Genomic DNA, 51740 nt, shown 5'->3' on the forward strand with positions numbered 1-51740 from the left:
ATGACACCCCGCTGACCCTATTCAGAGGGCACGAAAAAAAATCCCGTGGGCAGTTATTTTTGACTCCCACACCATTGATGTGTTCAGCGGGGAGGATATCAGGGAAAGGCTGATGATGTAATATGGGGCTATTATTGTAGCAGAATTATTTACAAATGTGAGTGGAGAGTTGTGCAACTGTATCTCAATCCATGTTTACAGATTGGTAAGTGGGTCAAATAATGTCCCAATGGGTACTGAGATTTGTTAATGTGTACAGGCTGCTGCAAATGTGTATTCAGAATCTGTGTGCGTATTCAGATGTGTAAAACCTGAATCTGTAAATGTGTAGTAAAATCTGTAAATTGGTACATGGATATTAATGGAGGAAAAGTATAACTAGTTTGCGCCAAGGGCTTGAAATACAGACTAGTTACAACCCAGGAAGGACACCCGATTGGGAGGCTTGTGACTACACTGCTGCCGGCCAGAGATCTGCCAATAGGTGTGGCAATTTGTCTGATTGCATCAGCAGCTAAGCAGCCTACATACCCCCAGGGGGTGTTAGAACCCAGTGATTTTTGTTGTGACATTGCTGCATAGGTTCGTTAAAATCACTGGAGGCCCCTGACTGGTAGTTTAGATATACTAAAGGCCCACAGAAAAATCGCCACACACATTTGCAAATAGTACTGCTACAATATTGACCCCCTATGGTTTTTTGCCTGATTTGATATAGGATACCCGCCCAAGATAGTAGTGGTGGCCGGCATTTTGGCAAATCATAACAAAAATGAAGGGCATGAGGAGCAAAGCCGTCCGGTATCTAAATGGCACATTAAGCACTTTTTGAGCCACAGCACTTATGGGTATATTCTTCCCTATCTGCATAACCCCTGACATTTATAATGTATTTTATCTTGTCTGTTACTGTTTTTGTGTCAGTCTTTGTTGTGTGTTTAACTAGCATGGATCCGACTATTAACAAATCACTGCTTTGTGTGTATGTGACAAATAAAATCGGAATCTGAGAATAAACCACACGCTGTCTCTGTGGGACCCCGGTCAACATAAAGAGGCCACGTCCTCTCCCCGCGGATGTGTCATTATACCAACGTCAGCACTGCTGTCCCCCTGCAGGCCTTTGTCAACGCCCAGAACCAGCTGACCATGCCCTATCTGGAGCGCTGCGAGGTGCGAGACCTGTTCAAGGAGCGGATGACCGAGCTCTACGATTACCCCAAGTACAGCTGCCCCTTCAAGAGGGGAAGCAGGTGAGAGGACTGGCTAGGGACAGACCATACATTAAAGCAGAAAGGTTTCTACTTTGCTAGGTATCCACTCGCCCACCATTAAATACATAAGTTCATGCAATGTTGTACAACCATCCCTCTTTATTAGCCTAATGCCCGCTACATAAAGTAAAATAGTCAGAACGTTAATCAGCCCAAAAGATGTGGAGTATAAAATGAATATGCAGAATGGATGAATTATTGCTTTAGTAGTCAAATAACGTTATTTTGTTAACTTTACAATTAGTACTCCTTGGTAAAGACAATGTAGTATTTATTTTTTTGCTCAGTTTAAGACATGGTCCATTATGCACAGTGAAATATGGACACTGAAATGGGTGTTTAATGGTGGAGTCTGGTGGGTGCAGGTACTTCCACTTCTACAACACGGGTCTCCAGAACCAGAGCGTGATGTACGTGCAGGAGAGCCTAGAGGCGGAGCCCACCGTCTTCCTGGACCCCAACACCTTCTCTGAAGATGGGACGGTGGCCCTCAGAGGTAGGTCAGGACTAGGGATCGACCGATATTATCGGCCGATATTCGCGGTTTTTACGTGTATCGTATCGGCCGATACGCGGCTGATTTTCGCCGATTTTTACTTGTTCTACCTCACCTGTTTTTAATATTTGTTAAATATTGTTCATCTACTTGTTCTTACTTGTTCTACTTCACCTGTTTTTACTATTTGTTAAATATTGTTTTTTATATTGAAGTTCAATAAATGTTCCTTTAAAAAAATAAATAATAATAATCGGCTCAAGAAAATCGGTATTGGCGTATCGGCTAAGGCTGATGAAAAAATATCGGTATCGTATCGGCCCTAAAAAATCGGTATCGGTCGGTCAGGACCCTGTGCATGTCATATTGGATTGAACCCCAAGTATTGATGGTGTTTGGTTCATCAGTGATTGATGTATTGATAGTTGGTATTTGTTTAGATTTGATAGTTTTCTTGCCCTTGTCCACAATGGCTCCAAGATATGGATAAATTAATTAATTGAAGCAATGTTGAGTTGCTATAACCCTGATTCTACTGTTCGGCTTTGATTATTGTAATTTTTGGTCAAGCTACGACAATATTGATAAACTCTTCTCATGTGTGTATGTGTGTGTATGTATACATATATGAAAAGTGTGTTCTCGTTTATACGAAGCAAATCGATTTCTTATAAACCATTAGTCTTTCTGCCGAATAGCGGCCTTGCCATGACCCTGTAAATCCTGTTAAAGCCGTCTCCTAACACCCCCCCCCCCCCCCAGGCTATGCCTTCTCCGAGGACGGGGAGTACCTGGCGTACGGCACCAGCGACAGCGGCTCGGACTGGGTGGAGATGCGCTTCCTGCGCGTGGAGGGCGCCTCGCTGCTGGAGGACCGGCTGAAGCGCGTCAAGTTCAGCTGCATGTCCTGGACGCACGACGGCAAGGGGCTCTTCTACAACTCCTACCCCCAGCAGGAGGGCAAGAGCGACGGTGAGACCCCCGACCCTCCCCGTGGACCCGTGTATTCATGAGGGTTACTGTTTAGTCCTCTAGCGGACAACGCTTTTAGCCAAAGCTCCTCAACTAGGGATTGTGGTGCAGCATGTTGTAAGGGAGCCGCTAGGGGTTGTTGTCGTTTGTCCGTTGCGTAAACATTATGAAGTGTACATTAGGGTTGCCGCGGTGTGGGCATTTTCACGTAGCGCGGGGAGCTCACGTAGGGATTGGGCTTCGCGGGGTTTGTTTACCGACGTTGCTATGGTTACCAGTCTTGTAAGGAAGCGGGCCAATTCTCGGCGCGCCAATTCTCTTCCGCACAGAGCAGAACTGTGGCCTATTCTACACATTTTAATTTTCTTAATTATAATTATATTATTCATTTTTACTGAATTTTTTTTTGTTACGGAAAAAAACAACAAAGAAAACTTGGTGTTGCCGGTGTGCAACACCGAGTAATCGTTGTTGGCCTCACCATGGCAACCCTAGTGTATATACATTTGTAATGAATGTATGGGTTAGTATTTCCTTGAATGTCATTGAGGAGGTGATGGAAATAAACATACAATTATAGATTGTTTACTGATGTAGGGAAAGGCATGTCAAAATTGCGCATCCTCAACCGGTATCCCTTCAATGCATTGTTTTTTGTATGATGATATTCATGTATCTTGCATCAGATGGTTTTCCTATAACTTGGACGACAGCCGTCAGATCTGTGGAGGTGACGAGGCTAAGCGTAGTGTTCTGTGCTATCTGTCCGCCCCAGGCACGGAGACGTCCACCAACCTGCACCAGAAGCTGTATTACCACGTGCTGGGCACCCCCCAGGCCCAGGACTCCCTCTGTGCCGAGTTCCCCGAGCAGCCCAAGTGGATGAGCGGCGTCGAGGTGAGGTCCTCCACAGCGCTTCAACAGAAAACCTCATTGAGTTAATGGATAAAAAGATAACGACAAAAATGAATGAAAAAGTATGTTTTTGCCTTTTTAATGTTACATCTTTGTGCACCTTGCCACAGGTGCACACAAACACTCACTCATAGCCGCCATATTGCGAGGATTCGGAGTCAGTGTGCTGCTTGTGTGTGTGTTGCAGGTGTCGGACGACGGGCGCTACAGCCTGCTGTCCATCAGGGAGGGCTGTGAACCGGTCAACAAGCTGTGGTACTGTGACCTCCACAGCCTCCCGCAAGGCATCACTGGTACGATCCTATCTTCACTGTTATTAATAGGATTTCAGTTACCTTTTATTAATTGTAATTATTTATTTGTGGTGATGTTACAAACGGCTGCCATAGTCCAAATTGAAACTGCGACAGATTCATGTGTTTTATTATTTCAAGAAAAACGTCATAGGTTATAAAGCCTTTAATCCCCTTTATTGTGGTAGCACTGTATGTGGTTATTATCAGTCTATTTTTATTGTCCTCCAGAGAGGAGGTTTATTGCCGCAGGTGTACCCCACGTGGAATATGTAATGCACACGGAACATAAACACACACCACAGCACAGGAAAGCAAAGGTAGTAGTGCATTGCTTTAGGGGATCATCCTTAATATTAAAACACGTCTCACATGATTGAGGGAATGAGAAGCCAGTTCCCCCGCTCACCCTCCTGATGGAACCCGTAGTCCCCCTGTGCCTGGACCCTAACACCCTCCCCCTCCTCCAGGCCTCCTGCCCTGGGTCAAGCTCATCGACAACTTTGACGCCGAGTACGAGTACGTGACCAACGAGGAGACGGTGTTCACCTTCAAGACCAACCTGGACGCGCCGCGCTACCGCCTCATCAACATCGACTTCTCCTCTCCGGCCCAGGGCGGCTGGCAGGAGCTCATCCCCCAGCACGACAAGGACGTCATCGGTGGGTACTGGCTGGCTCGCCTTGTCTGACTGACCGACTGACCGACTGGCTGGCTGGCTCAGCCTGTCTGACTGGCGGGCTGGCTCAGCCTGTCTGACTGGCGGGCTGGCTCAGCCTGTCTGACTGGCGGGCTGGCTCAGCCTGTCTGACTGGCGGGCTGGCTGCCCCTCTATTATTTTTCAACTGACTAACAATACTGCCCAGCGAATTGTCTGTTTCTGTTTATTTCTCTTTCTCTCTCAAAGTAAATTGTAGATATTTAAATCAAATATGAAGTGTGTGTGTGTGTGTGTGTGTGTGTGTGTGTGTGTTCGTTCATCAGCCTATTCCTTTATCAGCGTTCAAGCCGCCGTGTGTTCTATAGTAGACTTGTCGTTCTCTGTTCTGATGTTTTCTGTTGCCACCTCAATGCCCCTGTCCTAACGCCCTCCTCCCCGTCCCACAGTGTTCGCCACCTGCACCTACTCCAGCTTCCTGTTCGTGTGCTTCCTGCACGACGTGAAGAACGTGCTGAAGATGTACCGGCTGGGCTCCGGGGAGGAGCTGCGGACCTTCCCCCTGGACGTGGGCTCCGTGGTGGGCTTCACCGGCCGCAAGATGGACTCGGAGATCTTCTACTACTTCACCTCCTTCCTCTCGCCAGGTGACCCTTGCGAGCAAGCTGCCCTTGCTTCTGTGGCAAGCGCATTTAGTTTCCGGGATAGATATAGACTCATCTTCTAAATATAGAAAACCAATAATTGTGAGTCTTGGGCGCAGTTGCAAAACTGGGACTGGGATATGAGGATGACGGCTCTAACTGTCTCATCCCTCGCTCTCTGGTTCTCCTGCCCAGCTATCATCTACCACTGCGACCTCACCAAGGAACCCCTGCAGCCCCACGTGTTCCGGGAGGTCACCGTCAAGGGCTTCGACCCCTCCGAGTACCAGACCACACAGGTCAGCACGGACCGGGTCTCTGACTTGCACCTGCACTGCACTCTCTGTGGCTTTCAGCGTTCGACAAGGTCACAACAGAGCTTCAATGTAAAGCAGGCTGCGTACCAGACTAGCACTAAAGTACCAAACATAATGGACGATTGCGTTCTGTGTTTGATTCAATATAATGGCCGGCGCGCCAAGGTTTATAGAAGGGCTGGAGGTTATAGCGTGGCTGTATGGCGGCGCCGGTGTAAGCGCTCGCATTGAAACAGGACCCCTTTAATTCACTTCAGAGCACCTCTAGTCTGGGCTCATCTTCCCACCTACCAGGGCTTTTGTCTGAAGCCCGAGACGGTTGTTTGACTGCTTGCTTCAATATTAAGATATTTGATCCCCATGTTTGCCAGCTCTTCTGTGTATTCCTGCTCGGATTGATAGGGCACAAGAATCCATGGATCCAAACCTAATCTCCATTGTGTTTGGGGGAGGATAGCAAAAACACAGAATTTTACCCACATTTTTCTTTCAATCAGGGATTAATTAACAGTCATAAAATGGCAAAGTTAGGCCAGAAATGGGAAATGGGATTGGGCCTTAACCTCATATAAGATAAATGACCATGCTAAAACAAAATAATGTGGTTTTGGGTTCAATGGCTCTTCAAATATTCACACAATGAAATAACTCTGTCTAGCTCCAACTTTTTGTTGGAGGTTTGCTTACATGCGCGACGAATAGTTAAATATTGAAGCAAGCAACCGTAAAACTGTCTGAACATAAAATAGCCTTGATAGGTTTGAAACTCTCCAAGCGCAAGGCTTGGAACGTATGGAGGTACTTCAAAATATCATCATAAAAGGAAAAGCTGCGTTATGCATTATGCAAAAGATGATGAAAATGCATCACAGCTCTAGCGCTATTAAAGAGCCTTGGAAGAAAGCAGGCTTGAATTAAATATTTCGGTGGGTTCATTTGGGTTCATTTTTTTCTCACGAAATGTACTTTTTATTGCACACATGAACCATGACAAAAAAAAATGGCAGTACCAAACATAGTTTTTGGGCACCTCTAGCACGTTGCGTTTCATATGGCCTTTAAAGTGCAGTATCAAAAACTGATTGATTTATTTTGTACATAAAGCAGCACGTTGTCTTTAATTGCTGGCCTTTTATAACTACTGAACCAACTCCACACCACTGTAAATGAAGGCTTAAAAAAAGAAAGAAAAAAAAAGTAATTTATACCTTTTGAGATCGCAAATTTATCACGATATATCGTGCTGGCCTACTTGATGGTTCCATTCAGAATCCACCAGAAGCATCCGGCTAGATGCCACCACTAGACCCTCCTGTCCCGTCACCGCCCAGACCAGCCTGTCTCCCTGTCTGTTTAGCCGGAGGCTAATGGATCGTTCCCCCGTCCCTCCCTGCAGATCTTCTACCCCAGTAAGGACGGCACCCAGGTGCCCATGTTCGTGGTGCATAAGAAGGGGCTGAAGCTGGACGGCTCCCACCCCGCCTTCCTCTACGGCTACGGCGGCTTCAACATCTCCATCACGCCCAGCTACAGCGTCTCCCGCCTCATCTTCGTGCGCCACCTCGGCGGGGTGCTCGCCGTGGCCAACATCCGCGGCGGCGGGGAGTACGGAGAGACCTGGCACAAGGGTGGGTGGGACCCCCCCCGCTGGCCCACTGGGAGGGTGCCAGTTTGGGTGTAGGGTGGTATGGTTTCCCCCGGTCCCCCATGGCCATAATCATGTCTTGAAAATGGATGTTGGTCTTAACAGGACACGATCTGGCCCCAAGTGCTTTGCTCTTGGAAGTGGATCATGGGTGTTTATAAATGTCTTGACTTTGAAACCACACCCAGTGTTTCCCACAGACCAGGTAGCAATGTGTGGGGGGGTAGGACGTGGAGTCTTTCGCAGCGTTTCGCGTTTGCTTATTTGCGTAATCGAGCAATCGCGCACAAAATACATTTCAAAGTGGATCGGCCCTCTTCCCGATCTCCGGTCCCTGCTGCAGAGCGAATTCAAATCTCCGGCACAACGGGCTGGGGGTCTAACACCGTATTAAATATAAACTATGCCCGCATTTCACATTAATCGCAAATATCCTCCTGCTTCGGGTTATCCTGTGTAGGCGCATAGAGAGGAGGCGCAGGAGAATCCGCTGTCAGTGCGTGTGCAGTGTATCAGTGATGCGCGGGTTTATCTAATAAGTGGTAGTGTACCCGCGCACCATTAGCATGTATGCACGCTTGTCTCTGTGTGCGTCAGTGAACGAGAAGGACGGGGGAGAAAGATTGCTATGCCGAGATGAATGAACGGAGCGATATTTATATTTCAAAAACAGAATAAATTTGTGGCGCTCGGTGTTCATTCTGCGCCACACATTGGTCCATGCATGGGAAACACTGTACACCCCCTTATGATTTTCTTTGTGTGTATTTGGCCTGTAGCCGGCATGCTGGCCAACAAGCAGAACTGCTTTGATGACTTCCAGTGTGCCGCCGAGTATCTGGTGAAGGAGGGCTACACCACCTCCGCCAAGCTCACCATCAACGGAGGCTCCAACGGGGGGCTGCTCGTAGGTAGGGCGTCCGGCACCCGTCCATCACACCTCATGTTGAGACTGAAGGAGGAGACTGTTTAATGGGACAATCGTGTGTGTGTGTGTTTGAGAAGGATGTGGCCATCTTTCTCTTTGGACTGCAGATCCCAGAAGCCATATCGTAGTGAAGCTAGTCTAGAATGCACCGTTTTAATGCGTGTGCGTTCCCTTGATCAGCGGCGTGTGTGAACCAGAGGCCGGACCTCTTCGGCTGTGCCGTGGCCCAGGTGGGCGTCATGGACATGCTCAAGTTCCACAAGTTCACCATCGGACACGCGTGGACCACCGACTTCGGCTGCGCCGACATTAAGGACCAATTTGATTGGCTTATCAAGTAGGTGCCCCTTCAGAGTTTTGTGCGTGTGTTCAGTATTAGACGAAAGAGGTTTACAACTGGTGCTTCTGTTTTACCACCTGAGATGGCTTAACATTTGGAATGTCATTTTACATTTGACGATCAATACTAAACTACCAACCGCCCTCCTCCTCCTCCTCCCCGTCTCCTCCTCCTCCCCCCCGTCTCCTCCTCCTCCCCCTCGTCTCCTCCTCCTCCCCCCCGTCTCCTCCTCCTCCTCCCCGTCTCCTCCTCCTCCTCCCCGTCTCCTCCTCCTCCTCCCCGTCTCCCCCTCCTCCCCCCCTCCTCCTCCTTCCCGTCTCCCCCGCCTCCCCCGTCTCCCCCGCCTCCCCCGCCTCCCCGTCTCCTCCTCCACCTCCTCCCCGTCTCCTCATCCTCCTCCCCGTCTCCTCATCCTCCTCCTCCTCCTCTTCCTCCTCCCCGTCTCCTCATCCTCCTCCTCCCCGTCTCCTCCTCCCCTCCTCCCCGTCTCCCCCTCCTCCTCGTCTCCTCTTCCTCCTCGTCTCCTCCTCCTCCTCCCCGTCTCCTCCTCCTCCTCCAGGTACTCCCCGCTCCACAACATCCGCGTGCCGGAGGGCGAGGGCGTGCAGTACCCGTCGGTCCTGCTGCTGACGGGCGACCACGACGACCGCGTGGTGCCGCTGCACTCGCTCAAGTACCTGGCCATGCTGCAGCACGTGGTGGGCCGCAGCCCGCGCCAGACCAACCCGCTCTTCATCCACGTGGACACCAAGTCGGGCCACGGCGCCGGCAAGCCCACCAGCAAGGTCATCCAGGAGGTGGCCGACACCTACGCCTTCATCGCCCGCTGCCTCAACCTGAGCTGGATCAAATAGTCGCCCCGGCAATCGCGCCCCTCTCCCACCCAAACGCTCGCACTCCCCTCTCAACCCCCCCCACTGCCTCTTTGCAGTTTGTTTATCACCCCCCTGCACTTCACACACAACGGTTCTGATGGGTTACCGGTCTTTTTATTGAAATGAGTGCTTTGAGCTAACAATGCTGCATTAATCAACTCACAAGACATCCCGTTCTCGTTCAAGCCTCAAGCCGTCTTCAACCATAGGCTGTCCCGTCGCCATCCATTTCTCTCTCTCTCTCTCTCTCTAGCTCTCTCATATCTCTCTCGCTCTAGCTCTCTCTTGCACTCTCTCTAGCTCTCTCGCTCTCGCTCTCGCTCTCGCTCTCGCTCTCTCTAGCTCTCTCTCTAGCTCTCTCTCTCTAGCTCTCTCTGTCTAGCTCTCGCTCTCTCCCTAGCTCTCGCTGTCTCTCCTAGCTCTCTCTGTCTAGCTCTCGCTCTCTCCCTAGCTCTCTCTCTCTCTCTAGCTCTCTCTCTGGTCTGTCTAGCTCTCTCTCTCTAGCTGTCTCTCTAGCTCTCTCTCTGGTCTGTCTAGCTCTCTCTCTCTAGCTGTCTCTCTAGCTCTCTCTCTCTGGTCTGTCTAGCTTGTAAAAAGGAAGAACTCTGGTCTGTTGTTGGGCACGTCCCTAAGCTAACAGCGCAGCACTTGTAGCCAGTTCTCCCTCCCATCTTCTGTTGGCAGAGAATTCACTTGTCTCTTATATATTTCTTTTTTTATATGTATGATTAATTAAAAGGAAACAACGGTTGCAAAGGAGTCTCCCTTTGACTCTTGAGGGGGAGATGGCTCCTGTTACGCTCATGAAATCAGCCATCACATTAATCATTTCAAGGTCACTAAGAACACTAAATTACTGTCAAAGCCGCGGCATCCAGACTATTTATTTCCATTAGAACTCCAGGAAAAAGGCATATGTAGTACTTTATGTAGACACACGGTATTGCGCATTTAATGCAAGATGCAACTGAAATTGCCAGGGCGTGAGTGCAAATGCAAATGCTCTCTCTTTTTTGAGTGTGTACACGTGTTTGAGTATTCATACATATGTTAATGTGTTAAAGGTCAACCCTCATACCCCTTTTTTTAAGAAGTTGATTTCTACCTCTGGACATATGCTGATTCTTTTGCCTTTTTTTTTTTAAAGGGAACTGAACGAGATTGGCACTTCAATAAAAAAATAATGTTTTTTCTTTTTTTTAAAGCAATTTAAAGTGTCATTGACAACCAGGATTTTATTTAGTGTGATAGTAAAAATTGTATTAACCTTTTAATTGAATGGTGCTGTAGGTTAGTTTGAGGAGTTCTTCTAACGCATGAGGGGGAGTGGACTAGTAGTTTTATCAATCCATCATACAATAAGCTGGTCACCCACATACTGCTCATAATAGATGTGCAGTGTCCTCTAGTGTATGGTGGTAAGTGTAAAACGTGAATTCGTTGATTAGGCCCCGGGTTCTAGAATTATTGTCATAGAGATGGGTGTCCACAATGGGGTCTTTTTTTTTTAATCAATAAGGCTGGTAACGTCGAATTTATACAATATATAGGACTATAAGATAAATTAAGCCAATAATTGGTCAAATCGGCTTGGGCATTAACGAATTTCCACCCAGTATGCCTATACTTAATAGAAGGTTTACTGATAATTCATAAATTGTAAGTTTTGGGAAAAACAATCGGAGCAGATACGCAGGTGAAATAAAACAATGCGAAAAACTATCTATAGATCATTTAACTCGCTTAGGAAATATTAAGAAAGGGAAGTCTTATTTTTCCGCCGCAAATAAATCTGAACCTTGTTTGTTCCAGGCGGACGCTTCGGTTGTTCAACATTTCATGGTCAATTAATTCGATACAACAAAGGCTTTGAACAATGTTTATTGTAAGCACAATTAAAAAAAAATGGATACTAAACAAAATAGGCCTACACTACACTTATAAACATGCTCCGTAGGTGTAAATAACATTCATATTCAAACTATTAAAAACATTAGTAGGCCTACTGCCATGAAATACAATAGGCCTGTAATAACGACATAGTATTATAGTAGCCTATATATATAATAGGAAATGCACATTTAATTTGTTCTCAGAACAAAAAAGCAGAATTTAAGCATTATATTTTTATAAAAGCGTTGTGAAAAAAGGATTGGAAAGTAGGCCTATTTGATGTTTAAAAAAAAACAAAAAACGGCGAAAATGTTAGCAAGGTCCAACTCTTTTTTTTTACCTACTTGTAAAAAGATGATCAAAATTGCAACTGAGCCACCTTAAAACAATGCATGCGTATTGGTTGTATTTTTTATTTGTTAAATAAAACTAAGGAAAGATGAATAATGAATAAAACAGTATTTCTTGGCCCATCTCATTGGTTTCGGTAATTAAATCATTCGGTAGATTTCAGCACTTTTAACCTTTGATTTATTCAGGAGAAATAGGTAAAGTCTGCTTGGACTTGAGCCATGAACGTTAACATATTTAATGCCGAAGCAATTAATAAATTATCATCTTTCATGTACCAAACCAACATTAAAACTGCAAACAGACCTTACAAGTAATGGTGCCAATATTTTACCTTGACCTTTGTAAAAAAAATAAAAAATACTAAATCCGGACTTCATAAAGGATGTTGATGCATGGAAATCAAACAGGCCTAAACACTTAGTCACGGAGCGGTCGTGTATTTAATGACCACAAGGGGGCGCTTCTGAGGCCAGCAGCCAGGACATCAGGTAACCTGTTGTGTGCTTTAGAAATGTAGCATACAAATATAACTCTAAAACTCTCAGATTATTTTAGATGATAAAGAGAGAACAATAGGCCTACGTGAGAAAATGTATATCGTAGTTCCAATCGAAGCAGCCAGCTTCATGTTTTCGGTAACTCCCTGTTAGTTAACAAGCCTTTTCCTCGTAGAACAATTCTTTCTCTCTCTCTGTCTATATATATATATATATATATATATATATATATATATATATATATATATACACACAAACACATGTGTATGATGTGGCACCTTATTGAGATATATATATATATATATATATATATATATATTGAATTAAAAATATCACAAAACATAATTTGGTGTATCATATGTCCCAGTTTTTCCTTTAATAAATATATTTTTCTTTTTACCATATCCTTTTATCACACCATATGATTTTCCTCCTCACATAATAATACAATATTTCATGCTAATAATTAATTCTTGAATGTTATAGCTAATAATGTAGCTTAACTTCAAATGTTTGGCCATTACTGAATATTATTCATGTGTATTATTAATCGTATGGTCCCACTTAAGTCAACATGCATGCAGTGCCGAACGGAAAACAAAGCTATCTACCAACCATTCTATTGACCCCCCCCAAGTCCTGAATGATGGCCAGCTGCTGCAAACGACCTGCTACCTCATAATCAGTAGGTTATTTCCCATACATGGGCATTCAAACTGCTTCCTCATGAGCAGCAGACTGTTCCCTGGATTCAAACTGTTGCATCATGGGCAGTATTCCCTAAACATTAGGATTCAAACTGTTGCATAATGGGCAGTATTCCCTATACATTAGGATTCAAACTGTTGCATCATGGGCAGTATTCCCTATACATTTGGATTCAAACTGTTGCATCATGGGCAGTATTCCCTATACATTAGGATTCAAACTGTTGCATCATGGGCAGTATTCCCTTTGAAGATTCAGACTTTTACCATATATAGGGCCGATGGGGACAATGCAGTCAGATATCCAATTATTTTAACATTATAAAATTACCTTACGTAAAATTATTTTGATTTTTCTTCTTCTTATTTTATTATTTTTTAAGAATTATGACAAAAACATCACACAAAGAAATGGTGGATTTCAAGAGAGTACTGATAAGGGAATATGATAAATTTAATTTCCTCAGGCATACCCATTTTTTATATTATGAACAATAACTCATGTGACACCATTAATACACAAAAGGGTCCAATAAATCAATCTATATATCTGTAATATAAGTGATAGCGATGTTAAATTCAAACAATAGTACTCCTGATGTATTTTTGTGGACATTAATTCCACATATTGATCTTGTTCCAGTGGAAAATCTAGTCTTGCATAAAATATTTGAGTTCAAAGAAATGTAAATGAAGACATGCACTTTTGAGTAGACTAATGCTTCTACTGACATGTGCCATATGTCTTAATAATAGGTAGAACTAGTAAAACTAAGTTATCAATAGAAACTTTAGGCAGAAATACATGGTACATTTTCGAAATCTTCCACAAGCCTCCACCATATTATTCATTATTAATAATAATAATAATAATGTAGGCTATCATTCTAATTATAACTACTACTACTATTTATTTAGCTGTATTGTTTTAATTCATTTTGCCAACAGTGTTTCACGTGAAAGGACCCAAATCCCTGTGCTAGATGTACAGGGTGCACTCCACTAACAGGTCCCCAGTCGATGCGTTCCCTTCAGGACGCTTCCAGCAGCACATGAGCGGGAACACGCGTGGGGTTCTTCCAGGTCAATGTCCCAAATGAACCGATGAGTGGCGCTGGTCTGAAGCCCCCCACCCCCACCCTCGTGGGCTCCTCTCCCACACCGCCTCTCGAGTGTTGAGGAGCTGTTGACAGCAGATCTCAAATCAGTGAATGGGAAAATGGGAGGATGTCTTAGTTCATAAAATGTGAGGCCAATAGTCCTGCAGGGCTACAGGTTGAGCAGCGACACAGTTTGGATACACATGGCCAGTGGGGGATCCGTCTTCCCAACACTTGATTCTCTGTGAACAAGTCGTTGTTAGCTGGTTTAGGGCTTAACCATTTTGTTTTCTGAGGAAACAGAGTTTGGGTGGGGGATTTGATCTTCCAGAGAGGAAGGGGCGTCTCCAGCACAACAGGTTTCAATGAACACATGATGTTCCTCATGGAGAAAGACTTTCTCCTCTTTTCAACTCAACTGTGAACTAGTTATGTCATATGTGTATGAAAAAGTTCTCTTGAGAATATCTTCAGCGGGAAAACTTTTTTGAAAACATGGTTGATACACCAGTGGTGAGCCCAAAATGGCCCCTCCGTGGCCCTTCCCCACAGGGACCATCTCAGGGGCCGTGAGGAGAACAAGCTCAATAACTAGCAGCGTTTAGAGCTTGAGACACTGATGTGGCATTTAATTGATAGCCTTTTTTGTGGATTAGAAGCAGACTTTTGCCCTACTTCCTTTTTTCCGTTTTTGATCCAACAGCCTGGGGTGTTTTATACTTAATACCGAGGTTAAATAAAGACCTGCACGCTGCTTCTGTTACACTGACACTATAAAATATTCATCCCCGGTGGATCTCCTTGAATTGATCAGGTCAGGTGTCCGAGACGCCGGGAGACCGACTGTCCGACACAAAAGTCAAACCTAAGTGAACGTCAAACGTCGGGTAAAGTTGGGTTATTTGATAAAGTCCTTAAGACATTGCAGGGCTGGTTTAAAGCCAGCAGCAGAAAGGTAAACCTGTTGATCTTTCGTCCCTACAAGGGGCACTGAGAGGACAATGTCTGCTTCCGTGTCCTTTGGTGAGTACCCCGACAATCGTGCACAATGTATGATAATTACACGTATCATTTGGCTTAGGCCAAACGATTATTAATTGTATTCTCGTTAAACCGACCTGCGGTGAGTTTGTGGATAGAAGCGGCTCCGCGTCCCGGGGCAGCACGCAGCAGTGACCTGCTTTAACCCCACACGATGATCACATGTGAAGCTCGGATCACATCCAGCATATAGTCCACCACACAACCTTTCCTGAATTACATTATCGCAAGTCGCAAGTTTAGCGACAAATCGGTCTTACTGCGGCGATGGACGTTCGATTTGACGCTAAACTTGCGACTACTTTGTGCTACTTTTTCCAAAAATATCACTCGAATTTTATTTTATTGAGGCAAATGTATTCAATTCAATAAATTAGAAAATAAATATCGCTAAGCAGGTTTCAACCCATTTGCAGCGGACATGTTAGTGATAACATGGCAGGCCTGTTCGGGACGTCCTGTGTGTTCAGGCTGCACCATGACGTCACTCCCATTGCTTTCCTGACCAGTTCAGGCCAGATAGTGGTCGATTGTTTTCGACACAATAAAAGCTGATTCGTATTGCGAAACGAACCTTTGAAATTATTTCGTTTAGTGATTAAGTTGTGTCTTTGTTTGGAATGTTTGGTTGAAAACTTTTTGGCATTTTTAGAGCCCAAACAGGCTCCTGAGGGCCCAAACATTCATTGCGACGTGCGGATAGGGAGTGAGGTTTTCCGTCGAAAGTTGAAAACATAGACGTAGGGCCTACTCTTAATGTTAATAATATGCTCTAATTGAGCCCCTGTTTAACTCAACATATTTACTTTTTTCAATCTCTAAACTTTCTTTTTTGGATTGTATTTTGTGTAACAGGCCTATAATTATAATGGCCACACGCACGCGTTTAACACAACTTTAATTACATATTTCGTTCAATCTAAATATTGTCGAACGAATTCTGCCGTTAAAAGGGTTGAAAAGTAGCCTTTGTTTAAAAATAGCTAGCATAACTTTAGCACTTCCTTAATGATTAAGAGGAGGTAGGCTACCTACGGGACGGCATCAGATCGGCAGCCAAACGTCTTCCAGTGTTTATCTTTGTTCATTCATAAATTCAGATGCCAGTCAGCGCGTGCAGAGCCTGTATAAAACAATCCCCATCTAGGCATGCTCTCGTCTGCAGAACCTGATAACTTGGTAGCTTGCCAACTCTGTTTACATCTCCTTGTGGAGGATATAAGAAGTGAAGGATTGGTGACTGGAATGCATAGCCTAAATTACAAAAAAACAACCCCCATCTTTACAAAAAAGAAAGAGAAAAGGGGAAGGGGGAGACAAACCCAATGAACCCCTTTGAACTGCCATGACAGAAATGCAGGGTAAAGGCACATTTCCTCCGGGAGACTCCTGGGTGGGGAGTGGGGGTTGGGTGAGGTTAGCTGGGGTGAAGTAGTCCAAAGCCAACCAGAATGTGGGTAGTCAAACAGCTCGGAGCTCTCAGCTCTCCCCCAGCATTACACTTTGGGTTCACATATAGGTTTCATATGGTTGATTAGGTTATGGCTGACTATGATAAGTCAATTCGAAATCTTAAATAACTTAACTTCACTCCACTCACTTTCATTCCTTAAATATAGCAGTCTATACGTCACTTTACCTCTGAGATCATTGTATATCTAAAAACACTCTTAGAAGGGGTTTAGCTTTAGACGTGGGTCTCCTCGTTCATAACAACCTGCCTACTTTCAATAACACAGATATTCTCAGGATATGAGTGACCTGATAACGTCTGACTCCGGCATCCAACCCTTTGACCCAAACAGTCATTCTATGGCCACGGTTCAGGCCTCCTTTACGCATCCCCAAAAACAGCATTTGCGCGGGGGTTGGGGAGTGTGGGGGGTGGGCCAAAGCACATGCATTCCGGAGGGTGGGTTCTTGGAGCTGGTGGGTGGAGATGGACTTGTTGTTGTTTCATTCCTCTAACTTGTTTTTCTTCTGCCTCGTTACCGAAAGTAACCTTTTAAAAAACGTTCTGACATACGGGCGGGTTTAGCCGACACCTGGGGTCCAATGTGCTTCCATTGTTTCCTCAGCACGGATACTGCCCTTATGTGGGCAGCGGCTATTGTGTTGTTGCCGTGTTTCTCGTGTGAAACTCCTCCTGTGTGGGCTGTATTGAGTGTCTGTGCATCTTATCAATAGTTACTAAGTCAATGCACCGTTTACTATTAAGTAGGCTATACCTCAGGACATTTCATTTGGATCTACAAACCTCAACATGTCGGTCCCAAAAATTTGTTTTTCTGGGTTTTCCTGCAGTCACATTCCAAAGCTGTGAGTTAAACTCTCCCCTGGTGCCCACCGTGGTGATGCTCGGAGGTTACTAGTCATTCGGTTATGAAGTCAAGGTCCTAAACTGCTGGTCTATCACCCCGAGCATGTTATTTGTTCAAGGTTTGGACCTGAGGTGTAAAGTAGAGACACATTCGGTGCAGTCCTACATGGATCTTGTTGAATTCGTTTCCTTCCACTGCTGCATTGCACGTTTGAAAGAGTCCTTTATAAGTAGGATCAGGTGTTTTTGTCAACAAGTGAATTATAAGAAAGCAAGTATGTCTGATCTGTGTAAGAGTTAAAAATGCTTTGAGTGGCGAGACTCTTTCTGTGTATTGACTTAGAGCCTATCTGGTCAACGGATGTCTTACAATCGATCTACAAAAAATATGCTAAATATTATTTTGCTATTTATTATAAATGCATAGGCCTATATCTTTAGCATTGTGTGGAAGTGGTTGTGATTTTAAAAGGGATTGGCTGATTTAGGCCTTAATGTTTTCGAAAGCTCAACAGTCAACCAAACAATCAATGTCTTCATTAGAGCCAGTAACCTACACACTGAATCAGTGTTGTAAGTGCGGTCGCACACATTTGCGAGGGTGGTCTCGATCACTCGATGCCTTTATTAGCCACTATCTACAGGGACCTTCTCGTCGGTTCCAAGTCCGTTCCCATTGGACCACTCCCCTCCCCTGGTCCGTAGTGAAATTAGGAGCAAAAAAGCATGTAATTGACAAAGTCACGTGCTCAGTACGGGAACAGAAACAGCCAGCCAGAGAGCGAATGAGAGAGAAGGAGAGAGAGGGAGCGAGAGAGAGAGAGAGAGAGAGGGGGGGGGGGGGGGGGCGAGAGAGAGGGAGAGCGAGCGAGCGAGCGAGCGAGAGAGAGAGAGAGAGAGAGAGAGAGAGAGAGAGAGAGAGAGAGAGAGAGAGAGAGAGAGAGAGAGAGAGAGAGAGAGAGAGAGAGAGAGAGAGAGAGAGAGAGAGGAGAGAGAGAGTCAGCTACAGAGGTGGTGTGAGTGAAGAAGAAATTGAAGGAGAGAGAGATGACAAAATATCAAAAGATAGAAAGCACACTGTACCATGCGAGCTAAATTGGTGAGCGATGTGATCGAGGATGTTGGATTAATGGTGACCACCACAGCCCGTTTTCGCAGAGGAAGCCTTTCTATTGCAACTTGGCTCCAGAGGCTCCGCGGGGAAACATGGCCGAAGGTTATTTTGCTATTATTTCTATTTTCTTTCCTCTATTTTTACTTTTTCCTTTAGAAAATTCGCATTACTGTGTGAATTGCGCAATGCTATGGACGTAAAGCTACAATGACGTGTAAACGCCCATGGTAGCCAGCGTGGGGAACTATGTTTTGCTGCATTCATGTAGTGCATTGTCAGAGCGTATAGGAGCCCTTCTGCCAAGCAAGGCTACAAGGACCATGTGTATGTACACCTGCCTTCTGGATTTTGTTAACACACGAGAAGTAGCAGATATATACGAGACCTATGCCCACTCCCTGGGTTTATACACCCCGCAGCATGCGTGTGCGTGACTGAAAGCAAACGTCGCCTTGGGTCAAACGCTATAAAGTACTTTTGAGCTATAAGATATGACATGCAGGCGACACACAGCCATGTGCCTCACACAGGACGCCTCACTGAACACTACAGGGGTTAATCTTTTTTTTTTTTTTAACAACGCGATACATGTTGGCGATGGTTGGGATCCCCCATGGTCCAAGTGGCGGTCCATTAAATGTGGAGAACTGCGCGCGCAAAGCGAAATACCTTTTCTCTTTTCACTCACTAACCTTAACCCAAAACCTAACTTCTCTAATTGGCCTTTTTTTGCCTTCTTGCAGGAGGGGCGGGCAAAGGTGTCGGTGAAGACCCCGACAAGTCCCCCGAGCGAGGGGAGAGAGGCGGTCCACAGAGCGTGTCAGGGGCAGGCTTCTGCAAATGGTTCAACGTGCGGATGGGCTTCGGGTTTATCTCCATGACTAGCAGCGAGGGGAGCCTCGTCGAGCCTCCTTTGGACGTCTTCGTCCACCAAGTAAGTCCCGGCTGAGGTTGAGATGGAGCCCATCATCTGCGTGATAGGGGCGGCATGTGGCTCAGGAGGTAGAGCAGGTTGGCCAGAAGGTTGCTGGTTCGATCCCCGGCTCCTCCTAGCTGAGTGTCGAGGGGACCCTGAGCAAAGCACCTCACCCTCACTGCCTTGCATGGCTGACACCGCCGTCGGTGTGTGAACATGGGTGAATGTGACAGTATTGTAAAGCGCTTTGAGTGGCCACTGGTTAGAAAAGCGCTGTATGAATGCAGTCCGCGTTTGGATACATGTGTCGTCTAACCCTTTAAACGCACTATAACTCAGGTATGACTAGTGATATCCTATCACTATATACACACACACACACACACACACACACACACACACACACACACACACACACACACACACACACACACACACACACACACACACACACACACACACACACACACACACACACACACACACACACACACACACACACACCATGTATTGACACATGGGTGGATCCAGAGGGGGGTGTTGTGTGTTGCTCATACTCACACTGTCCGTGTGTAATTCGGTTTTCTACAGGAGGACACGACGTGCTACATTTCCGTAAAGCGACATGATTGAATTTTCTCTGGATAGGAGGAGACGGGGGTTTAATAGCACTCAGTTGAGCTTTCCTTTAGCCGCAGGAACTCGCCCGCTTGATTTATAACCGACGACTTTATCGGAAAACAGGAAAATATACCCGTAAATAAACACGAAATAACCTCTGGGTTGTCTCGCGCCATGTGAGCCGGTGCATGGGTCTACACTACAGGATGCACAGGGCCTCGTCTTAATCTTTGTTTCATATTCATATATTGACGTTGAGGGATAGCATGGTTGTTGTTTATCCCGTGTTTGTTGACCCATGAGGGGTAACTCAAAGGGTTACTTGCATGACCAAAGTAGCGTCTGGTGTAGACCGACAGAGGCCGACATCAGAATGCATCATGGGAGGTTTCGTTGGTGATGCTCCGCCATATTGAGAGGACTCGAGAGAGTTCTACTAATGTAGAAACGCAAATCAACGTTAATGTACCGTAACCGAGAATAATGAAACAGGATAACCAACGCCCGAGCTTCCTAAATTGAAGTTGTATTTTATAGTAGTCATTGAGATGCTACGTTGCGATGTAGTCGACTTGTAGTTCTACATCAGAATGCATCATAGGATTTCCACCATATTGAGAGGACCCAATAGATTTGTGGTAAACACTCCTAAAGCAACTTAAATATATAGCAACCTAGGCTATAGTGAAAACATGTTTTGCTATGTCTGGCATGAGAACCCCTTTGGCAGTTTGAAACACAACAATGTCTCCCCATTATGATCAATTATTGCATTAACAGTTACGATTAGATAAGATAAGATAAGATAAGATAGACTTTATTGTCATTGAAGTCACCTATACAACGAAATTGGGATTGGAATTAATTACCAGAATGACAACACATCACTTGCTCTATAATAACTTATATTACAATTCTCCTATGCTGATGCTCCCAAAATAGCAGCCATTGCAATTCATAAGCTCTAAATATAAATAACCCTTACAAAACAAACATTTAAACTTATCGGATGCGATTCTCTGTGTTCTATGGATCTTTTTGTTAATGTTATTCATGGGTAATGTATGTATTGAGTTAAATCCACAATGAGTATACCATTATCACATGTACACACACCCGTCACATGCACACACACACACACACACACACACACACACACACACACACACACACACACACACACACACACACACACACGCACACGCACACACAAAAACATTTGGATGATCAGGCAATGTTCACCTTGTATTTAATATAATGAAATGCCTCCCATTTGGGTTTTATGTTGAATGCTTATGAAGTGAGTAGATTATCTATGCACTGAGATATCATAAAGGGGGAAGACAAAACAAAATCAGGCATCATTGTCACGTAGCATCGATGGCTACTGTTACTTAAGAACAAATGCAGGGGTTCAATAGTGATTTTGTTTCTCTACGTATGGAGTTTCTCCTTCCTAGAGATTTTGCAGGCACACTTATTGATGAGCATGTTGGCTATGACTAGTAACATGGTAGACTCCATTGGGTGTAGCTTGTGTGTAACATGGTATGCCACATACATGTTACAATGCCAGCACAAAGATCTGTATTGCGTGAGAGGAAAATATCCTTGCGTTTCATGACTTGGCTGCTTCAACCTTTATGCATGATAGTTTGTTTTAATTCTTTGCAGAATTGTACACATCACAAAAAATGGCTTATACACACACTATTATGTTAACTCTGTCCGTCTCTAGCATCCAAAATCGAGTTTTATGACTTCACGGTCGCTCTCTATTCCTCTATTCTTTCTTGAATAGAGTGTTTGGTAATCCAGTAGTTCACAAGTTCATTTTTGTGTTATTTTTCTGCATCAGGCATAGAGTGTCTTGTTTACAAGCTGGTGTGCATGAGAGAGAGAGAGTGCGAGAGAGCGAGAGATATGACAGAGAGAGCGACAGAGAAAGAGACAGAGACAGAGAGAGGAAGAGAGAGAGAGACAGAGAGAGACAGAGAGACAGAGAGATTGTAAGTTAACGTTTTACCAAGGTAAATGTCTTTCCCCTGGTTCATCAATCATAGGAAAATATAATGCAAGGTCACTAGTCTGTTTGTGAATCACAAACAGACTAGTTCTTCCCAATGCAGCACAGCGAGAGAGTACAAGGGGTGAGAGCGAAAGCTAGAAAGTTTATGTAAGTGAGGCTTGCATGTAATATTTGGTTATGTCTATATACATATAGTTGTAAATATATTAGACATGGATCTACATATTATTATTTCTTCTTTGCTTGCTTACTTTGGCAAAGTGAAAGTTGGTTTCCCATGCACTGTTTTGAATTTAATCCGATTGAGAGCGCATAAGGACAAGAGCGAGGGAGAGGGAGAGGGAGAGGAGGAGTTTAACCTGGAAGAGGACACTATGGGAGGGAGGAAAGAGAAGGAGGAGACGGGTAGCTGAATGGAGGCAGTAGCAGGCAGATCAGGAAAACATTGGGAGGGAGGGCTTGGGAGGGTGGGCGAGTGACAGAAAAGACCTGAGTGAGAAGGTAAGAAGGACATGGAGAGAGAGAAAGAGACTTTGTGAGTTATTTCTGCTATTTCTCCTCAAGAGCAGAGTTTAGTTGTTTTCATTTTGTATTCATTTTATTTGAACTCTAACGGGGCTATTGACCCATAGAACATTTGCATGTTTAAAGGTGACAGTTTGAGTTTGAGTCGTGTGTGTGTGTGTGTGTGTGTGTGTGTGTGTGTGTGTGTGTGTGTGTGTGTGTGTGTGTGTGTGTGTGTGTGTGTGTGTGTGTGTGTGTGTGTGTGTGTGTGTGTGTGTGTGTGTGTGTGTGTGTGAGAGAGAGAGAGAGAAGAGAGAGAGAGAGAGAGAGAGAGAGAGAGAGAGGGAGAGAGAGAGAGAGGGAGAGAGAGAGAGAGAGAGAGAGAGAGAGAGAGAGAGAGAGAGAGAGAGAGAGAGAGAGAGAGAGAGAGAGAGAGAGAGGGGGACACAGGGGGGGTTGGGGTGCCCTCTCCTCGGGCGTTCTTTAAAAAGAGGAATTTCTTTAAAGACAAAAAGGCATGCAGAGGGTGGGGTGGGGGGTCTGGGGGGTGGAAGTGCATGATTTGGGGGGTTGCCCTTTGTCGGTAATCAGTTTCAAACCTTGAGCAGTTTGCTGCCTTGTCATTCTCCTCGTTTCACAGTGTATGTTTGTTCACACTGACGCGTAGATGTGTGTGTGTGTTTGGGCTGGGGGGTTCTGATTTAGTTGTAAATAATAAACCTATTATTGTTTGTGTTTTTTTCATCTGCACGCAATGGTCCCAGAGTGTGTGCACTTGGCGTTGTGAGGTTAAAGTGGGCCCCCAGCGAGATTAACCTCTGGGCTCTGTCACCGTTTGGCATGCAGGCCCCACCCATCTCTGCCTCCAGATAGCTAGTATCAGCCTTTGTCTCCCCCACAGCCATACTATCCCCCCACCACATAGTACACCCCCCCCCCACACACACGCCCCCCCACCTCCCTCCTCCTTCCCATCTGCACACAGAAAAAAGCAAAAGAAGAAGGAGCGGTCATGTGACTTCCTATTGAGGCACTGGCTCATACGGCGGAGATGATTGGTAATTGGGGAGGTCGCAGAGTAGCAGCCGTGCAGGGCCAAACCGGTTGGGCTTTCTCTTTAGATGCATTTGGACTTCATTCCAAGGAAACGCAGACACATCTACTGCAAATACTTTATTTAAACTCTGACATTTGTGTCACGAACGGTTCTGCATTTGCCGCTTGTTTTACTTTGTTTGTTTTAAACACAGTCGTCTGTCTTTATAGGGTGGATAGTTCATGTTGTAATAATTCAAGCAGGTAGAGGCGTGCTCAGGGGCTGTTACGACGTTACGTTATTCCCTCTCTTTCCATCCCCTGTCTTGTCCATGTCCATAAACACAGACTTTGTATTATCATCCAAGTCTTTTTTTTCTTTTATTTATGTTAATAATAATTTATATTTTGTTTTAAACATTAATTTGAAACAACTGACATTATAGATTTAGTACCATTTGTTGTATTGATTATTGAGAAAATAAATTATTCATATTTCTTAAACAAAACACTGTTTACTAATGACAAGTATCATATATTTTAAAATCTTTTTTTTTTTTAGGATTAAAAAGGAGGTTTACACTTCCTAATTGAAAGTAAATATATAAAGGAAAACATTCTGATTATTTAAAGCATTTAGCAGGGAAAGCTACCAAGGGTGAAAAAATGTATTTTTGAGCAATTAAGAAAATACATTGGTTATGGTAATGAGATAGAGATATAGTAAGGCAAAGAAAGTGAATTAAGAGAAAAGTAATTGTTTACTAAGTAAAAAAACAAACATAATAGAACACATTTTAATAATAATTTTGGAAAAAGCTTTGTAATGAGCCATTTCAGAATTATTTCATAAAGTAAACAAATAAAGTAAAATAAATACATTATGCTCTGAATAATAATAATATTCATAATTTGTAACAGTACATTATGTTAGGAAACTGATAGATTATCCTAAATCTTAACATTTATCTAAACTTTTCAGTCAGCCACTGTTTTTTCTGTTTAATTTCTTTGCTTAATTATATGAAAAATAAATAAACTTTCACAGCTCCGAAATTATATGAAGGTTTTTCGTTAGCCTGTTCTCCTTTCCAGAAGTATTCAATGCAACATACGCTTCTGTAGGTTTTTTTAACACACAAGAATGTTTAAATCATTACATCTTAATCGGTTAATTTCTTTAGAACTGATTTATGGCTCCATTCGCCCAGTAATCTACTTCACATGGATTCTGTTTCTTCATGTTTCTTTTACATTTTCTCTCTCTTTCTCTCTCTACAAATGGTGCCTCTGTTTTGAATCGGTTCAATTATTAGCCGGCCGTGCGTTTTATCACCCGTCACCTGGCCCATGTTCATTTCCTCTTCCGTGCGGCTGATAAACGTAGCAGGGTGATCTAGTGCTTCCTCTCCCACATCACAGATTGGCCCCAGTCATACGCCGCAGCCCGGGATGTTGTTCATTTGAGGCAGGAAAAAAAAAAAGCAGTGAAGGGGGCAGCTTTTAGTGTTTGATGATGGGGGTGGGTGGGGGGTCAACGGTCACGACCACTAATGGCAACGTGTTGCGCCGAGGGGGTGTCGCTGCCGGGACCCGGCACCAGATCGCCTCCGTCGGTCGTTCAGCGCCACTGCGCATGTCCTGTGTGTGGGTGGGTGTGTGTGTATGTGTGTGTGAGGTGTGTGTGTCTGTGTGTGTGTGTTGACTATGTGTGTGTGTGTGTATGTGTGCGTGTGTGTGGGGCTGTATGTGTGTGTGTGTATCGGCTGTTCCTGTCTGTGTGTGTGTGTGTTTACCGGCGGTACCTGTCTCTGTGTGTGTGTGTACCGGCGGTACAGGCAGCCTGCCACTGCGTGTGTATGATGTCGTTACTCCGGGTTCTTCTGGTCCTTCCGCTCCTGTGTCTCGGTGCCTGATGAGCCTCACAGGCTGCTGGGCGGCTCCATTTCAGAAGATCTGGACTGACTTAATCTACTGAGCAGTTCATCTTCATCAAACGACTTAATCGCCCCATGTTCAACGGACCACCACCTTCCTCCAACGCACACACTGACAAACACACACACACAAACACACCCAGAGACACACACACAGACACACACACACACACACACACACACACACACACACACACACACACACACACACACACACACACACACACACACACACACACACACACACACACACAAACAAACACACATGGGTACCTACCCACGCACGCATACACAAACACTTGCTCACTAACAACCCGAGTGTGCTATCCAGCTCCATGCGGGTTAATTCAGATTGAAGGGAAGCCATTGAAGCACATCCCATAATGACACTTTCCGTAACAAGGTGGTGGTTGCCAGGGAAAGGGGGGGGGGGGGGGGGGGGATGGTGTGGGTATCTATGCTCCCCCCCCCCCCACCTTATAGTTTCCTGTATTGATGGTGGGGCCTTGCGTACCAGGGTACAGCCTGATAAAGAGAAGCTCTATTTCTGGCCAGGATGTTGGGAGCGCTATTGATCGCTGCTTCCTCCACATGCAACCCACATGCACGCACGCACACATAGCTGACACACACACACACACATCGACGCACACATGCAAACACACACATACACCCCACACACACATAGACATGTACTTGTACACCTATAGAATATATCTGAGCAGCACACGTCCCGGTCGGGGAGGGATTAATTACCCTGTCACAGGTTGATATGCTCCGGCCAAGCCGGTGCCCCTCCTCATCTTTCTTTCCGGCCGTTATATCCAGTTGATGGTATGCTTTCTAATTTTACCTGAACCCCATACCCCCTTGTGGACCAGTGCGGTCCGGCAGCACCACCATTGGTGTAGCGTTGGGGAAGTAACGTGTCCTCTTTGTCATTAATGTGAGGAAGTCCTCTAATATCTATCTATCTATCTATCTATCGATCGATCTATCTATCGATCTATCTATCTATCGATCTATCGATCTATCGATCTATCGATCTATCGATCTATCGATCGTATCGATCTATCTATCTATCTATCTATCTATCTATCTATCTATATCTATCTATCTATCTATCTATCTATCTATCTATCTATCTCTCTCTCTCTCTCTCTCTCTCTCTCTCTCTCTCTCTCTCTCCTCTCTCTCTCTCTCTCTCTCTCTCTCTCTCTCTATCAGGGCAGTGGGAGCAGTGGTGCGCTGGTGTGGTCCCACTGCAGGGGGGTAGGGGAGGTTGCGCTGGTGGTCTGTGGGAGGAGGGTGGGGCGGGGGGGCGCCGGGTGGTGGGTGGGATGGCAGGGGGGAATGATGGGGGGCCGTGCGGTTCTACTGTTGACCCCCAGATTTCTACCGCTGACCTGTGGGGCTCCTGATCAAATGGGGGGTTTTGTTCCTGCACACGCGCCCCTCCTCCAGCCCCCACCGGCCCCCTCCCGTCCGTCCGACCGCTGATCAGGAGTTGCTCCTCCATTGGAGCTGAACAGAATGCGCTGGAGGCATTTCCATGTCCCCCCACCACTCCACCCCAAAACTCCACCCATCTCCAACCCCCGTCTCCAGGCCCCTCCTCCATTTTGTGATCTTGCTCTCTCTGTCGCTCTCTCTTTCTCTGTCGCTCTCTCTCTCTCTCTCTCTGTCGCTCTCTCTCTCTCTCTGTCGCTCTCTCTGTCGCTCTCGCTCTCTGTCGCTCTCTCTCTCTGTCGCTCTCTCTCGTCTCTCTCCTGTCGCTCTCTCTCTCTCTCTCTCTGTCGCTCTCTCTGTCGCTCTCTCTGTCGCTCTCTCTCTGTCGCTCTCTCTCTCTGTCCGCTCTCTCTCTGTCGCTCTCTCTCTCTCTCTCTCTCTCTCTCTCATCTCCTCTCTCTCTCTCTCTCTCTCTCTCTCTCTCTCTCTCTGATCGCTCCTCTCTCTCTCTCTCTCTCTCTCTCTCTCTCTCTCTCTCTCTCTCTCTCTCCCTCTCTCTCTCTCTCTCTCTCTCTCTCTCTCTCTCTCTCTCTCTCTCTCTCTCTCTCTGTCTCTGTCTCTGTCTCCCTCTCCCTCTCTTTTTCTCTCTCTTTTTCTCTCTCTCTCTTTCTCTCTCTATCCTTGCTCTCTGACTTACGTTCCCTCTCTCTCCCTCCCAGCTCTCATTCTTCCTTTCTTCCTGGGCTGTGCCCTTTCCTGACCTCTGACAGTAAACTGAAACCGGCCAGGACACCCGCCGAATCACTCCGAGGATGGCACTCTGGTTACAGGTTCTGATTCCTAAAGTATTTACGCACCCACACACACACACACACACACGGACACACACACACACACACACACACACACACACACACACACACACACACACACACACCACACACACACACACACACACACACACACACACACACACACACACACACACACACGGACACACACACAAATGCCAGTTAAGTTGGGCCCACACGGTCGCAGAAAGAGAAAAATAAGAAATCCACACGCTGTGTGTTATTGCGTAATTGTGCAGAGGCCCCGGTTGTCAGTCACCAAGAAACACGCGGACAAAGGCAACGTCACAAAGAAGCCCAAAGCAGTAGCACACACACACACGTCTGACGTGCGGCTACACATTACCCTGCTGGACAAATGGACATGTGCGACTCACTCCCAGCGGTGCATTGTGGGGCTTTTTGCCTTGGAGACACAGAGGGGAAAGGCGGGAGGCAGGAGGCTGGTGGCTGAACTCTGCTTATGACGCGCTGCCTTTTCCCAATGCAATGTATTGGAGTATTCTAGAGACGCACATCCTAGAGATCCTCATCTGAGAACAGTAGTCCACACCGCGTCTAGTCCTCAAATCTCACATCAGTCTTTATTATCAGTCATACCGGCTTCCATTTTTCTTTTTCTTCATCCGTCTTGTCTGACAGAATCAACATCAGCCAAATGAGACGAATGTGGCTTATTTCCTCATTTTGATCCGTGCTGACTTCAATCTTTCACATATTATGTGTTAGAATCTATCAGACTGAGTCTTGTTTATAGTGTTCAGCATAATGAGGCCAAGGTTGCTTTTCTATTTGTAAGCTTGTCCCCTTGAGATGCAGCCTACCTGGTCATAAAGGCGGGTCCTTGAAATATACTACGTGATTTGGTGGCTTATCAAGTAGACAAAAATTCATAAAATCCACCTTTTATTTTATTTTTTATTTCTGGACAATTTCCTTAACCATAGACTAGACCAGACTACAAGACGCCTCTCTTAACAAACTTTGTTACAGTAAATGGACTAAATTAATCTATGACCTGTCAGCTATCAATAGTCCAACAAGCTTTCATCAAATGATTGCATGGACGATATTTCAGGAAATTAATGAATAGTCTCAATCTTACTGCTGTTTGATATGTGAGAACATTTTCAAATTCATTTCATAAAAGTCAGAAACTTGGAATAGAAAGACAATGTGCTAATTTTGATGCTACTGCCTTTCAACATTTGTATATAATTGCCAACCTTCTTTAAATTATGCTTTGAAAAAAATGATTTCAAAGATTTGTTGTCAGTAGTCAGTTTTGACTGCACTGCACCAACAAACTGCACTTAATATTGCAATAAAATTAATTGTTTCTTTAATATGTGGGATGGTGATATAGGCTTTTTGTATGCCGTAAATGATGGGTACAATTATTAAGAAAATATAAAAAATCCAAAATAATCCCTCTTTCAGAGACTTTTATCAGTAACCATCAATTACACAAAATATTTATCCACACTTAAGTTGTCTACTATTTTATTGGATAAACTCTATACTAATTAAATGGGTTTTATTAAAAGCTGAATCTCTGTAACATTCAAATGTTTAACAGAGAGGATTTCATTGGATAGTCACGTCCTTTGAGTTAGCCATATTGTAACCTTTTTAATTGCTCAAATAAGAAAATCAAGGACATATAAAAACACGTTTCCATTTGCCAAATGACTGGTTGAAGAAACATATTATTAACTTAAACATTACAAGCTTATTTTTCTTTGTAATTAGCAATAATGCAATAATTGTTATTGAATATTTTCTGTGGTTGACAATTCAGTTTTCCTAAATAACTATTTGATTTTTTTTGCACTAAAATACTGTACAGGCAAGTTTACAAATGTACAGTATTTGCTGATAAATTCTGTTAATTTCCATTTATTTTTCGTTTCTTCTCTCTGCAAAATTATCTTTTATATCTAAATTACTATTTAGAGACATTTCCCTAATTGTTCCGGTAATATGAGTTTTCTCTATTACGTCTATTACGATGTTTCTGTTAGTCAGGGCTTCACCTGTAGATATAGAAGTAATAGCACCATTGATTGAACACACAATTCATCTACAAAGGTCAAGCTACAATAACATTTTCTTTTTCAATGTTTGACATGGCTCCTATTCCACAAAGTTCCTCTATATTAATAGTATTTTCGTTTGTGCTGGCAGGCTCACCATTTTCCACAATTTGATTGACTTCTATTGATGTTTCCACTACCCCTTAGATAAAGCCTAATATGGGCTAACACTGACAATTTCCTTTTAAAAATTGTCCCCTGGTAAATACTAATTTTCTTTTGAAATCCTTCACGCTATGACTATACTACGTAGTGAGTAAGATTTGCCTGAATTACATTTGATCATTTCTTTTGCATGAGGGCCACCCTCCTCTCAGTCTGCCCCCCTCCTGGGCTGTATCCTCTGCAGTCGGCGTCTCACACACACTGGCCCTGTGAAGCGTCCTGTGTACCATGCTCCATACATCACCCCATGCATCTTCTCCCTGCTGTTCTCTTCTCAAAGGGGGCCTTGTAGTTCTTATCGGCCACCATTCCTCTCCCCCTGCCTACGTCTCCCACATATCTGTCTTGCGCCGCTGCTGCAATACTGCATTTCCTGGTCCTGCAGGGTTATTTATAGGTCCGGATATACAGCGGCGAGGTAGAAGGGTTTTGTGCATTGTGTGTGTGTGTGTGTGTGTGGGGGGGGTTGTGTGTGTGTCGTTGTCTTGGTCATCTGCAAAGAAGGTCACGACGGGTAGGGTACGGTACGACACAGTATGCAGTTCGTGTCCGCCGCTGGCGTCCGTTTGTGTACAATAAATGCAAACATACATCATCGTGTTCCCGGCCCCACGCCAGAGTCGATCGATCACGCCCACCGCCGCACCGACACGGACCGCTGGCCGTCGTGTTCTGAGGGGAGCGGGTGCAAGCGTAGGAGAGGTTTGGCTTGGGCGGTGTGTGTGTGATCGGTAAGCAGAGGGAGAGGGAGGTTAAACGCAATGACGCACCCACTTTGAGACACTCACTACATCGCTGCCGGTACCATCATGGCCATTGGCCTCAGCCACTTAAAACTCAATTTCCTCTCTTTCTGATGAGATTTTTTCTGTTTTCCTTTTTTGTGCGTGTGCAACATGAATGTCAAGAGAAATTGCAATGTCAATGTGCATGTGGTCATCTGAGCCCATTGGAAAGCTGTTATTCATTAATTGGTTGCAATTTAATCTATCTGTGTGCAAACCCTACTTGTCTGTTCTGTCCAACAGGAGTCTAAGCTTAACACATTTCCCTCTTAGAATGTAAACGTTTGGTAGCCAGTTAAGTTTGACTCGACAACTACATTGCAATGAATGATGTTAACGGATTGTCTTTTGCCATTACAGAGTTTATTACTCCTTTATGAAATCCTCCGACATGTACATAATGACACAAGGTCCTTCGTCCTTACAATATACGTAGAACATTCAGCTTTCCACAAGGGCTCTGCAATTCCCCTTGCTGTATACATATGGAGCAGACTCCTTATCCAAAGCCACTCGGATATTGGGGATCCCAACAATCATGATAATAACAATATTAATAATAATATGATATACTATTTTGAGCTACGGTTCCTTATTCAAAACAGAAACACGACGAGCTCAGTCAGTCTTCAGAGTTGCAATGAAGTCATCCTCAACGTTCCCCCCCCTCTCTGTCCTCAACAGAGTAAGCTAGTGATGGACGGGTTCCGCAGCCTGAAGGAGGGCGAGCAGGTGGAGTTCACCTACAAGAAGTCCTCCAAGGGCCTGGAGTCCCTGCGGGTGACGGGGCCCGGCGGGGGGCCCTGCGCCGGCAGCGAGAGGAGACCCAAGGGGAAGGTCCTACTGCAGAAACGCAAACCAAAGGGAGACCGGTGAGTGGCCGAGCGCTGATGGACCTGCCCGCCATTAACGCCTTGCTGACTATGACCAATCGGATTTGGGTGGGGCGTTATTTATAAACTGAACTTAATTTGACCAAGCCCCGGCCACTGGATGTCCTGAAAGCAACGCAGAATAAATGAGAGCATTTGTGGTGCGCTCCGAAGCAGTAAAACCTGCAGTAACCTAAAGGTATAGGAGGAGAGCCAGCTGTATGCACTTCCATACTGCAGTGAGCTATTTATGAGTACAAGGCAGAGATTATAGATTCTATCTATTCAATCTAGCAGAGTACATACCTGTTGCCATGGTTATGCTGCGCCATAATAAGGTATTGAATGGAGCACTTGGCCTGCCATCTCCACACTATTTTAAGTCAATTTGCCAGCTTTAACATTGAGGGCGGGGACAGGGCGCGGGGCTAGATTGGGTTTGTACGCATTTCAATCCCCTGTGCGCCGGTGGCTCAATCAGTCGCTTTGTCCTCCGCAAAATCACCAAGAGTGCTTTGCTCGGATCTGTCTGAGGGAGCCGCATGGAGGTGGCTAGAGAAAGGGAAACAAACACAGGAGCTGGCTGAGTGGCGAGGCAGAAAGGGCTCTGTGCTGCCCTCCTCCAGTCCTGATCCCACAGAATTCCAAGGAAGAAGATGCTAGGATCCTTCTCAGGCATATACTATATATATATATATATATACATATGTATATGTATATATATATACACAGGAAGAAGGCTTTATAGTCCCCGGGCTATGTTTGTCACAAATAAATATAGGCATGATAGCTCTGTAGCAGAAATCCAGCCAACACTGTTCCATCCCCGGTTTGAACGGTTTGAACAAGAAATGTCCTTTCGGTAGTGCCCTGATTCACAATGGGGATGGAACTGATGAGTGCAGCTCTCCTGGTTGCACAGATGGCTGCAGAGAAAGCACTTGCTTTCCTGTATCGTAATTACCTTCAGCCTTGAGCTCACTCTGTTGTCGCCTTCTGACTGCCTCTTGGGTCCTCTGCTGTTATGCTAGGAGGACCCCTACTGGTCAAACTGTTACATAACTGACTGCTCCAGCCAATGCACTAAAAACCAAAGCACTTTTTTTTTTTCATTAGTCAAGAAAGGGTTCACTTCACAGCTGTAGAAAAGAGACTACATTTAAAGGTTGGTTAACAATATAAAACATAAGTGATCCACTTTGGGAAGCTTTGTGAAGAATTTACTTTTAAATCCCTTCTGCTGGGTATACACAAGATGCGTTTGGGTCCTCACTTGAAATTAAAGTTTGGAGGATTTAGGATGCGATACAATAATAATAGGAAGCTAATGCAGTATAAGGGGCTGATACATGTGGTTGACTCTGTACAATACTGATTTAACGTAATAATAATGTTTGGTTGCTACTTGCATCGGCATGAGCCATACAGATTCCTGACTACAGATTCATGTGTCTATTATCAAGCCCCAATGCAGTCTATTGTGGCAAAGCCACGATAAATGCCAAATTATGAATAAGAAACAGAGATCGTTAGGATTATATTTGAACTACATCTTCAATGCAATCTTAATATTTATAACTGGAAAATTGACTTTTACTTCTGGGCCGTTTTCCAAAAATATTGATTTTCTATTCCCACAACGTTGAGCATTGCAGTAGATAACATTTATCTGCTTCCAAGGATCCAGTGTTAGTACCATGGGTTGGTTCATTAAGTGAACCCTGGGTCCTCTGCACGTGACGTCCAACTGATCAAAGTGGAGCACCGCTGTGTCAAACACTAAAGCCAATAAAGTTGGGATTGGGTTGACCGGCACTTCTGTGATGCTCGTGTTGAAAAAAAAAAACGGAGAGGGATACAGATGCTAGCTTAATGTATTCAGGAATCATTGGCCTGTCATCATAACTAAATTTTTTGGACAACATAATTTTTAAGAAATAATTGCGATAGATACATTTTATCATTGTCATTTTAAGACCATTTTATGCCACTGATGTTATGATATTATAATAGCTTAATAATGCAAGTGCACCCTTTCAAATAAAAACACACTTTTAATCCGTAAATATATTCAGACATTGAGGTATTATGGTATTGAGGAGCCGTTTGAGACACAGTGAGCAGACGAGAAGACAGAAACAAAGCGGCTTAAAGGTTGCTGGCATTCATTTTAATGGTCCTTTTACATTAGGCACCTCACAAATAATCAAATGATCAGTTACCACGCCAACATGCTGCTTTTTCAATAATACCCATACCCCCCACCTCATATATCCTAGTGAAGAGGTTTAGGCCCCGTCCTTAACCAAATATCCTTTGTATTTGGAGGATTCATTTATAATGGAGATTCTCTATTTAATCCAATTGTAAAATACCTCCCACATTGGTTTGGAGAGCTGACTGCTGAATGAATGATCATGATTATTAGATATAGAAGATAATTTAATAAGTAATGATTATAAAAGGTCTGATAATTATAGCTGTATGAATGTAGTATATCACTATGGATGTGAGGGGACAGTGACTAGAAACATAACTCTACTGTTACTTCCGCCGTTTCCTACAGCAGTGACCATGGCGATGAACGGCTGTGATTAGTTAATTTGTTTTATTCGCTGGCTGGATCCGTAAAAAAAATCAAGCTTTGAGACCTGTCCTATTCAGCTTCATGATTTAATATGTTATCGATTGTAAGGAACATTTAGAATAATGGCAGATGTCCTTCTGTAAACAAGATACTCCTGACAAACTATTTCTTTTGAAATCCAAAATGTCACTGTGCTCGTCTCAATATCAAACTCTGCCTGTCCTAAACCAGCAAAGCAGCCAATAGCACAACAACAAGCAACACAGCCCTGGCAACAGAGCTGCCCTCACTGTCAACGCCCGCCTCTGTAGCTTTGTGCTGGTGTGTCCTGGCTCCTCCACCTCGGGCCCTCTCGCGGGCCCCATTCAACGCTCTCACAGGCCCCGGAACAAGGGTGCTGGTGTATTGTTTCCTCAGCCAGCGCCTGCTGGAGGCCAGCGCTGACAAGACGTCTTGTCGAGCACGACGTCAGTAAAGAATGAGTGGCTCTGGACTCGCATACGTAGAGATATGGGCGTGTCGCATGAGACTGTGCATCAACCAATAGGAGGTCACGGTTATACACTGCAGTAGTCCATGATGAACGTACATGGATGACATCTGTTGATTAAATGTGTTTTTTCATAAAACATAATAAATTATAAAATGATATGATAATAATAATAATTACTATTATTATTTATTCATATTATTTATAGTATTGATAATAATATCACTGCTATTACTAATAACGTAAAACATTTAAGGTTTTCAAAGCTTTGATTTTGGTACAGTCGCTAGCATCGTATATCAAGACGCATTTTACGCTCAGGTTTTAAAGGTCCGGCAACAAGAGAAACAGAGTTACTGAGAACGGTTTAGGGCTCTCCTTTCTATATTGACTTTCGTTATCCGCCACATGTACCTTGAACAGGATCGTGTGTCATAGTCCCATCTAGTGGTAGCTGTCAGCTAGTGCAGGATATCGTTGCATGCACACGCACACACACGAAAACACACCCATTTTTTGGTTTTATTTGTTAATCTTTGTATGCAGTGCTAAAGAATTTCATTAAAAGAAGGCATTATCTCCCCCCTGTCCCTCATCCCAGCTGTTACAACTGTGGCGGCCTGGACCACCACGCCAAGGAGTGCGGGCTGCCCCCCCAGCCAAAGAAGTGCCACTACTGCCAGAGCATCGCCCACATGGTGGCCCTGTGTCCCCACAAGGCGGCGGCGCCGGCCCCCGGATCTCAGGACGAACACGCCTCTACCTCGGCCCCGCCCGGGGGCCAGGAGGAGGAGCAGCAGGAGGAGCAGCAGGAGGAGCAGCGGGCCAGGGGCGAGGAGGGCCACCGCCCCGGCTCCTCCTTGCGAGGAGGCGTCTCCTCCACCTCCACCTCCTCCTCCTCCTCCCACTCCTACTCTCCGGAGGGGGCTCCGGGCGTGCGGCCGCGCCCCGCCACCAGCCGGAGACGCAAGAAATCCTGAATATGCCCAAAAAGCATACACCCCCCCCCCCCCAAATCTGCACCGCCCTCCCCAACCCTCTACCTTAACTGAGTGTAAACCTCTGGACCTTCCTATTTGAGCCCCCAGCCTCCCTCCCTTCCAGTCCTTCAGCTAAGGACACTGCAGGCCCCTCCCCCTCCTCAACTACCTCACAACTGGGAAAACAAATTGGGAGGTTTTTATTGTTTTTTTTATTTATGTATTCTGTTTTACTTTTTGAACAAAAAAATGTATGACCTTGCCGTAATGGCAACCACCGTACCGGGAACATGTGTGCTTGAATGCGTGTTCGTGTGTGATTGGCTTGCGGGGAGGTCTAGTGCAGCTATGGCAACCACTGTCGCTGGAGTGTTGACCGCAGGCAGCTGCTGAGCGTCTCAATTGTGTTCTTGAATCGCTTCAGCTTGGCAGGAACAGTTTGTCTTTGGTTTTCTTCTTTTTCAAATGGTGTTATTTTTCCTGCCTCCCACTGGACCTAGGATGTCGACCATTTGAAACACTTTATTTTAGTTTCAACCCTTCGTTTTACGCAGAAATTATGTCAGGTTGCGTTCCAAAGTCATTCAATAATCCACCGGGTTCATCCAATCCAGCACTTAAAACCCTTCGTTTTACGCAGAAATTATGTCAGGTTGCGTTCCAAAATCATTCAATAATCCACCGGGTTCATCCAATCCAGCACTTAGCGCACAATGGCAAGAACGAGAGAAATGTGAAGTGTTCACATGACTCACTTTTTTCAGGCTAGAAACAATTCACAACCAAAGAATTGTTATCTTTGTCCGTTTATCTATTTTTTGTTGCAGGATCTTAAACCAACGTGTCTAAACATATTGTAAATGTTGACTACATACCTCTAACAAGAAGACAAATAGACTGGACCAACTGATTGTTGCAGTGATGAACTGAAAGGTTTCAAAGAGGGCGTGTTTGTGTGTGTGTGTGTGTGCGTGCGTGTGTGTGTGTGTGTGTGTGTGTGTGTGTGTGTGTGTGTGTGTGTGAGTGCGTGTGTGCATGTGCGTGTGTGTGTGTGGGTACGTGTGTGCATGCGTGACAAGCTATACTAGCACAACCTATATTCTTCAATTTTTGGTTGTTATTAACCTACCAGTTTACTATAATCATAGATAGATCCATCTTTAGATAATTATTTTATTCAGCTAGTTTAGATCACAAATTAGTACATTGTCCAGTAATTCAGTTGACGATTAGCATATATACAATTTTGACGTTGGATATTTAGTAGAAAAAACATTACCCTGAACTCACACCACTAGGTCATTAGTATTTGCCCAAACAAACAAGGTATAATGTAAAATAATATTTAACATTTAAGTAATTCATATATAAGGAGTTAATTAATGTATAGCCCTATTTATTGCATATGGCCCTTTTGTCACACACGTAGGGCATTTGATTAACCCCTTAGCTATAAAAATAACTTTTAAAATAGAAAACTCATTGTTATTGCCCTATATTTACCCATTAGTTATTCTACCCCAAAATGTCTTCAATTATCATAATCCTAAACCCTTTTGACCCTTTGACACTAACCACAAATTATTATGCTTTTTTGTATAATTATCAGTTCAATGTTAAAGGTAAAACACAGGTGCTATCTTAACATCATATTTGATATCTAAGTAAATCATACATCATCCTCTGTTACCTGTGTTCGAGACAAAAGATTTGTTTTGTGTTCCACCCAAAAACCGTGCCACCTGGCCTTGTGTCACTGTGGTGTGGCCAGGGAGCTCAGTCCAACAGTCAAACCTCTACCACATGCCGAGCGCTCCTCGCAGTTCAAAAACACCACGTGAACGATGACGTCTCGAGATCCTGGGGGATTATGTGCGACCGCTCAAGTAGTGACGACAAGGAGAATGTAGGAAACTTCTGGTGTCTTTTAACAAGCAGCCCACAAAGCGCTGCCAGATCACCGTATGCGAACACAGCGATTACCATTACGTCGTAAGCATAGCGCCGTCTGTTGCCGACTATCATGTGATCCTGGCCAACTTCCTGTGTGCATTCCTCCCATCTGTGCCTACGATGTGTGAGCGGATAGCATCGCTCAACATTTTATGATATATTTCTACCAGATGACAGCTAGGGAGAGAGAGAGAGAGGAGAGGATGGATGTAAGGGGCCGGGTGGCAGAGAAGTTAGCTGCTTTTCCAACTTGAAAGGCTTTGTGTGGCGCATAATAGTGGTGAACGAACACAACTCTTCTCCATGTTGACCATATTGAATGTGAAAGAGTTCCTCTGAGGTTAACTGCTTACAAAAGTTTCACGCCCATGGGTCACTTCGGAGCTGTGTCTTAATGTTCTGACAAATCAATGACTTTATATGATGATGATAATGATGATGATATCAAACTTGCTTGTGTGTTCTTAGTTCTAGTAGACAACCAACACCTTTAGGTATGCATCTGTACCAAAGAGTTTGGATGATGTTTCTGTTGAAGGCGCTTAGCGTACTCTTTCAGAGTAAGAGGGACTTATTGCTGGAGGATCAGCCCTGCAGTTGTCTGAATGTACAGCTTTTTGAATGTGTGCGTGCGAAAAAAGAAAATCTAATCCCACCAATGCGTCATGACAACAAAGAGAGTCGAGAAGAAAAAGGGGTTAAGCATCAAACACAGGAGCACAACTCACACTGAAATCTCTGTGGAAATTACATGCTTTTTTAGTTGTTGTTTTTCTTTTCTTTTTTATAATGTATTTTCACTTTTTTTTAGTCACTATTCCTCTCAGGATGATGAACTGTTCTCAGGGAATTAACCAAAAAAAAAGTGTATTTTATTATTTTGGAAGTCATCCACCACAGACTGACTGAACAAGCTGATGACCTCTCTCGTATAACCCATTCACAAACTGATATTAGGAACTACCTCTTGAGTTATACATAGCCGTACATTTTATCTGTTTACGGTTTTGTTACGTCGATGACCTTGTATGAACTGTAGGATTTGTTTTACTGAGGTGTGTGTGACTGTGTGTTTTGAGGGTTGCCACTCTCCCTGGTCTTGCTCTCCAGATTTGGTGACCTTTATTATTATTATTTTTTCATTTCATTGTATTTCTTTTTTTCACTTTCACTGCAAAACTCTTTGATTTTGTTTACAGCAAAAACCTACCTCATATTCACTATTCCAACAGAACTTCTTACTACCTCCCACACAGCCACACCCGCCCCTATTCCACACTCCTTCATTCAGCTATTTATTGTGTTGCTGCTGGTGAGTTCATAGGTGCCATTCAGAGAGGACAATAGAATAACTAAAGCAAACAGCCAATCAAAGCGTTGGGTGGCACGAGGCCTCACTCGGACCTAGACGAGGAACGGTCCAAACTTTAGCCTCCAGTGCAGTGCCAGATAGGGCTACACTCTGTCTGACCGTTAGCGGTCAATGGATGCAGTCTATGGTTGGAACTCAGTTAACACGTGGAGTATTCTAGACGTGTATTTAAGGCTGTTAAAAGAAAGAAAAATCGTTTTACACTTAAAAACGAACAAGATGACTGTTGTTTTTGGTTTTGTTTGCTTGTGTCATCACTTCTTCTTCGTTACATCTTAAAATACAACCATGACGAGGAGGCAGACGGTGGACATAACCAATAGGATTGTACTACTCATACGCACAAGGAGTGCCTATCTATGTGTTTGTCTGTCTGACCCTATTGCAAAATAGGGTTCCTTACTCATCTTAGAGCTCCACGACGATGATGGTATCCCCCGGCCATTTTGACAACCTTAACTAATCACAAGTCACATGGTCCGGGGAAGGTGCCCCTTTCTCTCTGGAGAAAACTACAATTGTAGTTTTTTTCTCTTGAGTGGCATTATTAACATTTAACATGAAAAATAACAAAAATAGAATATTGTATTAATAGAAATGTTGCATTAGAGATCCATCTCAAATGATGTTTATTAAGATGAATATTATCATAGTGCTTTTATTTTGCAACTGATGAGATTAAAGGATGGATTGTTTTTCTTTAAGGATTTGCCTGCAATATTACATTTCACACTCAGCAGAAGATGGAGACGTTGCAGGTCTCTTTATTTTTCAAACGGTATAAAGTATATACTATTACAGTGTCGCGTACGAAAAAACAGAATCATACAGTTACAAATATGGAAGTCACTGTTTCGCAATACCTTTGTACTCACTATAACTACTGATCGACCTCCTGTTCACGCTCCCTGTTAGTGTTCGCTCATCAGCATTGGGTCACCAAGACACATTCTCTATAGATACAGCGTTATTGATTGTACCAGAAGCTAAAGGGGGGGGGATGCTGCAGATGTAATCACACAATTATGTCATCCTTCAAGTTATCTTGGGCCTTGAGCGATTGTGAAAACTCACCATGGTGTTGGGGGAGGGAAATCTTTCAGACATTTGTGATTGTGATATACCTCTACCTACGTCTGTTCTGTTTAGAGAAGGAGAAACTATTCTGACCCGGTTTGATACGTATGCATCAAACATTCTTAAACAAACCGCACAATCAGGTTAGTTAAAGCTACCCCAGCTGGGCCAAGCTAAAAACCTGATTTTTTGTTCACGGACCAAAATGGCGTCTGTGTGCGTGTCCAACAACCACGTTCAGAATGCCTTTGAAACAAAGTTGTGATGCCTTAAGATTCTTGTATTTGCATTTAGTCGCAGCCCCTTTTCTCTGGTTGGAAGGTGGCGACATCTATTGGAAGTCATTAAGTCTAATTAAATTAAAATCTTTATTGCGATATCAAAAGAGACGTTGAAAGAGGACTTGAACATAAATCCTGTTGTCCTCTTCCTCTCTGTTGTCCCACCTTTTCAGTGTACTGAATCAGCTTGTGGTGACCGATTACAGACCCAGTAACCGTTTGCAGGTTCAAGCCCTGCTGATTTAAAAAGTGCATGTTCGGTTACAGTTGTCAAATCACCAAAGCGAAAAGTGCTTACCCCCTCCTCTAGAAACAAAGTTGTAATAAATAAATACAAACAAAATCAAAACAGAAAACCAAACAAAAAAGTTCATACAAAAAGAAAGGGCAAGTTCTATGCAAACCACTTCTCGACCACAATAATTCTCTCACTCTTCCGGACTCTCTTCTAATGTGGCTGCTCTGCTGTCCGCTTATCCACAAAGGTGCTAGCTCGTCAGCTGGTACGTAGACTACTTAAGGCCAAAACATAATTGCCACTTCACTTCCTAACTGCTCTGGTGTGGTTAGGTCAGCAGATGGAAACTAAAGATGGGAACAAGTTCATATACCTCAATTGCTGACTCGATGGCTGCTCTGTAATTTGTTGAGAAACCATGTATTTCAATGATTTTCTTTTACTGTTTAGATCCTTAAAAAAAACAAAAAACGTTTGTTACTTAAACTCAGTTGTACAGAAGAGGATTAGAGCCACAAACACAAAAAAGGTTCTGACTTTATTCTCATAATTTTGAGGAAAAAAATCAGAATTCGGACTTTAATCTCAGATTTCTGACTTTTTTCTCAGAGTTCTGACTTTAATCTCAGAATTCTGAGAAAAAAGTCACATTTCTGAGACGATAGTCAGATTTTCTTTTTTTAATGAGTGGCCCTAATCCTCTTCAATAAAGTAGTATCATTTTTTAACCTCACTTGGTGTTGAACGTAAACAGACTTACTGGAAGGTCAGGTCTCAGAGGCCCTGATTCCAACGAGGCATTGACTTGCAGATACTTCCATGTAGCTACTGACTGTACCCTTCACCATTCTGTTAATCTTTTTGTTGTTCTTTTCATTGTGACTGGAGGCAGTGTTTGCCTTCGTCAGATTCTCTCTCTCAGAGATGTGGAGAGCAAAGCACTGATTGCTTTTGAGTGAAAAGAAATATTTGATGTGCATATCACTTGTCATTTTAGCCCCAATATAAGTATACTGCTTTTTTGACTTCTGTGAATCTTTTGGAATGGATTTTTAATGTGTCTTAAATGTTTTACTTGATTGGAAAATAAACGTATTATATTGGCATTAAAGTATATATGATTTCCTAGTAGATATTGAATTGTTTTCTTCTTGATTCCGTCTGGGCTTTTAATCTTTATTAAAAAGAATATTTATCTGTTAAACTATGTGATTCTCAATGTTTACCACCAGGGGTCAACATAACGCTACTAGTATTTCCTTTGCGCGTTTTAAACGACAAACAGAAAATAAGACCAATCCGTCACTCACTGAAGAAGCTGCTGGTGTTCCTTCCCTCACAAAATCCATTTATTACTTTAGCTTTTAATGAAGCAGCCTTTGAAATATTATAAATAACTTTCCTTTAGAGGGCACTACATGAACAATTTGTAAACTAACCCAAGTATTTCCCCCAGGCACCCTAAACAGAAGTCAGTAGCAGTAGTCCAGAAGGGAGGGGTTGAACCAGTGGAGGAGCGCCTAATTTTATATGCAGCATTTATGGGTTCAGTTGGCTAAATAATCACCACTGTGTTCTGTTTTCATTTTTGCCTCTTTTTTTTCCACTAAGTCTTTGGAAAGGTTGGTCAATATCCAATTTTTACTCTACCCACGCAGTAGCCTAATATGGTGTGATGAAACGTTATTTTATTCCTCTGTGGCATCGTGGTTTCGGGACTAGGTAAGACTTGCAAAGTGGTAAATGTTCAACATGTGGTTTATTCAGAGATACAAGTTTAACGGACGTGCACTCTTGTGGTGGTTCATAAGGCATCTGCCGAACCCAGGTCAAATTCAGTGGTTACATGCTACCATTCCGACATGCTGCCAGTCAGCCAGGCCCCCATTCCAACATGCCCCCATTCCTAACCCTAACCGACAATGGTAACAGAAATGGTCGGAGTGGTGGGACGTTTGAAAACAATGGAATTGCTGCCTCTCTGTCTTGGCATTGGCGGAAGGGTAAATGAGTCACGCCAACACGGTCAGATTTACAAGATAAATATTCAGTCTTTAGCAATGGCGAAATGGTATCTAAGCCGCGCCTATAGGGTCTGACTTATCTAAATCCATAAAACGGTTAATGGTGTTGTGTTGACCACTTCATGTGCAGAGGAAGAAGCTATTCAAGACTGGGGTTAGCACTACACAGATGTGTGTGGTGCTAAAGTCTATTCTATTCTATGTGGCCAAATGAGGTACTGATGTTAGCTTGAATATCACGTCGTCTAACTATGGCATGCATCAGGTGCTTGAGTGACATTATACCCAAGTGACTGGAAAATAGCTCTGCAAATATGCAGAGGATTTTGTCTCAATACATTATCTAAGGGTTCTTTAGGTTAAGGATGTGGCAGGACAGTTAGCACTTCACGCTTACATCAGAAGTAAGCGCACATTATCAGTTTAGTCAAGCAAATAGCCAGCTTGGTGTACAGAGCTTTGGCTGTGGTTGAAGTTCTCCACTGACTGACAGTAACATGCTCCATGGGCTGAAGACCTAAACATGCCTCTACATCTGCAAACATGCAAAATACGTCGCAGTGATGTCACGCACCTTTTAAAATGAAATTGGAACCTCAAAGTCACTCTACTGCCAATCAATCAAACCATTGTTCCATTTCTGGATCTCTCCCTGACTTAAGGCCTTCCTTCAATCAACAACAACAAAAGGGTTTGGTGCAAAGAGCTGCAGTTTCTCACCACTGCTCTGAGGGCGCTTCATTTGTAGCTTGACATTTATGTAAAACAAATAATGAACGCAAAAAAAGAGGCTCTTGTTTAAACTTCACACAGATGTTTCCAGACCTCAGTATTAATAAGACGAGATTGGAGACTGCATATTCCGTAGTTCATACTTAATATTAATGTTATTCTGAACGGTCGTCCTAACAGTGAAGGAGTAAACTGGTGAGCGAGCACAGAAAGGAGCACATTTCCCAGCCTCTCCATGTCCTTCACCTAGTTACCCTCCATGTTGCGAATGCTCATTCTTAAACAGCGAATTTGACCTTATTTCGGACAAGCCTCTAGACAGCTCACTTTACCCCTTCAAGTGAGAAAAGGGCGGGGTTCGGGGTGCATTGGGAATACGAGATAAGTCACAGCCTAGCCCGACTCACACCACAACATTCAACAATCAAGGGTCCACGATATGGGCTAGAAGAATTTTTTTGGGGTTACCCGAACATGGTCCCATCTCACTTTTTAATGCAAGTATACACACAAATACACACAAGCAAACACACACAAACACAGACATACACACATACATCACACACACTTACTTACACAGCCTTCATGAGCACACCAACGGGCGATCATCTCATGAATTATGTGATCATATCCACAGCATGAATTATGTATGGAGCATTAATATGCACCATGGATCGTCGCCATGGAAAAAGTGCTTTACTGTCAGCTTTTTTATCCGGTAAAACGCAACATTCATTAGAGGTCATTTCTTGTCCATTTTGTGTAATCATTCACACTCAAGACAGAGGTGCTGTAGCTGGCTGTGGTGATGGTGGTGGTGGTGGTGGTGGTGGTGGTGGTGGCGGTGTTGGAGGCGGTGGTGGTGTGGGGTGAAGCTGCCGGTGGTGGTGGTGGTGGTGTCGTTAGCGGTGGTGGTGGTGTTGGTGGAGGTGGAGGTGGTGGTGGTGGTGGTGGTGGTGGTGCTGTTAGTGATGGTGGTGTTGGTGGTTTTGGTGGTGGTGGTGTTAGCGACGTTGTTGGCGGTGGTGGTGGTGGTGGTGGTGGTGGTTGGTGGTGGTAGTGGTGGCGACGTTGGTGGTGGTGGTGGTGTAGTTGGTGGTAGGGTGGTAGTCGTGGTGGTGGGGGTGGTGGTTGGTGTAGTTGGTGGTAGGGTGGTAGTCGTGGTGGTGGTGGTGGTGGTGGTGGTGGTGGTGGTTGGTGGTGGTGGTTGGTGGTGGTGGTTGGTGGTGGTGGTTGGTGGTGGTGGTGGTGGTTGGTGGTGGTGGTTGGTGGTGGTGGTTGGTGGTGGTGGTGGTGGTTGGTGGTGGTGGTTGGTGGTGGTGGTGGTGGTTGGTGGTGGTGGTGGTGGTGGTTGGTGGTGGTGGTTGGTGGTGGTGGTGGTGGTGGTGGTGGTTGGTGGTAGTGGTTGGTGGTTGGTGGTGGTGGTGGTGGTGGTGGTGGTGGTGGTGGTGGTGGTTGGTGGTGGTGGTTGGTGGTGGTGGTGGTTGGTGGTGGGGGTGGTGGTGGTGGTGGTGGTGGTTGGTGGTGGTGGTTGGTGGTGGTGGTTGGTGGTGGTGGTGGTTGGTGGTGGTGGTTGGTGGTGGGGGTGGTTGGTGGTGGTGGTTGGTGGTGGTGGTTGGTGGTGGTGGTTGGTGGTGGTGGTTGGTGGTGGTGGTTGGTGGTGGTGGTGGTGGTGGTGGTGGTGGTGGTGGTGGTGGTGGTTGGTGGTGGTGGTGGTGGTGGTGGTTGGTGGTGGTGGTTGGTGGTGGTGGTTGGTGGTGGTGGTTGGTGGTGGTGGTGGTGGTTGGTGGTGGTGGTTGGTGGTGGTGGTAGTGGTTGGTGGTGGTGGTGGTGGTGGTGGTTGGTGGTGGTGGTTGGTGGTGGTGGTTGGTGGTGGTGGTGGTTGGTGGTAGTGGTTGGTGGTGGTGGTGGTGGTGGTGGTTGGTGGTGGTGGTGGTTGGTGGTGGTGGTTGGTGGTGGTGGTTGGTGGTGGTGGTGGTGGTTGGTGGTGGTGGTTGGTGGTGGTGGTAGTGGTTGGTGGTGGTGGTGGTGGTGGTGGTTGGTGGTGGTGGTTGGTGGTGGTGGTTGGTGGTGGTGGTGGTTGGTGGTAGTGGTTGGTGGTGGTGGTGGTGGTGGTGGTTGGTGGTGGTGGTGGTGGTTGGTGGTGGTGGTGGTGGTGGTGGTTGGTGGTGGTGGTGGTGGTGGTGGTTGGTGGTGGTGGTGGTGGTGGTGGTTGGTGGTGGTGGTGGTGGTTGGTGGTGGTGGTGGTGGTGGTGGTTGGTGGTGGTGGTTGGTGGTGGTGGTTGGTGGTGGTGGTGGTTGGTGGTAGTGGTTGGTGGTGGTGGTGGTGGTGGTGGTTGGTGGTGGTGGTTGGTGGTGGTGGTTGGTGGTGGTGGTTGGTGGTGGTGGTGGTAGTGGTGGCGACGTTGGTGGTGGTTGTTGTGTAGTTGGCGGTGGGGGTGGTGGTGGTGGTGGTAGGGTTGGGAAGGGGGGGGAAGGTGTAGGAGGGCCGTCGGGGGTTGGTAGAACCCTCCGTTGAATAAGATGAGAGGGGACAGACAAAGAGAAGGAGAATCCACAGCGAGCCTCGTCTACTTGGCTCACATTAGGAGCGGAAAATGACTTGAAGCTGTGGGTGCGAGGAAGTTGGCCAGTTATGACCCTCTTATTCATTTAGGGGGGGGGGGGGGGGGGTCGCACGAGCCTTCACACAAAGGGGTTTCAGAGGTAGGAGAACCCACACAGGTCACTGTGTGGGTCTACACCTGGTAGTATTCTTCTAACCAATGTTACAATGTTATTCTAAAGCATGGTAGAATAGTGGAAACATAATGTGAGTTTATGTGTGTCTTTGTGTGGATTAAAAGTAGATGTAGTATGTGTAAAAATACACTATTTCTAAAATGATTCTTAAAACTTCCAATTAGAAGACAAGGCACTCTTTCATTTTGATTCTCAAAAGGCCAACCCCACACTGAAGTGGTTGGTTTTAGTTGTTGCTAACAGGCCAATCAGAGTTCCTAATGACATCATGATGACATCACAGTTCTGATTAGCAGACATGATGAAGACCGGTGTGTATGGTGAAGAACTACGTAACGATTTACGTAACGATTCCCTCAGAGAGCATGTGAAATAATGAACCGATTCCTCTGCATTCAAGGGCAGGAGGTTGTTAAATACAAGGCTTCTCCCGGCTCCTTCATAATCATGTTTACCAGCGTTAATTCTTAATGCGTTTCTCTCTGTTTCACACACATTCATAGCGTCTACTTGTCACGACTGAGGGATTGTGGACCTTCTTTACAGCTCGCTGGCTCTCTGTTCTCCTCTCTCCCCCTGCACACCTGTCTTATCACATGTACTATTCATCATGACATGATTTGTTTTACAGGAGATCAAAGCACACAGAGGTTCACAGCATATATCCATGTCTTTCCATTGTGGGTTGTGGGTGATGAAGTCTAGTACAGCTGGGAGAGTCATGGAGATAAGCACCCAGGGGTTTGTGGGTAAGGTATTTCAGGAGTCAGAGGAGAGGGCCAGGAAGGGACTCTGTTTGCTCACACCCTGCTTGAGGTGCGGCGGAGAGATGAACCCTCTATTCGAGATGAAATTCGACCCTGAAAGAGAGACACACAGAGGCATAGAGTTATAGAGAGATTGGCATAGAGATATAGAGACATAGAGAAAGAGACATAGAGAAACAGAGAGAGAGAGAGTGACCTAGTTGAGGTCCATCTTGTCGACCTTCCTCTTCGTAAGTCAGAGCGAGGCTTCACTAGGTGCTGGTGAGTTTCCAGGTGCCGGTAGATCTAACACCCCTGATTGGCCATGGTCAATAAAAGTAGCAGGGACAGGTTTTCAATAAACAGACCACAGACCTATCCTCCGATTTGCAACCCAAGCTGTTTGTCAGGAACAGCTGCCCCCCTGCGACCCATCCTTCTTAAAATTACCATCGCTAATACTAGTACCCATCGCTAACACTGACCCAATTTGTGTGTGCTTGTATCCACCCTCCATCAACGCCCCCCCCCCACCCCCCCATCTCAATATCTGCTGCTATGCTTCCCGTCTTCTCATGTCTCTAGGTGTGGAACGTACCACAAACACCTCCTCCGGGATCCAGTCATCACACAGAGCGCATAATGACGCTGTCCCGGTAACACCGTCGACTGGCACCAACCACAAATGGAATAAGCATCGTCAATGTGAGCGGGACCAAGGTGAATCACGATTCCTCCTACCCCACTAGAACAGCTGGCATCCACCGCAACACACAGACAGACACACACATGCACACACAAACACACAAAGTACATCTGCTACTAGCACACTAGCAAGTAAAACGCACACCAAGGCTCTGGTGACACAGAAGACGATTTCCTTCAAATTGAAATGAATTTGCGTTGGGAGCTGGTCCCGCCTCCCCCCCGTCCCGGAGGAGGCTGCTTGGAGGAAGTCAGCCGGCGCACACGTTGGTATGAGCAGTGGAGGGACTATGATGAAGCGTCCTCACGAGGACCATGTTTGTGTGTGTGTGTGAGAGCTGTGTCAACACACACACACACACACACACACACACGCACACAAAGCACAAAGCACACACACCACGGGCCCAATCCGCTCCCCACCGCCGTCTCCGGGAAGACACACGCCGCCACTACGAGGACCCCCCCCTTGCGTACAAAATCATCCCATTTACCCCGACGCCTGCGTCCCCCGAGGCGGCGGCAGCCCCCATCTTCTGGATATTGCTCCCACAAAGGGCGTCATAGCACACCCGTGGAGCTGGGGGGCGGGCCAACATCTGAGAGACAGGCAGCCCTGGCTGGGGCCGGGCGAGTACCCCAGGCAGCGCACCCTGCTGTAACCCCACAGCGGCTGTCCACGCGGTGAGCCGCTCTGTGCTGGGTCTGTGTGGGTCTAACTGGCACACCAGGGGGGCGGTTGGAGTCCGTTGTTTACCACCGCTTGATGTTATCAGGTATTTTTGTCCGTCTTTCAAATTCGTCCGTCCGTCCATCCCTCCGTCCTATTTACCGGTTTATTTCCGGACAGCTTTGTGTGCGTGTCAATATTGACTCCCGGCCCTGTTTCCCGTTCCCCCTCGTTCCTCGAGCCTGTGAGAGATGTCTTCCAGGGGATTGTCAAACCTCGGTGTGTCTCGTGAAACACTGACGGTGACGCACGTCAAGGGCACGAGGCAGCGCTGCTGTTCTAATTGGCATGGCAACGGCCTGCTGTAAACAATCTTGACACATTGACGCAGCTCCGGCAGCGGGGATTGGGGATTTTAAGGGGCTTCTGTTTCCCTCCACCGTTTGGAAAAAAACGAGCAGAGATGTCAGGCTACACGCTCTAATTTTCACCATTCGTGACGTTAAGGCACATCCTGCAAAAGTGGGCAATTTTCGACCTGAAAAAAAACCTTTCATCAGATAATTGCCCTAATGAGTGAGAGCCACAGCCGTTCCAGGTTCAATCTTTTCTCCCTCCCCCTGCATGGGGAGTAAGACGACCTTAATGTGATGGATATAAATGTGATGGACTGCCCCGCGCCCCCGCCGCCGCCCTGCCGGCGGATGTGCTGACGTGCGCTGCGCTCTGACCTTCCCTGTCAGTCCAGAGGGGGGGGGGAACGACCATGGGCGGGGTCCCAGCCTGGCTCAAAATGGTTTCCATCATTAGGCCCGGGAAGGCTTGTCAGGGAGCCCCGGGCTGTCTCCCTGCTGCCCGCGGGACTGAGATAACAATGAACCACAGGGGGTTGGAGACAACAAGATTGAGGGTGGGGGAAAGAGAGAGAGAGAGAGAGAGAGAGAGAGAGAGAGAGAGAGAGAGAGAGAAAAGTCCTGGAAGTAGAGCAGTCCTCTTGGAATGCCTTTGTTTTGCACTGGGAGGGTTGCTCCATTCAGCCGGGGTGCCCTTGAGTTCTGCAACCTTGAACAGGGACATTTACATTTCAGGTGATTTGTGATTGTGTAAGAGAGGATTGTCGATCAAGTGCTCCTGATAGACAATCCCTCTGTATCCCTTATCTTAATACGCTCATTTCCCTCACCTTCACGTCCCCTACCCACTTGATACCGCCCATCCCTACCATAATGTCTCCCTCTCCGCGACCTAACGCTCTCCCGACACAGTGCCTTAAAGGGGTGATATCATTGGCCTTCCTTAGTGACATCACAAGGGGGCGTGTCCATCTAGATGTAGATGGATCAGTCTACCAGCCTACCCAGTGGACTGTAGCAAATGTTGCTGATCTATCCATCATACCCCTAGGTAAACACACCCACTAGTGATGTCACTTGGGCACAGGGAATGGCGGATTTACAAACTTTTGTAAATTTGACAAAAAAGGCTTTTAATGGCTAATCACACTCACACCTGGTGGCATGATATCACCCCTTGAATACCTCCCATCCCTACCTTAAGATCTCCCTCTCCCCCACCTTACTCTCACCCTATACACTACCTTAATATCTCACCTCTACCCCACCTTACTCCCACTCTACCCACTTAATATCCTATCTCCTCCTTTAATGTCCTCTGTCCCCTAATATCCCGTACATTAATATCCCTGTATGCTGTATATTAATATCCCCAAGCCCTGCATTAACAGACCCTACCTTCATCTCCCCCTATCCCTACCTATCCCATATCATACTACTGACCCTAAATAGCTCATCTTTCACCTGCTATCATAGCAAACATGATGTTGTAAATAAAATAAACGGGATATCCTTGAATTCAAAAGGATCAGAGAACACACACACACACACACACACACACACACACACACACACACACACACACACACACACACACACACACACACACACACACACACACACACACACACACACACACACACACACACACACACACACACACACATACACACACACACACACAAGAGAGAGGCGGATGGGGAGGCGGGCCCCGACAGAGGGACGGACGCCTCTGACAGATGACCGTTTAGAGCGCTCGCAATCTCAGCGTGATGGTACTTCATCTCCCAATTAATCAATCTATTCATGTCTTGCAATTGAGAAGAAGCTGCGTGGGTCTTATCAATATGAAGAGCTTGGCATTTGGGTAAATTGCGAGGCGCGATGCTGGTAATGATCCTTGATGGTGATGCCGGTGTGGTAGAAAACGAGCTTCCTCCATGTTTCCCCGAGCGACCGTTTGAGGAACGCGGCAATAACGCGAGCGCATGTGATCAGCAACATAAACCAGATAAAAGGACCAAGACACTGCATTTTTTTAATGTCATTATTTGTAAAACCTAGCTTTCATGTCAAACAAATTTTCATTTCTAATTGTTACCTTTTTTTCGTTTCAAAATGACAGACTTTGTTGAAACCTCTGACCCCTGCACTCACACACATTATATTACATTCATATAACCAGGAGGCCTGTAGCTGGGGGCAATATGACAAGCAGAACAACCAACATTTACAACCTCCTTGACATCTTCCCATCACACTATTCTTTTGTCGTGTAAACTGTATGAAGGGGCCTTCATATTTCATCAACTATAACCATGTTAAGTGTTACAATTATCCTGTCGTGTTTACCCTTGTGGGTGCGTCTGTGTGTCTGTCCCTGGGGAGTGACATTGTGACGTTGCTAGGTGTGGGTCCCGTTGATAATGTAACACACCCAGGCGACCTACCTATCACGCGTCTCGTCCTAACATGGCACGGCAGACCTCGGGAAGATGACACAGATGGACCCTACACAGCAGAGTCTCAGGCTCCAACGCCGCCTATGTCTTTGTGTTTCTCGTGTTATGTATTTTTTATTGTATTTTTTTGTTCAGGATCTCAGTTGGTATATCTGCTACATTGTGTATCATGGCTACCATGATACAAACGACTACAAAACTTGTTCTTGTACAAAAACAAAGTTTTCTTTTGTATAAATCCTGCATCCGGCAATAGCTACTACAGACCTCATACGGACGAACGGGGGGGGGGGGGGAGACGCTGACGGCGTACATAGCTTCTGGAGGAAAAAAAGAAACAACAGAGAGTTGGCAGACTTTTGGCACGATATAGACAACACAAATGGAACAAGAAAAAGAGGAGGATTGAAGAAAGTCTGTATCGATGGTTCTAAAGTAAACATCTCTCTCCGCACCCTAAAACCATTTGGCACAGGATACCGCCTCTGTTGTCTTCTGTTGCGGACTAGCATTTGAGCTTATCATTTCTCTGAGCCTCCCTAGCCGCTACGAACAGGGTTAGAGGTCGGGGTGGGGGGGGGAGTGTATCGACATCAACCGAAAAAAACAACAACATCAAACTTATCTTCGTCGTAAAATGGCACAATTGAGTATCCCTTCTGCGCAGGTATGGTGGGTGCAGAGT

General features: G+C 45.2%; 2 protein-coding genes across 3 annotated transcripts in view; both read left to right on the plus strand.

The window, feature by feature from the left end:
• Positions 1-10558, plus strand: part of prep (prolyl endopeptidase) — an 11422-nt gene extending 864 nt beyond the window's left edge. Inside the window, exons 3-15 of the mRNA XM_060041439.1 lie at positions 1120-1253; positions 1640-1770; positions 2533-2742; positions 3518-3639; positions 3845-3950; positions 4421-4612; positions 5058-5255; positions 5448-5551; positions 6966-7197; positions 7994-8125; positions 8323-8479; positions 9042-9765; positions 9848-10558. Of these exons, the coding sequence (XP_059897422.1) occupies positions 1120-1253; positions 1640-1770; positions 2533-2742; positions 3518-3639; positions 3845-3950; positions 4421-4612; positions 5058-5255; positions 5448-5551; positions 6966-7197; positions 7994-8125; positions 8323-8479; positions 9042-9336 (2013 nt within the window). The 3' untranslated portion in view covers positions 9337-9765; positions 9848-10558. The remainder of the gene's footprint in view (positions 1-1119; positions 1254-1639; positions 1771-2532; positions 2743-3517; positions 3640-3844; positions 3951-4420; positions 4613-5057; positions 5256-5447; positions 5552-6965; positions 7198-7993; positions 8126-8322; positions 8480-9041; positions 9766-9847) is intronic.
• A 7704-nt stretch (positions 10559-18262) lies between these two features.
• LOC132449685 (protein lin-28 homolog A-like) lies at positions 18263-39729 on the plus strand. Of its 2 annotated transcripts, XR_009523631.1 has the most exons (5): positions 18263-18485; positions 19127-19317; positions 31456-31643; positions 35322-36266; positions 36353-39729. XR_009523631.1 is itself a non-coding variant. In XM_060041456.1 (4 exons), the coding sequence occupies exons 1-4, from the start codon at positions 18476-18478 to the stop codon at positions 35698-35700; spliced, it is 768 nt and encodes a 255-aa protein (XP_059897439.1). In that variant the 5' UTR covers positions 18263-18475; the 3' UTR covers positions 35701-36315. The 2 variants fall into 2 exon arrangements, 1 of the variants encoding a protein (XP_059897439.1); XM_060041456.1 differs by lacking the exon at positions 36353-39729 and having other exon boundaries at positions 35322-36315.
• Positions 39730-51740: the final 12011 nt, after the last annotated feature.

The sequence above is a fragment of the Gadus macrocephalus genome, chromosome 21, assembly GCF_031168955.1.
Source record: "Gadus macrocephalus chromosome 21, ASM3116895v1".
NCBI lineage: Eukaryota > Metazoa > Chordata > Actinopteri > Gadiformes > Gadidae > Gadus > Gadus macrocephalus.

Coding starts and splice junctions, on each gene's coding strand:
- LOC132449685 (XM_060041456.1), top strand. Junction 19,318..31,455: donor TGGACGTCTTCGTCCACCAA/GTAAGTCCCGGC, acceptor TGTCCTCAACAG/AGTAAGCTAGTGATGGACGG. Junction 31,644..35,321: donor CGCAAACCAAAGGGAGACCG/GTGAGTGGCCGA, acceptor CCCTCATCCCAG/CTGTTACAACTGTGGCGGCC.